This window comes from Aegilops tauschii, chromosome 4 (genome assembly GCF_002575655.3).
Source record: "Aegilops tauschii subsp. strangulata cultivar AL8/78 chromosome 4, Aet v6.0, whole genome shotgun sequence".
In the NCBI taxonomy this organism is placed as follows: domain Eukaryota; kingdom Viridiplantae; phylum Streptophyta; class Magnoliopsida; order Poales; family Poaceae; genus Aegilops; species Aegilops tauschii.
In genome coordinates this window covers 454,194,260-454,266,348 of record NC_053038.3, presented here as the reverse complement: position 1 = coordinate 454,266,348, position 72,089 = coordinate 454,194,260, and the positions used below count along the sequence as shown (strand labels likewise).

The window sequence follows — 72,089 nt, the reverse complement described above, 5'->3', positions numbered from 1 at the left end:
GAGAAACACCAGGCGTTAACCTGCGAGGACGTACATATGTCAGAGGATTACTTTAGTAATAAGAAAGGAATGAGGTATGATTAAAGTACCCTGCTGCACTTACGGTCTGGCCAGAGGTTTGTCCTCATCATAAAGCTCTACATCAACATCGCTTGCCCGGCCCAAGCCGCCCGACGATGGCGTTTTCCCTTTCTTGGAAGGTTTCCGCTCCTAATCTTCAGAAGCGGCCCTCTTCTTGCCATGGAGAGCTTCCTCTGCACCTTTGCCCTCGGGCAAAAGGGTTTCGGTTTCCCCGAACACAGTGTCTAATTCGTCCTCAGGGCGGGCATCACCTCTGGGCTCCCCGCTCTCGCCCCGCTCTGCAGACACCTGGTACGGTGTCGGAATTAGCATCCTCGTCAGCAGGGCGGTCGCAGAGTCTTCGGGAAGGGGCGCCGGACACCAGATTAACACTGCTTTCTTTATCCAGTCCTGTATAGGGACGGATTGTTCAGTATCTTGTCAAGAGATGCTCAAATAGAAGGTGTTCGGAGATTGAATACTTACCGAAGTGTCCGGATGATTGCAGTCAAGGCCAACATCTTCGGTGGTGTCCGGCCATTGCTCTCGTTCCCCGAAATATAATTTCCACATTCCTTCGTGCGTAGTGCCGAAGAAGTGCTGAAGAGTCCACCGCCCTTCTGGATTAAACTCCCACATACGGAGAGGCCGCCGCTGACATGGTAGGGTCCGGCGGACTAGCATTACTTGAACGACGTTCACAAGATCGATGCCCTTCTCGGAAAGGCTCCGGATGCGACTTTGCAGAGTCTGCACTTCATTGACGGATCCCCAATCCAATCCCTTATTGATCCATGAAGCAAGCTGAATTGGAGGACCGGGTCGGAACGCAGGTGTAGCTGCCCACTTGGAGCCCTGTGGCTCATTGATATTAAACCACCCCTGCTGCCACATGCTGGAAGACTCGGCGAAGGCTCCTTCAAACCAAACCGCGCCGGCAAGCTTGCCTATTATGACGCTGCCGCACTCTGCCTGCTCCTCCTCTGTCACCTGCGGCCTCACGTCAAAGGTCTTGAGCCACAAACCAAAGTGCAGAGGAGTGCGGAGGAAGGCCTCACACGTGACAATAAATGTCGAGATGAGGAGAATAGAGTCCGGGGCCAGATCGTGAAAATCTAGCCCATAGTAGAACATGAGCCCCCAGACGAAGGGGTTAAGTGCGAACCCTAACCCATGGAGGAAGTGGGACACAAATACTTCCCTCTCGCCGGATTTGGGGGTAGGAATAACCTGCCCCTATGCAGGAAGCCGATGGAGGATTTCCGGGGCCAGATACCTCGCTGCACGGAGCTTCGCAATATCCTCCTCTGTGATAGAAGAAGCCACCCACCGGCCTTGACGGCTGGATCCGGACATGATTAGGGCTGGTGGCGATTGGAACCCGAGGGTTGGAACCTGGGGTGGCTGGGGTTGAGGAAGGAGCGAGCGCAAAGGAAGAAGACAAGTCTGGGTCCCTATATAAAGACCCCAAATACTGAGCATCTCCACCTGGGTCTCGAAACTTACCTGTCCCCAAAGAGTTGTACCCAGGGGACGGTTGGGTTACCCACGCCTGCATTAATAAAAATCTCATGAATAAGGGAACACGATCTCTGCCTTGACAAGACGTGCCAGTAAAACCGCGTCCCGAGACATGGGGCGACGTGCTAGCCAACAGTTGGAAATAGTAACCGGGCACGCGTGATACGATGTCATAAACAGTTATCAGCAAATTGGACTTGTGGAATATTGTATTTTCTGCAATTATGTGCACAGGTCCGGACATACTTACTACACCCGAAGACTATTCTGGAGTTCGGCGGGAGGGAACCCGCCTTGCAATGTCGAAAACAAATCTGCGCGCCGGACTCCTCGTCATTGAAGTCAGGTTCAGGGGCTACTGAGGGAGTCCTGGACTACGGGGTCCTTGGGCGTCCGGCCTGTTATCCTTTGGGCCGGACTGATGGGCTGTGAAGACATGAAGGCCGAAGACTATACCCGTGTCCGGATTGGACTCTACTTGGCGTGGAAGGCAAGCTTGGCGACCGACTATGAAGATTCCCTTTGATGTAACCGACTTCATGTAACCCTAGATCTCTCTGGTGTCTATATAAACCGGAGAGAGTAGTCCGGATAAAGGGAGACGCATTACCATATTCTCATAGGCTAGACTTCTAGGGTTTAGCCATTACGATCACGTGGTACATCAACCCCTGTAACATTCATATTCATCAAGATCAATCAAGTAGGAAGTAGGGTATTACCTCCATAGAGAGGGCCCGAACCTGGGTAAACATCGTGTCCCCCGTCTGCTGTTACCATCGATCCTAGACGCACAGTTCGGGACCCCCTACCCGAGATCCGCCGGTTTTGACACCGACAGGTGCCTTGGGCATCCCCAAGCTTAGGCTCCTGCCACTCCTTGTTCCAAAATCCATCAAATCTTTACCCAAAAACTTGAAAACTTCACAACACAAAACTCAACAGAAAATCTCATGAGCTCCGTTAGCGAAATAAAACAAACCACCAGTTTAAGGTACTGTAATGAACTCATTATTTATTTATATTGGTGTTAAACCTACTGTATTCCAACTTCTCTATGGTTCATAAACCCCAATACTAGCCATAGATTCATCAAAATAAGCAAACAACACACGAAAAACAGAATCTGTCAAAAACAGAACAGTCTGTAGTAATCTGCATCAAACGCAAACTTATGTAACTCAGAAAAATCTGCAAAAATAGGACGACCTAGATAATTTGATTATTGATCTACTTCAATTGGAATCAGTATTTTATCACTTTCTGGTGATTTTTAACAATTGTTTTCGTGAGCAGAAAGTTTCTGTCTTTTTCAGCAAGATCAAATAATTATCACCCAAGAAGATCCTATAGGTTTTACTTGGAAGAAACACTAATTAAAACATAAAACCACATCTAACCAGAGGCTAGGTGAAATATTTATTACTAAACAGTAACAAAAATCAAGGAACAAAAATAAAATTGGGTTGCCTCCCAACAAGCGCTATCGTTTAACGCCCCTAGCTAGGCATAAAAACAAGAATAGATCTAGGTATTGTCGTCTTTGGTTGGCAATCCATAAGTGGCTCTCATAATTGATTCATAAGGTAATTTAATCTTCTTCCTAGGAAAGTGTTCCATGCCCTTCCTTAATGGAAATTGGAATCTTATATTTCCTTCTTTCATATCAATAATTGCACCAATCATTCTAAGGAAAGGTCTACCAAGAATAATAGGACATGTAGGATTGCAATCTATATCAAGAACAATAAAATCTACGGGCACATAATTCCTATTTGCAACAATAAGAACATCATTAATCCTTCCCATAGGTTTCTTAATAATGGAATCCGCAAGTTGTAAATTTAAAGAACAATCATCAAATTCACGAAAACCTAACACATCACACAAAGTTTTAGGAATCGTGGAAACACTAGCACCCAAATCACACAAAGCATAGCATTCATCATCTTTAATCTTAATTTTAATAGTAGGTTCCCACTCATCATAAAGTTTTCTAGGGATAGAAACTTCTAATTCAAGTTTTTCTTCATAGGATTGCATTAAAGCATCAACGATATGTTTGGTAAAAGCTTTATTTTGACTATAGACATGAGGAGAATTTAACACGGATTGCAACAAGGAAATACAATCTATCAAAGAACAATTATCATAATTAAATTCCTTGAAATCCAAAATAGTGGGTTCATTGCTATCTAAAGTTTTGACCTCTTCAATCCCACTTTTATCAATTTTTGCATCAAGATCTAAAAACTCTGAATCATTGGGACACCTTTTAACTAAAGTTGACTCATCTCCAGTCCCATCATTATCAAGATTCATATTAGAAAACAAATATTTAATAGGAGACACATCAGTCACTTTTGGATCTTCATCATTATTATCACGAAAACTAGAAGAACACGCTTTCACAAAGCAATCCTTTTTAGCACGCATCCTAGCGGTTCTTTCTTTACACTCATCAATGGAAATTCTCATGGCTTTGAGAGACTCATTGATATCATGCTTAGGTGGGATAGATCTAAGTTTCAAAGAATCAACATCAAGAGAAATTCTATCCACGTTCCTAGCCAACTCATCAATCTTAGGCAATTTTTCTTCAAGCAAAGCATTGAAATTCTTTAACACTAGTCTCAAAATCAGAGGGCATCTTATTAAAATTTCCATAAGAGTTGTTGTAGGAATTACCATAATTATTAGAGGAATTACTAGGGAACGGCCTAGAATTAAAGTTTCCTCTATACGCATTGTTACCAAAATTGTTCCTACCAACAAAATTCACATCCATAGATTCATTATTATTCTCAATCGAAGTGGAAAAAGGCATATCATTAGGATCGGAAGAAACACTCTTCTTAGCAAACAATTTCATAAGTTCATCCATCTTTCCACTCAAAACATTAATCTCTTCAATCACATGAACCTTTTTACTAGTAGATCTTTCGGTGTGCCATTGAGAATAATTAACCATAATATTATCTAGGAGTTTAGTAGCTTCTCCTAAAGTGATTTCCATAAAAGTGCCTCCCGCGGCCGAATCTAAAAGATTTCTAGAAGCAAAATTCAATCCGGCATAATTTTTTTGTATAATCATCCATAAATTCAAACCATGTGTAGGGCAATTACGTATCATTAATTTCATCCTCTCCCAAGCTTGTGCAACATGCTCATGATCAAGTTGCTTAAAATTCATGATATCGTTTCTAAGAGAGATGATCTTAGCGGGAGGAAAATACTTAGAGATAAAAGCATCTTTGCACTTATTCCATGAATCAATACTATTTTTAGGCAAAGAAGAAAACCAAGTTTTAGCACGATCTATAAGCGAAAATGGAAATAGCTTCAATTTAACAATATCATTATCCACATCTTTCTTCTTTTGCATATCGCACAAATCAACAAAGTTGGTTAGATGGGTAGCGGCATCTTCACTGGGAAGGCCAAAAAATTGATCTTTCATGACAAGATTCAACAAAGCAGCATTAATTTCACAAGATTCAGCATCGATAATAGGAGCAACCGGGGTGCTCATAAAATCATGTTGTTGGTATTGGAAAAGTCACACAATTTAGTATTGTCTTGAGCCATCGTGACAAACAATCAATCCAACACACAAGCAAACAGGAAGCAAGCAAAAAGAAGCGAACGGAAAAAGGGCGAATAAAACGGCAAGGGTGAATTGGGGGAGAGGAAAATGAGAGGCAAATGGCAAATAATGTAATGCGAGGGATAAGAGTTTGTGATGGGTACTTGGTATGTCTTGACTTGTGCGTAGATCTCCCCGGCAACGGCGCCAAAAATCGCACGTTGGCGGGAGATCAAATCTTGAATTGACTTGGCGAAGCCTCCCCGGCAACGGCACCAGAGATCCTTCTTGCTAACTCTTGAGCATGCATTGGTTTTCCCTTGAAGAGGAAAAGGTGATGCAGCAAAGTAGCGTAAGTATTTCCCTCAATTTTTGAGAACCAAGGTATCAATCCAGTAGGAGGTTACACGCAAATCGCCTAGTACCTGCACAAACAATCAAGAACCTTGCAACCAACGCGATAAAGGGGTTTTCAATCCCTTCACGACCACTTGCAAAAGTGAGATCTGATAAAGATAATAAGATAAATATTTTTGGTATTTTTGTTGTATAGATTGAAAAGTAAAGATTGCAAAATAAACGGCGACAGAAATAGCTAGTTGACGATAAACTACTATGATGTAAAGTAGACCCGGGGGCCATAGGTTTCACTAGTGGCTTCTCTCAAGATAGAATAATCTATGGTGGGTGAACAAATTACTGTCGAGCAATTGATAGAAAAGCGCATAGTTATGAGAATATCTAGGCATGACCATGTATATAGGCATCACGTCCGTGTCAAGTAGACCGAAACGATTCTGCATCTACTACTATTACTCCACACATCGACCGCTATCCAGCATGCATCTAGAGTATTAAGTTCATAAGAACAGAGTAACGCATTAGGCGAGATGACATGATGTAGAGGGATAAACTCAAGCAATATGGTATAAACCCCATCTTTTTATCCTCGATGGCAACAATACAATATGTGCCTTGCTGCCCCTGCTGTCACTGGGAAAGGACACTGCAAGATTGAACCCAAAGCTAAGCACTTCTCCCATTGCAAGAAAGATCAATCTAGTAGGCCAAACTAAACTGATAATTCGAAGAGACTTGCAAAGATATCAAATCATGCATATAAGAATTCAGAGAAGAATCAAATATTGTTCATAGATAATCTTGATCATAAACCCACAATTCATCGGATCTTGACAAACACACCGCAAAAAGTATTACATCGAATAGATCTCCAAGAGAATCGAGGAGAACTTTGTATTGAGATCCAAAGAGAGAGAAGAAGCCATTTAGCTAACCCGAAGGTCTGTGGTAAACTACTCACACATCATCGGAGAGGCCATGGTGTTGATGTAGAGGCCCTCCGTGATCGATTCCCCCTCCAGCGGAGCGCCGGAAAAGGCCCCAAGATGGGATCTCACGGGTACAGAAGGTTGCGGCGGTGGAAAAAGTGTTTCGTGGCTCTCCTGGATGTTTTCAGGGTATAAGAGTATATATAGGCGAAGGAAGTGGGTCGGTGGAGCTACGAGGGGCCCACGAGGGTGGGGGTGCGCCTACCCCCCTGGGCGCACCTCCCTGCCTCGTGGCCGCCTCGTTGCTTCATTGACATCCACTCCAAGTCTCCTGGATTGCGTTTGTTCCAAAAAGATCCTCGTGAAGGTTTCATTCCGTTTGATATTCCTTTTCTGCGAAACACTGAAATAGGCAGAAAAATAGCAATTTGCACTGGGCCTTCGGCTAATAGGTAAGTCCCAAAAATAATATAAAAAGGTATATTAAAGCCCATTAAACATCCAAAACAGGTAATATAATAGCATGGAACAATCAAAAATTATAGATACGTTGGAGACGTATCACGGCGCTGCCTCTCCTCTCCCTCGCATCCCTCTTCCTCTCCGTAGTGCTTAGCAAGCTCTGCTGAGATTCCGCCACCACCACCGCCACCACGCCGTCGTGCTGCAGGAGGACTCGAGCTAATACTTCACCATTGCTGAGTGGATCGAGGAGGTGAAGGCGTCATCAAGCCGTACGTGTGTTGAATGCGGAGGTGCCGTCCGTTCGGCACTTGGATCGGGAGTTCGCGGGATGGATCGTGATTGGATTGCGAAGACGTTCGACTACATCAATCGCATTTCTTAACGCTTCCGCTTAGCGATCTACAAGGATATGTAGATCCAATCTCTCCTCTCATAGATGGTCATCTCCTAGATTGGATCTTGGTGAGCGTAGGAATTTTTTTGGTTCCCATGCAACCCTCCCCAACAGAATCATGGTTGGATTGTATCTACTCTCATTACCTTCAGATAGTGCAGGTACTTATGTGGATTGCTTAAAGTGTTCAAATTGTGTTATGCCACCAGATACTTCCGCAACGTGTTGTGCCTAAGGAGATGGGTGCAAATGGAGAGCTGACCATTGTTCTCCATCCTAGAGTGAACATCAGTTCAACTTCATACTAGGCTTCGGGACAAGGGGATGGAAGCATCATCCTTAATGGGTAGAACAAAGTAGTTGACGTGTACGACATGGATATTGGAGACAGGATGATCTTCATCCTACACCATGGACGTGCAGGGACCTTTCTCTTCCTCGGTTTCATTGCTGCCGAACCAGATGAGGAGTAGTTCTGACTCTCTATCATGTTGCCTCAGTGATCGTCCATCTTTGTATGCCATGTTTTATGTTACTGTTGGTACTGATGTGATGATGATGAACATGTATGTTCTATGAAGAAATACTCAATGGATTTCGATACGAGCATCTCAACCCTAAACACTGAAAATTTAATTCTAATATGTTGTAAACTCTGCCATGGTAGAATTTATAAGGTACTATGATCTGAACACCAACAAGCCATTTTGTTATCCATTTTTCTAAACCCACCTAACATTGTTTGTGACACGCTAAATAGACGAAATTTTGTAGTGCAGTCTGTGACATAGGCTAGCCCCCCCCCCCTCCCGAGTAACATAAGTGTTTATCTGAAATTTTAATTTTAGATTTGTTTTGGAATTTTAGAAAAACAATATAAACTTCAAATTTTCATAGAAATTCTTCTTTTTGTGAGAAAACTTCAACCGCATATCCAATTGAAATAGGTTATCTATATGAGAAATGATGAAAAATGGACCATATCTATTTGCCATGTTCATGCATGATTAAGCAACCGAACCTTGTTGTCTAGGGTAAAACAAGTGGCATTTTATTAAAATGCTTTGAATTTGGAAATGGCTTGAATTCTATTTCAATTAAATTGTTGCTAGTTGGATTGGGTCAAATCAACACCTTAACATGTCATGTCTTACACATGTGATGTGCACTACAATGTATTGAAGTTGCCCCCTCTCTTTTTTGGTGTTTGCTTTTGTCTTGGTAGAAGTTGGTCCGGCCCTAGACCAATTTCATGTTTTTTCTTAAGTGTATGCAGAGTGAAAATGGGGGGGGGAGGGGAGGAGGGATTCGACCATACCGTGCTTGCGTTCTTTTCCCATAAGGCATTGTGTTTCTTGATCCATGCATACTTCTCCTACGGCAAGGCCGATCGCCTCCTCAACTCACAAACGATATTATGTGCACTACTCGCCCCCATGCCCTGCCACCAAATTATGGTTATAGGCCTCCATATTGCTACCACCTCCACAATATCCGCCTTCCTAGCACCATCACCAACCAAACCCCACACCTTCGACTCCATGGTCATAACCCATCCTATCTCATCTTCGCACTTTTTGATGTTTGTGTTTTCCTAATCTCTGCGCCTTCACACCTCACAAACTTTCCCCCAGCGTTCAACATGTTGTGTTTTCATTGGGTACCCCACCATAGCACAAGTGCATGCATGTGCCTCAACTTGCCCACACGGCCACACACAAGGTTATCATTTCTCGCCATACTATAATTGATGAATCATGGTTTCTCTTTGCAGAACTCAGCAACACAGCACCGCCACACATAGCTTTGCCACATGCGATCCTCCCATCCTACCACCGCATATCCTTCCCAACCCATGCGTCGGGCCTACCTCGGACGGCACCTGGATGCAGTCAACCCCCCTCAGAATTGCTCCGACTCAGGTTCGACTCGCTTTCTCTGGCTAGACCACGCAATCACACACACCTTTGCTTCCCATGCAGGGGACAACTTCCACCACTCATCGGTCACCACATTGCACCGCGCCACAGATAACCCACAAGTATAGGGGATCGCAACAGTTTTCGAGGGTAGAGTCACTAGTACAGCGAGCTCCTAAACAAATGGTTTTTAACCCCTTTCCACGACGGCATTTGGAACCGTCGCCAAGTGAGTGTGGGCGATAGGGGGGTCCTTTCCACACGACCCAGAAACCGTCGGAGATATGCCCTCCTGGCACACACGTTCGGCAAAATGAGGTCGTGTGCGACCGGCGAGCGCTCAAATACGGAAATACGTACAGTAGAGCTAAAAATACAATTATACGGCGAAATTGTTTCCGGTCGCAATTACATCCCACACAGCCAGTCCCCGCTAAACGTTTCCGTTCATATGTACATCCCACACAGTCGCTCCAAGGAAAGCGTTTCCGTTCACAGGTACATCACACACAATTTTTCCCGTTAAATCACTTGCGTTATTGAATATATCACACACGGTGCATGGAAGAAACTGTGTGGCAAAGGCTGTCCATCACACACAGTTTTCATGTGGTAAACGTTTGCACAAGGTGGCCTAACGCAAACAGTTTTCAAGAGAAAGTCGTGTGTGATTGTTCATTGATCCAACACGGTTTATTCCTAGAAACTGTGTGTGTTGCCTGAGGTCATCACCCACGGTATTTTTTCAACAACCGTTTGCAATAGCAAAACCCAACTAGCAGGCTAATTCGCCACTAGCAGACTAATTATCCGATTATTCATAATTCATTTATTAATCTAATTGACAGTTCATATTAAGCACACAATATATTTCATTTTCATAATTGAAATACATCAGAGTACAACATCATATAGCTTCAGCACTCAGCTACCCCATTACACAACTACACCAGGACCAAGTTTCAAATGCAACATCTATAACCTTTCGAAATTAGCATCATAGACGGTACATAGACATATGTATCTCAGCTGGAAAACTGCTAAAGCAGAAGGCGAATATTGAGCCTTCATTGATGTTGAAGGTCTTTGTAACTTTAGGCCAGTGCCTGTGGATGATTGACCGTACATCCTTCGTCCTCTTCAGGAACACTTCAATATTGAACCGTGGGTGTTGTATGAATACCTTCCTCGCCTCCTGACCATACAGGTGGTTTGAGAGGTAATCATCAGTGAACTGCTTTGGAAAGGTCTGAAAACAAGGATGTGCATAAATATCTTCTCTATATTGGAAATGGGGCAAAGGAATAAAAAAGGCAAGGTATAATAGTTAGTACCATCCTGTAGTGAACTGATGTCTTCTTCATTGTGCAGACAAAGATCTTGTTGTTTTTTGTTGCTAATTTCTTTATCCTAACAATCTTTCTGAGTTTCTTGACTTGACTGATATTCATGGACAACTCATTTCCCCATATGCAAAAAGGGTCGAACAGTGGGTCAAAACCTCTGATAGCAGGACCTACATGTGCAAGACTAAATTGCTAAAAACCTAAATATTAGAATGGTTCCTGCAATTGCACAATAATGTGCTATTAGACAACGGACCTTGCACGTGCTAACCTTGATTGTAAACCTCAGTGCTTCCCATTGTTTCCCTGCAACACATATAAGGTAGTTAGTCATCAGGTTAAGTAAGGGTTCGCATGCTATCAGTAAAATATGTTGATGAAAAATAATCACATTGCAGATTCATTAGATTAATTCAAGCCACACGGAAAACCCATTTATCCAAACCAAGCATGATTAAGAACAAGGAAATATAGCACTTGTATATGTTTCTCATGTATTAAGTGCAGTCAAATTCGATTTATTCCTCACATGCACAACAATACAAAATTCTACACACGACAATTGGACATCGCATTGCAGAATTGAACCAAGTAGTTAACTAAACACAACAACAAATGAACCAAACATTAACTGAGCACCACATTGCACAATATAACATACTCCTAATAGAAGATCAGATAGTTAACCAAACAGTTAACTACAACCAATTGTAGCAATTGTATTTGTTTCTCATGTATTTACTACAACCAAATTCAATTTATTCCTCACATGGTATACAATAACAGAATGCACCAACAATTTTGTAAAGATAAATTCGATTTATTTCTCACATGGAAGACAATAAAAAATTGCAGCCTGAAGAATTGAACATCACATTTGCAGAATTGAACAAAAAAGTTAACTGAAGACGACAACTAATTAACAAACCAGTTAATAAGTGAGCACCACACTGCATGACATATAGAACATATACACTGGAGCAACAGATTGCATGGTAAAATTAGATAGCACAATTCACTAGAATTTGTGAAGGAAAGGCAGGAGCAGCACACGCAATGGGTAAACCGAGCATGCTTAACCGGCGTAGCTAGCAAATGGCAAGGTGCTCCTTCAAAATCTGGGGGTCGGCACGAATGGCAGCCATCGCGACCTCATCCGCGCGTGCGGCCACGATTTGCTTCTCCGCTACCAAATGCTCCTTGAGGTCCTGGCTATACTGCGTGCACCATGGCTTAGGCCAGCGCTTATTTGGTGGAGGGGTTGCTGATTTGGGTGGAAGGTGTCGCGCTCGCGCCGGTGGTAGGGGCATGTGGGATGTGGAAGGAGGAGGAGGAGGAGGATGGGGGTCGGGTGTGGATTACCTGCCTGGATAGGCGAGGCTGAGGAGCGTGAAGGAGGGTCGCCAGCGAGGAGGCGGCGGTGCTGCAAGCAAGGAGTGAAGGTTTCAACTTGGAAAGGAAGGCGGAAAGAGGGGAAATGTGGCTTTTGGTAAGTGGGAGGGGCGGGGAGGTAGATATTTCCGCGGAAGCCGAAAATTTGGAATCGCTTCAGCTAAAAACTGGGGCGCAAAGTGTCATCAGACACGATCCCTTATTCAGAACTGTGTACGATATGTGAACATCACAAACGATTCAGATAGCTTAACCCGTGTGTGTTGAGTTTGAACGTCAAAAAATTTGGTTCGAATTTCCCTGGTTACAGTGGTCATCCACGTCATTGCATAATTTGGGTACACAAAGGAGACTAACTTCTTAATCGAGCAAGTTCAGCAATTAAACAGAGCTAGCTGACCTAAACATTACTCTAACAAATTAAAGACCGGCGCTCTTAATTAAACAAAACAAAGAGTACTACTACGGCTGGTCCTCGTCGATCTCCGTCGCCGCCTCCATGTCCAGCTCGCGCCCGACGGTCTCATGGGGAAGGGGCTCCATGGCATCAATTGCACCATACTCGGCAAGCATCTCGCCATCCGCGTCCGCCATATCTTTGGAATAGGCCACCACGAGCTGGGCGTGGGCGGCCGTGATATGGGATCTGGCAGGCTCCGTCGTGGCGAGGTATGCCGCGCAGGAACAGACGGCTGCTCGAACTCTCTCGGCGATTGCCAGCTCTTTGGCCGTGGGTTGCCGATTGTTGTCGGAGAAGCTTCGTTCGATTTGTGCGGTGACCGCCACGAGCTGGGCGTGGACGGCCTCGACATGGTAGTGGGCGGCCTCCAGCAGGGCTAAGGCCGCCGCTGCGGAACGGACGGCTGCTGTGCCGCTATCGCCAGTTGCTATTCCCGAGGCAGATGCTGCTGCCACCGCCTGAGAAGCAACAACGGCCATTTGGGCTGCCTTGGCCGCCCAAACGCAGACTACGGTCGCCCTCACGAAGCTTATTAGCACGCGTCTGGCGGATGCGGCCGCGCTCTCGCCGGAGTGGGTCACCGAAGTTGCCCTCACGACGTGGGTCCACGTCCCCATCTTTCACCGGCGACGAATGAACAGTGAAATGATATTTGGGGAGTGAGCTAGTGTGCTTGACACGCCGGCTGTGGACTGTAGCCGACGCACCTTCTCTCGTAAGCCATAGGCGTACTATACACCGACGGTGCTCCAAGATATTTTGTGCTGCATCTCACACGGTTGGTGATAATAAACTATGTGCGATCTACTTGATTTATCGTCTTGATCATTTGAATTACGTAATGGGGTCACAGCTACAAAGGATGGTGTTTGAATTGTTAGAACTTTTATCTACAGTGAACATGCAACTATAGGTGTGTCGTCAAAAAAACTGGAATTATTCAGGGTTCGTTTGTACATTTTTATACATTAACTGGGTTTTCCAGGCATTTTATGCGCATAATTCAAATTTGAACTACATGCACATGCTCCAGTGCATATAAACTTATTGAAAAATCAAATATGTGTCCTTGGTTGCATGCTTAGGTCCCATGCAAGAAATGGGAATGAATTTCAAACACCCTGCCAGAGTCACTCGGCCGCAAACATTGACATACCTGATTTTTAAATTCTAGTAAATCCAAAACTCGTCTAAAATTCATGAAACTTGGCATGCTATCATGTAGCAGCATCAACATGCCGTGGTACAAATTTTGTCCCATTTGGGACAGGTTTGGGTATAAGCTTCTCACAAACCAGAGCTTCTCACAACAAGCGTGATGGTTTCGGTAGGGAACATGCCACCTTTGGGGACGAAACGATATCCGTTGCCTCTTATTGCTTTCAATTTTTTTTTCTCGTGTCGACATAGAACAATAGGAGTGTTGTGTGATTTTTTGTAATTTTTCGGGGTTCGTTTGGACATTTTTATGCATTAACTGAGTTTTCAATGCATTTATGCATAATTCAAATTTGAACTACATGCACATGCTCCAGTGCATATAAATTTGTTGAAAAATCAAATCTGTGTCCTTGGGTGCATGCTTAGGTCCCATGCAAGAAATGGGAATGAATTTCAAAAACCAGGGCACCGTTGATTGCCGGCAAAACATTGAGATGCCTGGTTTTTATATTCTAGTAAATCCAAAACTCGCCTGAAATTCATGAAACTTGGCGTGCTATCATGGAGCGGCATCAACATGCCGTGGTACAAATTTTGTCCCATTTGGGGCAGGTTTGGGTATACGCTTCTCACAAACCGGAGCTTCTGACAACAAGCATGATGGTTTTCGGTAGGGAACGTCCCACCTTTGGGGATGAAACGATATCTGTTGCCTCTTATTGCTTTCAATTTTTTTTCTCGTGTCGACATAGAACAACAGGAGTGTTGTGTGAATTTTTGTGATTTTCGGGGTTTGTTTGGACATTTTTATGCATTAACTGGGTTTTCAATGCATTTATGTGCATAATTCAAATTTGAACTACATGCACATGCTCCAGTGCATATAAATTGGTTGAAAAATCAAATCCGTGTCCTTGGGTGCATGCTTAGGTCCCATGCAAGAAATGGGAATGAATTTCAAACATCAGGGCACCGTTGATTGCCGGCAAAACATTGAGATGCCTGGTTTTTAAATTCTAGTAAATCCAAAACTCGTCTGAAATTCATGAAACTTGGCATGCTATCATGGAGCGGCATCAACATGCCGTGGTACAAATTTTGTCCCATTTGGGGAAGGTTTGGGTATATGCTCCTCACAAACCGGAGCTTCTCACAACAAGCATGATGGTTTTCGGTAGGGAACATCCCACCTTTGGGAACGAAACGATATCCATTGCCTATTATTGCTTTCAAATTTTTTTCTCGTGTCAACATAGAACAACAGGAGTGTTGTGTGAATTTTTGTGATTTTTCGGGGTTCGTTTGGACATTTTTATGCATTAACTGAGTTTTCAATGCATTTATGTGCATAATTCAAATTTGAACTACATGCACATGCTCCAGTGCATATAAATTGGTTGAAAAATCAAATCTGTGTCCTTGGGTGCATGCTTAGGTCCCATGCAAGAAATGGGAATGAATTTCAAAAACCAGGGCACCGTTGATTGCCGGCAAAACATTGAGATGCCAGGTTTTTAAATTCTAGTAAACCAAAACTCGTCTGAAATTCATGAAACTTGGCATGCTATCATGGAGCGGCATCAACATGCCGTGGTACAAATTTTGTCCCATTTGGGGCAGGTTTGGGTATATGCTTCTCACAAACCGGAGCTTCTCACAACAAGCATGATGGTTTTCGGTAGGGAACGTCCCACCTTTAGGGACGAAATGATATCCATTGCCTCTTATTGCTTTCAAATTTTTTCTCGTGTCAACATAGAACAACAGGAGTGTTGTGTGAATTTTTTTGATTTTTCGGGGTTCGTTTGGACATTTTTATGCATTAACTGAGTTTTCAATGCATTTATGTGCATAATTCAAATTTGAACTACGTGCACATGCTCCAGTGCATATAAATTGGTTGAAAAATCAAATTTGTGTCCTTGGGTGCATGCTTAGGTCCCATGCAAGAAATGGGAATGAATTTCAAACACCAGGGCACCGTTGATTGCCGGCAAAACATTGAGATGCCAGGTTTTTAAATTCTAGTAAATCCAAAACTCGTCTGAAATTCATGAAACTTGGCATGCTATCATGAAGCAGCATCAACATGCCGTGGTACAAATTTTTTCCCATTTGGGGCAGGTTTGGGTATATGCTTCTCACAAACCGGAGCTTCTCACAACAAGCATGATGGTTTTCGGTAGGGAACGTCCCACCTTTGGGGACGAAACGATATCCATTGCCTCTTATTGCTTTCAATTTTTTTTCTCGTGTCAACATAGAACAACAGGAGTGTTGTGTGATTTTTTGTGATTTTTCGGGGTTCGTTTGGACATTTTTATCCATTAACTGAGTTTTCAATGCATTTATGTGCATAATTCAAATTTGAACTACATGCACATTCTCCAGTGCATATAAATTGGTTGAAAAATCAAATCTGTGTCCTTGGGTGCATGCTTAGGTCCCATGCAAGAAATGGGAATGAATTTCAAACACCAGGGCACCGTTGATTGCCGGCAAAACATTGAGATGCCTGGTTTTTAAATTCTAGTAAATCCAAAATTCTGTTAACCATTGACGTGACGCCACGTGTTTTGGTTTTAATGGTTGTAGGAGGTGCCGTGCGGACAGCTGCTTGACCTTGACTGAACGGGAGGCGTGCGAGCGCCGTCCGGTGCATAGGCTGACCGAGAGGTGTGCAAGCTGTCCTCGAGTGCGCAGGCTCACCGAGAAGCGTGCGAGCTGTACGCTGCGCAGGCTCACTGGGAAGCGAGCCCTTTGACTTCCATGGCCGCCCGCCTTGCTCGCATCCTCTCCATTAATGGCGCCCAAGCCGCAGTTTAATTCGCTTTTTAAATATAAAACACTCATCGCAAATGTTTTAGTTAGAACACCCGTATGCAAACCGACAGCTTCCCCAGGGAGCCAAGAGAAAATGTGCCGAGCAGGATTTCTGCAACTCTTGATCGCAAACGATTTAGATAGAACACCCGTATGCAAAGTGAGAGCAGCGCAGGATTTGTGCATCCCTTCAACGCAAACGGTTGTTTTGGATGACCCGTGTGCAACCACGTACAAACAATTTGGTAAGATTTGCATCTGTCATATTGGGTATGTTGCCATTTGTCAGACTGGAAAGATTTACATTTGTTGATCTAGTAACGTTGCCATTTGCCAATCCTTGTAACACTGCGATCTGTCAAAATAAGCAGCTAGAAATCATTAGCACTATGTAATTTTTGTAACTAAAATTCAGTAATTAAGCATAGATTTCATAGATTAAGCAGTCGTTCTTAATTTATACAAACAGTTCAACTCGCCAGCTGAACCGACCAAACTTCTCCCCAATTGTTGCCAACCACGTACTGAAATAGCTAGTTCAACTATATATACTAGCTAATTTTAAGTACGTTGTAAAGTTCAACCACACATCTATAGTCAGATGAACTGAACAAAATAGCCCCTAAATACTACTACTACCACAGAGGGGCTTTGTGCTACTTCCAGCAGCCTCTCCTCTGCCGAGCGCGCTCAGTAAGAGGCAGAGGAGGAGGAGGAGCCTACCGACGAGCTGGACAAATGCAATACGGTGCCTACCGTGCTGCATGTTCAGCGACGCTCGCCAGCTCGAACGCCCACTGCCGCTCCAGACGATTCCTCTCGAAGCGGCCGGACTGCTCATAGATCTCCCGATTCCTCGCCTCTGCGTCGGCGTGTGCTGCGGCCACGGCTGCGGTAAGGCTCTTTGCATGCTCGACGAGGCACTCCTCCTCCTCCCGCAGGAACTCGATGTAGCGCGCAAGGTCGCTGACGCACGTCCGGGCCTCCACCTCCGCCTCCCTCCTTCGGGCGACGGTGGCAGAGCGGGTGATGATCCCGGCAGTCGACGGTGGGCTGGCGGCCACGGCGGCCGATGATGGGGTGGCGGCCACGACCACCACCTCCCGCCTTCGGGCCACGGTGGCGGAGCGGGTGATGGCCAGGGTGGCCGGCAGTGGGGTGGCGGCCACGACGGCCACCTCCCCCTTCGGGCCGCGGCGGCGGAGCGAGAGACGATGGTCCTGGCTTTCGACGGTGGTGTGGCGGTAAGGCGGTGTAACGCCCACGATGCGGCTATATCTCCCACGTGTCGAGGCACGACTTGGAGGCATAACCGCATGGTGGTTTTGTCGCAAGAAGGGTCATCTTCACACAATCCCATGTAATGAACAAGAATGGGATAAAGAGTTGGCTTACAATCGCCACTTCACACAATACATAAATTAAACATACATTAGTCAGAGTACACACAAGGTCCGACTACGGAACCAAAATAAAAGAAGACAACCCCAAATGCTAGATCCCCGATCGTCCCAACTAGGCTCCACTACTGATCATCTGGAAACGAAACATAGTAATGACTAAGGACCTCGTCGAAAACCCACTTGAGTTCGGTTGCGTCACCTGCGCTGGTATCATTGGCACCTGCAACTATTTTAGTAGTATCTGTCAGTCACGAGGACTCAGCAATCTCACAACCCGCGAGATCAAGACTATTTAAGCTTATGGGTAGGATAAGGTAATGAGGTGGAGCTGCAGCAAGCACTAAGCATATATGGTGGCTAACATAAGCAAATGAGAGCGAGAAGAGAAGCAACGCAAACGGTCGTAAGCTAGAAGTGATCAAGAAGTGATCCTGAAACTACTTACGCACAAGCATAACACAAGACCGTGTTCACTTCCCGGACTCCACCGAAAAGAGACCATCACGGCTACACACGCGGTTGATGTATTTTAATTAAGTGTCAAGTTCTCTACAACCGGACATTAACAAATTCCCATCTGCCACATAACCGCGGGCACGGCTTTCGAAAGTTTATACCCTGCAGCGGTGTCCCAACTTAGCCCATCACAAGCTCTCACGGTCAACGAAGGATATTCCTTCTCCCAGGAAGACCCGATCAGACTCGGAATCCTGGTTACAAGACATTTCGACAATGGTAAAACAAGACCAGCAAGACCGCCCGATGCGCCGACATCCCGATAGGAGCTGCACATATCTCGTTCTCAGGGCAACACCGGATGAGCACTCCATACAACTAAAACCAGCCCTCAAGTTTCCTCGAGGTGGCGCTGCAAAGGACTCTAGTTCGGACCAACGCTTAGAGAAGCATTGGCCCGGGGGGGTTAAAATAAAGATGACCCTCGGGAGCGCGACTCCCAAGGGAAAAGTAGGTGGTGGTGAGGCAAATGGTAAATCCAAGGTTGGGCCTTGCTGGAGGAGTTTTATTCAAAGCGAACTGTCAAGGGGTTCCCATAACACCCAACCGCGTAAGGAACGCAAAATCAAGGAACATAACACCGGTATGACGGAAACTAGGGCGGCAAGAGTGGAACAAAACACCAGGCATAAGGTCGATCCTTCCACCCTTTACCAAGTATATAGATGCATTAATTAAATAAGAGATATTGTGATATCCCAACATATCCATGTTCCAACATGGAACAAACTTCATCTTCACCTGCAACTAGCAACGCTATAAGAGGGGCTGAGCAAAGTGGTAACATAGCCAAACAACGGTTTGCTAGGAAGGTGGGTTAGAGGCTTGACATGGCAATATGGGAGGCATGATACAACAAGTGGTAGGTAGCGCGACATAGCGATAGAGCGAACAACTAGCAAGCAAAGATAGAAATGATTTCAAGGGTATGGTCATCTTGCCTGAAATCCCGCAAGGAAGAAGAACGAGTCCATGAAGAAGACAAACGAACGTAGTCGAACGAATCCTCACAATCGCAACGTAACCGGAACTATCAAGGAGAAGCGCAACCGGAAAGAAGCAAGCAACATAGTAAACAATCATCACATAAACATGGCATGATGCACAATCAAGTATGATGCATGTCCGGTTTAAAAAGGCATGGCATGGCAAAGTGCACAAACAACACTACAAATTAAGTGGAGCTCAATATGCAACGACTTGCATACTGACGAAACACCACATGACTCATTTAGTTCTCTCTTGGTTATGTACCCAACAATATTAAATGTTGTAAAACATGGCAAGGGGTGAAGCATAACAAAACTACCTATCTAGGCAAGTTTAAATGAGGCCGGAAACAACAAACAACAATTCCGGAAAATCCCCATATGCATATTTTGAATTAGCTACTATTCTACCCTAAAACATATTTTAATGTTGTTAAACAGTAAAACAAAGGGCGTCATGTTAATCTATGCATTTTTCCACCCAATTACATATATAGTTTATTAAAATCGGAGCTACGGTTAATTAGTTATGAAATAAAGCATTTTACCATGGCATTTATGCAAAATTAAACAAACAGCAAGTTTAAACATTTTAAACATGGATGAAAGTTGCATATTATGAAACTAGACAGAATTCTAAACATTTTTCATATATAAAACATTTACATATGATGCATGGTTAATTAGTTATTAGATGCATGAACACTAGGGGTTTTTCTGAAAAAGTGCACTCTTTGGATAATTAGCAAATTCGCAGAACAGGGAAAAAAACATGACACGTGCCAAATCTGGTGCATGATGGGCCAACAGAGAGGAGGGGCTGGGCGGCTGCTCACATCGGGCCAACAGGCCGGCTCGGGGATGTAGAGGCGCTGGGCCTTGGCGTGCTGGAAGCGACCCAGGCGCGGGTCAACGCGCGGCAGCAGTGTGCGCTCGTTCTCTGCTTGGAGGAGGACGAGGCAGAAGGCAGGGGGCGATGCAGGGGAAGCAGAGGCGCGGCGGTCTCGAGTGGCAGCGGGCTCCAGGGAAGGCCGGCGAGGTGCAGCCGGGGCGGATCCGGCTGGCCGGCACCGGATCCGGGCAACGACGCCGCGGGTGGAGCTCAGGGGCGGCGCCAGTTCCCTATGGAAGAAAGACAGGGAGGGAGCATTCAGAGAGAGAGAGGGAGAGCAGAGAAGGAGAAGGAAGAAAGGTGAGGGCAGGCGCGGCTTCGGTCGACCTGCTGTTGGTCGGAGGCGACGAGGGTCGAATACGAAGGCGCGAGCGAGCGAGGATCGAGCGCGTGCATCCGTGACGTCGTGCAGGACAAAGACAACAGAGAGAGTTTGAGCGACAGAGAGAGAGAGAACTCGAGGAAGAGGGAAGGAAGCAAGGGCACGGCCTTGGTTCGGGAGGAGCTGGTCTCCATGGATGGAGGAAGCGAGGAGGCGCGACGGATGCTGGTGCCCCTGGTGGTGGACGCCGGCAGCATCGGCGATGGTCAGAAACGAGGCAGAGGCGCGCACGATCGGGAGCTCCTCTCCTGATCGAGCTCGTGGATGAGGGGGTCGAGCGCTCGGGCTCTAGATCGAGAGGAGGAGCTCGGGGCCTTGGGAGCAGAGGAGGTGGCGGTTGTGGTTGGTCGGCGGCGCAAATCCAGGGAGATGGTCGGAGGCGGGAGAGGATCTGGATCGGGTGCGGCTTCGGTTGGTCTGATGCTGAAAACAAGGGAAGGAGAGAGGCTGGCTGCGGGCTTGGATCCCGAGGGGGATTTGGTGGAGTGGCGACGGCGGCTGCGGGATGGGATGGAATGGACATGTAGGGGCTAGGGTTTAGACTGTTATAAATAGCATGTGGGTTTTTGGTTAGGGGCTAATTTGGTCCGTCCGATCGTAACCGGGCGGTCGAGAATAGATAGGTTAGGGAGTCCAAATAAGAAAACGGAGATGTCCTAGGGATGTTTGAGGATGATCCGGACACATCGGTCACGACTGAGCGGTTCGGGTTCGGGACAGTTTTGGATGCGCTCGAGAGGGGGTCTAAGAGAGGTCGACAAAGACAAAGGGTCCCGATAAAGGTCAACGAAGACGAGGAAGAAGCGGCAACTACGAGCGGATGCAACTTTTGAAAACATGACGGCAACGGAGTGCCGATGCAATGCGAATGATGCGATGATGAATGCAACAAACAAATAAAACACATGGCAACAACGAAAAACATGGAAGGCGTCTGGAGCGTCGGTCTTGGGGCATCATAGGCGGCCGGCAATAGCTGTCGACGGGCAGCGGCGGCGGAGTGTGTGGTGGTTGTTCCGCGCACACCCAAAAGGGACGCCACGCGCACTACACTACGCTGGGGACTGCGTCGCCGCCGCAGTGTAGCCTCCTAGCTGGAGCTGTCCTCTGATGACGGCGGAGTGGCTGAGCGACGACAACGGACCGGTGCCATTGGCGATTGTGGGAGAAGTAGACGAGATAAGCTACAGGGAGGGAGGGGAAAATGCGACGCAGGAATCACCGGCCGTGAGGGTTTTTATAGCAGACCGGTAAGCATTGGGATTTTGGGGGATTTCACCGAGTCGGGCGGGAAGCTTGCGCGGGAACCTGTGAGGTAGCGTGGGAACGAGCTCACCGACGATTCATTGGCCCCACCGTTTGGCCAAAAGAACGCCCCCGCGCGCTGCGCAAGCTTGCGCTGTAAGCCATCTGCGGCAGCGGGGTGACAAGACGTGCGAGAGGAGGACGAGAGGACACGTACACAGACAGTTAATAAAAAAATGTTTGCGATTTAATTACCTACTATACCCCGTCCTGGTTTATAAGTAGGATTTAACTAATAAAATACGAATGCATGTCGCCATAGATTATATTGTTGGAGTCGTATTTGAACATAGTTTCCAGCTATACAATTTTTGTAACATGCATTAACACTTTTTTGGTTAAATTTAAGGTTATACACCAGCAAGCGTTTGCCCACAACACACACGACTTATTCCATCACAAACAGCTCTGATGGATCAACTGTCTGCCACGTATCGCACACGCAACTCTAATCTGATTCGTGCTTGATGTCTCCGACATCGCTCACACAGTTCATCTTATTTGCCACGTATCACTGTACCGTCCTCTGCTCGCGTTCCTCGGCAAGCTCTGCTCGCCGTTAGGCGCCGCGGAGCGCTCGGCTTGTGGACAACTTTTCCTTGAGGCGACCGCGGAGCGCTCTGCTCGCGTCCCTCCGCGCGCGCTCTGCCAGCGGTTGGGCGTGCACACGATCACGTCGGGGGCCCCATATGCATGCGGTTGCGCCGCGCGCGTTGCCACGCGATGCAGTTACGTGCGACACGATGGAGTTACGCGCTGCAAATTAGAACTGCCATCAGGGCCTGCCGATATTTTCCTGGCCGTCCGGCTTCCCCTTTAATTCCCGCGGCCATTATAACCTTAGTCTCTTCAACCTTTCGATCGCGCCCCACAACACAACAAGCACACCCACGACGACACATAGAGAGGGGATGTCCGGCGGCGCTCCAATGGAGTTCGGCGAGCATAGAGTGGAGACCCACGCGAGGGAGACGGATCTCTCGGTGGTGTACACCATCGACCCGGCCGTGGTGGACGACTACATCAACAGCGTTGAGCAGTTGCTTGCTGGAGACAAGTACAAGGTGGTTGGCATCGACCTCCAATACACCGCCGGTCGTCCCGACATAGATTAGAAGGTTGCCGTCGCCCAGTTGTGCGTGCGCCATCATGTCCTCATCTACCACTATTGCATGGCCACAGAGCCTTGCGACCGTTTCAACAGGTTTGTCAACAGCACCGACTACAAGTTCGCCACGGTGGATACCACCAATGATGTAAAAGCGCTTAGTGTTACGGGCTTGGCCTGCAAGAACCTTGTCGAAATCCGTGACCACTACACGGTCTGGGGCAGCACGAAGAAGGACTCCTTAGTCGAACTCACCTCGGCCATCATCGACCCCTACTACGAAAAGATGAAGCAGGATGCCCAGAGAACAAGTCTCGTATCCTGGCACGGGGCCTGGATTCGGCAACTGGATGAACCTCACCTCAGGTTTGCGGCCAAGAGCGTGTACACATGCTACGAGATGCACAGGTGGATCGTTGACATGAGGAAGTGCCTCGTTACCCAAATCGACGAGCCCGGATCGAGCCACAAGCAGAGCAAGCGTCACAAGAAGTAGATGATGATCAGATGATCGTTTATGCTAGTTAATCATGCATGTAGTATATAGTTTACTTTATTGGTGTGTGTGGAAATGTCATGTGTGTAGTAGCCACCTATGTAATTATGCATGTAATAGTTTACTTTGGTGTGTGCAAATGCCATGGTTGTAGTAACCACCTATGTAAGTGGATATTTAATTTGGTTATGCAAGCATGTCCTTATAAGTGTGTGTGTGTATATATGTTGTTGTTTTGTATGCAATCCCATCGCACAACACGCACATCTTATTAGCAGCAACCGTCTATGTTATTATCGGTCTTCACACACATTTTTTATTACAGACCTGTTTGCCGCGTATCACACACATCTTGTTAAGTTGAACCGTTTCTGTTCTCATGTCTCAACGCAAACAGTTCATCCAAGTGAACCGCATGCCGTATATCACACACACCTTGATCTGGCTGACCGTTTCTTTTGTGTTGCCTAATCACAAACAGTTCATCCGAGTGAACCGTATGCTGTGTATCGCCCACGCCTTCATCTGGCTGCCCGTTTCTTTTGTTCCTCCTCATCGCAAACAGTTAATTGAACTGAACTGTATGCCCTTCATCGCACACGCAACTAAAACCTGAACCGTGTTTGATGCATCCGTCATCGCAAACGTTTTATACATTTCTGATGGTTTTCATACAACACCGTTTGCGATTATTGCATCGCACACAGTTTCTCGAAGGGTCTCTGATCGTAGTGTCGCGTTAGCAGCATCCTTCAGTAGTGAGTATTCAACCCAAATTTAATGATTCAACACAAGGGGAGCCAAAGAATATTCTCAAGTATTAGCAGCTGAGTCGTCAATTCAACCACACCTGAAAGACTTAATATCTGCAGCAAAGTATTTAGTAGCAAAGTAATATGGAAGTAACGGTAACGGTGGCAAAAGTAAAAGTAGCAGTTTTGTAGTGATCGTAACAGCAGTAGCAACAAAAGTAACTTAGCAAGGATTAATATGTGAAAAGCTCGTAGGCAATGGATCGGCAATGATAATTGTGTCGGATGATATTCATCATGTAGCAGTCATAACCTAGGGTGACACGAAACTAGCTCCAATTCATCAATATAATGTAGACATGTATTCCGTATATAGTCATACGTGCTTATGGAAAAGAACTTGCATGACATCTTTTGTCCTACCCTCCCGTGGCAGCGGGGTCCTAATGGAAACTAAGGGATATTAAGGCCTCCTTTTAATAGAGAACCGGACCAAAGCATTAGCACTTAGTGAATACATGAACTCCTCAAACTACGGTAATCACCGGAAAGAATCCCAATTATTGTCACCTTGGGGTATGCGGATCATAACTCGTAATAGGTGTCTACAACTTGCAAGATATGATCAAAAACACAAATATATTCATAAAAACATAATAGGTTCAGATCTGAAATCATGGCACTCGGGCCCTAGTGACAAGCATTAAGCATAGCAAAGTCATAGCAACATCAATCTCAGAACATAGTGGATACTAGGGATCAAACCCTAACAAAACTAACTCGATTACATGATAAATCTCATCCAACCCATCACCGTCCAGCAAGCCTACGATGGAATTACTCACACACGGCGGTGAGCATCATAAAATTAGTGATGGAGGAAGGTTGGTGATGATGACGACGACGACGAATCCCCCTCTCCGGAGCCCCGAACGGACTCCAGATCAACCCTCCCGATGAAGAACAGGAGGCGGCGGCGGCTCCGTATCGTAAAACACGATGAATCCTTCTCTCTGATTTTTTTCTCTTTGGATGTGAATATATAGAGTTGGAGTTAGGGTCGGAGGAGGTCTAGGGGGCCCACAAGCCGCCAGGGCGCGCCCCAGGGGCCCTCCCAGGCCTGTGGCCAATGGGTGGACCCCCTCTGGTCGATTCTTTCGCTAGTATTTTTTTATATATTCTGAAAATATTCTTTGTAAATTTTTAGGTCATTCCGAGAACTTTTATTTCTGCACAAAAATAACACCAAGGCAATTCTGCTGAAAACAACGTCACTCCGGGTTAGTTCCATTCAAATCATGCAAATTAGAGTCCAAAACAAGGGCAAAAGAGTTTGGAAAAGTAGATACGATGGAGACGTATCAGCCACCACGTGCCCAACTCGACACGCCTACAGGGGCCACTTTTGTTCCCTTGCAATCCTCTCCCACTATGGCATGTAGCACTCCCATCCCATCCCAACAATGTGCAGATAAATTCACCCCCACAATTTATACTTGGTGCACACATGAGCAAAAACTGGATTTTTACAACACAAACAACTTTCTAACCTAAACATCGTCGTTTCTTCCCTTAGTCCCGTTCCTTCTTCCTATAATTAAGGCATCTCTTAAGAATCCTAACTACTAAAATGCTTTGCTCGAGGAATATAATGCATTGTTATGGAATGACACTTGATCTTTGATTACTCATCCTATAAGTGTGAATGTCATGACAAGCAGATGGATCTACCACTACAAATTTCGGACCGAGACTTTAGCGCGGTACAAGACTCAGTGGGTGTTATGCAGTTTTTACCCAACAGTCCGACATCGACTATAGGGAGACATTTAGCCCAGTGGTCAAATACGCGATGATCATCATCATGCTCAACATTCCTTAGCTCTTCTTGGCCTATCCATCAGTGAGAAGCGCCTTCTTGCATGGACATTTGGCTGAGATCCTGTACAACAACCAACCATTCGGCTGATTTGACTCCTTTCGTCCATCGCACCGTCTACTAATCACTTTATGGCCTACAACAAACCCCCGAGCATGGTTCCCTCGTTTCACCACCTACCTTGTGTCCATGAGGTCCGTCACTTTGAAATCAGACTCCTCCCTCTTCATTTTATATTGAGATACATCTGTCGCCTACCTTCTTATCCACGTAGATGATATCATCCTCACGGCTAGCCATGTTCCCCTTCTCCTCAACATCATTGGCTCTCTTCAATGATTGTTTTCCATGTTCGGTTTATGGGGGCTCCATCACTTCCTGGGCATCAACATACATCAAAATAGTAGAGGCCTATTTTTTTTACCAAGAGCAATATGCTAGAAATCCTAGATCGTGGCGTCCACCTCAACGTCAATCCTATCACCACACCGATTGACACCAAATCCAAAGTTTTCGCGTTGAACAATACTCCTTTTTCCAGTCCCACCCATCACCATAGCATAGATGGTGCCCTATAGTACTTAACGCTCACCGCCCCGTTTTTTCCTATGTCGTACAACAATGTTGCTTATCCACTTCGTCCGCGACCGGGGTCTCTCTCTTGGCAAGGTGCGTGCCATGCACATCCCTGTGAGCTCTCGGTGCGCGGATATCTTCGCCAAGGGCTTGCCGACGGCGACGTTCGACTACTTCCGAGCCAGCCTCAAAGTCCGTGCGCGCGTCAATGAGACGGCGGCGGGCATGCAGAACGGCCACCTCGTCGTCGTCGTCCGAGTCAGACGCTCTGGATCTCGTCGGAGGCCCGCCGGTCGAGCCCCCATCACGGTGAAACACGGCGCCGGCACATTGTATCTGCACATCATCCATCCTCCACATGTCCCTCTCCCGGTCAGTGCCCCCACACGGCACATGACCGCGCCGTGAGACGGGCCCGAGCGCACGACCCGCGGCCGGCTCCCCGCCGTCTGCTGCACTCGCGTCGCAGTCTCCAGTGGCCCCCGCCCCCGCCCCCGCCGCCGCCCGCCGCCCGCGTGAACTTTACTCGCGTCGTGCTAAACCCGGCGGTTTCGTCGGGTAAACGTCCCGGAAACCCGGCCCAAATGCGCCAGCGGAGGTCACCCCCACAGCACCGCGTTTTCGCAGTCTCCCCCCCTCGGAAACGTCTGCCCGCTCGCTCGCTCGCTTACCCAGCAAGCTTTCCCCACCTTCCCCCGCCCCGTCCCCTCTCCTCCTGGCGGTGGCGACGCGATCACGACACGGAGACTTTCTGGCACCCCTCCCCGCCGATCACCGTCGCTCCACGCGCCCTGCGGCCAGCCAGATAAAAGCCTGGGGGCGGGGAGACTCGTAGCCCCTTGCTGAGCCGGGGGTTGCGAGTCGCGGAGATGAAGAACCTGTTCAAGAGCAAGATCAAGTGGCAGCACCGGTCCAACGACCCCGCCTCCTCGTCGCAGCCGCAGTCGTCGTCGACCTCGCCGGCGAGCTCCCCGTCGGGTACGGCGCCGGCGCCCGCGCTGTCCTCCGCCGCGGCGATGCCGACGGCCTCCGCCCCGCCCCCTTCCGCCCCGGTGGCGACGACGCCCACGGCGGGGGTTGGTGGGGGAGGGGGAGGCGGAGCGGGTGGGGACGACTACATGTACTCGGAGGAGGAGTTCCAGATGCAGCTGGCCATGGCGCTGTCGGCGTCCAACAGCGACTGCGCGGGGGACCGGGACAGGGACCAGATCAGGGACGCCAAGCTCATGAGCCTCGGCGGGGGGGACCGCTTCGCCGCCGGCCGGGACGACGGCCACACCGCCGACTCTCTCTCCCGCCGCTACTGGGTGAGGCTCCACTCCTCACACCGGCGAATTCCATTCGAGCTGAGCTGGAATGCTGAACCGCGCAGTTCTCTAATGAGATAGTAGTACTATTAGGTTGCGGTTGCTTAATTACGCCAGTTTTCAGAATTGACACACTTAATGTGGGAACAAATGAGCAAGACTCATGGTTCAAACAAATGTCGAGCCAGATTCCGGTGGTGCTACTTGCTTGCTAGTTCACCTCCACCATTTACCTCTTCAATCCACGATACTACTAAGTTTATCTATCATTGTCTAAATTAGTAAAGTTTTTAAGTTGGAATATAAGTGAAGTTTTTCTGTTCATATCACTATATTCACATTTAAACTAGGTCAATGGGGGTTGTTGGATAGTAGTGGGCAGTAGCTAGATCTGGAGAATTCGCCAAAAAAATGAGTAGTTAGATCTGGGTTGCTGGCAAGCTTCACCTGGGTCCACAGTCAAAATCACATAAGAGGAGAGGTGTTACAAGCTACTGCAGAAGTAGAAAACACTAAGAAGGCAATAGGGATGATTCAGGCTAGAGGTGCTTGTGGTAGCAACAACAGGCTTGCTCGACCACATCAAAGCTATAGATATGCTATTTGTTACTGCTTCCTATTTATAGAGAGAAGACAGATATTGGTGTTCTTTCCTGACCGCAGTTCAGCTTACATGCTCAACATTCAACAAAATGTGCTGTCCATTTGTTATATACATTTGTAGAAAATGTTCGCTGCTGGATCGCATCTAGCTGTTTTTCTATGTGCTGTTTTGATGTCATTCATATACTTAGTGTGCCAGATACTATTCACTGCTGCTTTGTTGTAGCTATTCTCCTTGGCTAGGCAAATATCTGCGTCTTTTCCTCTTTGATTTATTAATTAATCTCAAATTCTTTGTGAATGTATTTACAATTGTGCTCCATTCTGATTTCCAGGACTACAACTGCCTCGATTATCATGAGAAAGTTGTCGATGGTTTCTACGACATATTTGACCCCTCCATGGAGTCCTCTAGGCAGGGGAAGATGCCATCACTAGAAGACCTTCAAACAGGCATCGGGGACCTGGGCTTTGAGGTCATCGTAATCAACCGTGCAGTTGATACTGCCTTGCAGGAGATGGAGCAAGTGGCGCAATGCATCTTGTTGGATTTCCCTGTTGCAAATATTACACTCCTAGTACAAAGGATAGCTGATCTTGTTACAGATAATCTAGGTGGACCTGTGAAAGATGCAAATGCTATGCTTGCAAGGTGGTCGGAGACAAGTACTCAGCTGAGAACCTCACTACATACTAGCTTGCTGCCAATTGGCTGCATTAAATTAGGGTTGTCTCGTCACCGTGCCCTACTTTTCAAGGTCAGCTCCCTCCCTCCCTCTCTATGTGTGTATGTCAGGAAGTGCACGTGTAGTGCCCCTGTTGTTCCCTCAGAATTGTAGAATATCTCTCACTCGGCTGAAAACGGAGCGGAAGCGACAGAACTGAGTGCCGCCACATTTGTTTTCGTATTTCTTAGCAGAAGCGGAAACAAATACAGAAATACTGGAGATGATTACGGAAGCAGATATTGCCGGAAACGAATACAGAGCAAATACGATGCGGACACGATACAAAAGCGAAAGTTTGAAAGAACTCGAAAACCTCTTGGACCATACAAAAAAACACAACCAAACCGACAAACTTGTTAGGTTATGCGCCAAGGAAGAGGCAACAAGGTTTGAAGGTGAGCAGGCGTGTAGTCAGAGGGACGACGATTACAGGAGTAGTGGATGATTAGTTTTTGGTGGATATGATTTGGTTGGGCCAAAAATGTATATGGGCTGGGGCCCATATAGACTAAAGATAAACGCATATTTTCGCATGTGCGGATACAGAAATTCTGTTTATGCGGGAGTTATGCCGGAACACACCATTCCGTTTCCGTTTCAGCTGCTGCTGTGTAAATTTCCATTTCCATTTGTGTGCTCTGTTTCCATTTGTTTACGGAATGGACGGGAAGTTTCTGCTCCATTTTCATCCCTCTGCCAGTCTTATTTATACCAGGCAGATCTTTGAGAAGTGCAGTTTTATCAATCTTTAACCAGTTCCTGGTCCATGGCTTGGATAAATATATTAAGCCCATACCGATAGCCACCCTGATCAGAATGGTAAAACCTAGCCAATGGACTCACTCACCCACGAAGTTAACCTTGAACCTATGTGTACATTTATTTCACTGTTTGTTGACCAAAGTTAAGTTTAAACACTATCCTCGCTCCATTTCCATCTATTTATCATTGTCAAACCTGGAAATGGGCAACCAATAAATTATATAGACCCCAGGCGGCATCTGCAGCCAGCATTACACAGCTTGACACCAGCACCGGCTTCACATGGATAGAGGTGCCTGGGCCTAACATGTGGCTGTGGCGGAATAGAGGGTATGAAAAGAAACATCTAAGAGATAGTATGATGGTTCCACCGGGGTTTGGTTTGTACAACTTCCATACTTGAACTCTTTTGGTTATTAGGATGTGTGCACTCTAGATAATATCAGTATAAATTTGTTCTCTGTCTAATTTAGGATGTCTTGCTTTAAAAATTATAATTAGTCAGCATTTTTGCCTGGTATAGAAGGGAGGATCAATCTTCACCTAAAATACTTCCTTCGTTGTTTGACATGTTTAGTTATTTAATAATCACTACATGCCACGTGCTTACCTATGTTATATCTTGTGAAAGAAGTATCTTTGTAGCTTGTTACAAGATTGACTGATGTCACCATGTCTGTGGAAGCATACCAAATTATTGATGTAGTTGGCCATTTGAGTGGGTTATTATGTGTTTACATGTGTTTCTTCATGAGCCTATCAGACAGCAGAGAGCAACATGTTGGTACTGTATTCATTACTAATTGATGAATTTCCTTTTTCTGTATAAAAATAAACTGACAGTGCTAAGAGAAAATGCAGAAAAACCCAAATATATTGAAGATAGCACTAGATCTGTTCATTTGCCTAACAAACATAGCATTCTTATAGCTCATGTGGCTCTTTCTGCAGATTCTTGCTGATAGTGTTGGCATTCCATGCAAACTTGTCAAAGGGAGTAATTACACTGGTGATGAGGATGATGCTGTTAACATAATAAAGGTGGACAAAGAAAGGTATTGACAAGATTGGGCACTGTAATTTGTTCATGTCATAGTAATTTCTCAGGGAAACACAATCCAAGTGCATTGTTCATCTGCTACAACTATTGCCGATATATTTTAATTCATTTGTTTTGTCAAATTTGCTAAATAGTTTTTGTGCTGCAACCTGCAGGGAGTTTTTGGTAGATCTGATGGCTGCTCCTGGTGCTCTTATTCCAGCAGATGTCTTAAGTTGGAAGGGCAGTTCGTCAAATTCTAACCATAAACTTGGCCAGAAACCTGGACTGAATCAAATGGCTGGGTCATCAAGTACCATTTATCCTACTCTGGGTGCCAATGCATTGCCACTTGAACATAAAGGTAACCAACTACCTTTGTTAAACAGTGGTGATTGGATATCGGCCAGTCAATCTGGATACGAGAAAGAGGCGGCCATAACACACTCACAAACCTCTTCCAGTGGTACACCATCTGTTACTGCTGCAGATGTTTTTGATGGTTCTTGGACATTAGTTCCTCATACGCAATCGGACGAGCCGTCGACTTCTGCTGGTACATCGTCACAGCATAAAGTTGTACCCCCAGGTGGAGAACATCCTGGGGCCGGGAATATAAAACTAAGCCCAGGTCACCAGGAAAATACAGAGTCCAGTAACCTATTTGCTGAGCTTAATCCTTTTGGGCGTATTGAGCCAAAGAAAGCTTCAGTACCATTCAATGGGCCAGATAATAGAAACAACGAGTTACAAAGGCGTAGAGAAAATGTAGTCCCTAGCACTGGAAGGCCACAGCAAAGATTGGTTATGAAAAACTGGTCCCCTTACAATGATGTTTCCAACAACAAGCAGTACAACTATGTTCAGGACTCATTTGCACGTAGAAATGTTGGTGATAATGTTGTATCATCGCCGCAGGTGCCACGATCTGCTGCAAATAATATTAATCTTAATATTGGAGCACGCAATGATGGATCACCAGTGTCAGCTCACAATAATGACAGTTTTATGGCTGGTTCCTCTGCCATGAAGATGCCTTCTGTAGCTGATATTGGGAAGGCCGCTGAAATGGCTATGCGTGGTGATTTGAGCAAAGGTACTACAGGTTCTAGACTGGAGGATCAACCACCATTTGGAAGACACAAATGGGGTGATTCTACTGAACGAAGGGTTCCGACTAATTCAGTTCAGAACCAAGCAAAAGAACGTGAAACTAACTTTGACGGAAAGCAAGACCATAAGAAGTTGCCTCCTGATCCAAAGAAATCTCCACTTGACAGATTCATGGACGTGTCGATGCCATCAAGAAATTCAGAATCTGTTTCACCATCCTCTGCCAGGTCACACAGGCTTGATTGCGTGTTCGATGATGTTTCTGAGTGTGAAATTCTCTGGGAAGATCTTGTGATTGGTGAACGGATTGGCTTAGGTATTTCTTTGCAACCAAGTTTTGATGTGTTCCTTACTGCCCTTTGCACTAACAAGTTGAACTGACACTCCTAGGTTTAGGGAGAAATATTTGTATATTTATATTATACTTGTCATACACTGTCAAATTATTAGTGTGGCTCAGTTATGTACTTCTAATCTTTGCGCTATTAAGAGCCAATTTGTTGCGAACTTGCATCTTTGTAGTTCTCCATGAGAAATAATTGAATGAATTGCTTCCTCCTTCCAATAGGTTCATATGGTGAGGTATACCGTGCTGATTGGAATGGAACAGTAAGCAGTTATTTCCCTTTGTTTGTATATCTTGAGATTGGTCCTTTTTACAGGATGTTACATGCATGAAATGGTCGACATGATTAGAGACCAAATCATGGACCATCTTCACTTTTTCCTTCTTAAGTTGGTTCTGTCAGCGCACTGAACTTTCTGTTAATTTGCAGGAAGTAGCTGTGAAGAAATTCTTGGATCAAGATTTCTATGGCGATGCTTTGGATGAATTTCGAAGTGAAGTAGGTGAAATTATATGTTTTTTTCTAAGAGTACTCAGTGTATACTATATATTCTGGTTTAGTTCATTCTTGATGCACTTCTTTTTGTAATTGCATATATTCTCTTTGCAAGGTGCGGATTATGCGTCGACTGCGTCATCCAAATATCGTTCTCTTTATGGGTGCTGTTACACGCCCTCCAAACTTATCTATTGTATCTGAGTATCTTCCAAGGTATACCAGTTTTGTATCTATCTTATTTTATGCGTATCTTGGTATAGTCTCATGCTTTTCCTGAATCAAGTTACAACTTAGAAGCAGGGGTCGAGCTAGCTCCTGACCCGGGCAGCTGCCTGGGCTGCTCTGGCTAGTCTCCCTTAAATATTGTTGTTATCTAGGGGATTAGTAGTGATGTTATTGGGGCCAATGGTTGCCAGCGTTCCAGTGAGTAGACCCAGGCTCCTTGGGTAGGCTTGCCACGCCACTGCTTACAAGTATCTGGGTACAGATATCATTGAAGAAATTCCTACATGAGAAGTTCCTTTGAACACCTAGCTTTGAATTGGCACCTAATACTGAAGGTGCTACATGCTACTTTGTTGAGAAAATACTTCTGTTAGTTGGATTCATAAAATCTGATGAACAGAAGTATTTTGGTTTACCGGAGGTGGCATATGGCTCTAGCATAATGTCATGTAACTTGTGTTCCAGTCTTAAGCAAGTTTAGAATGGATTTATTGGTTCAACTTTGATGGCCCATCCTTGATTTCATTGTTATTTCATTGCTTAGGGGAAGTTTATATAAGATCCTTCACCGTCCTGGCTGCCAAATTGACGAGAAGCGGAGGATTAAGATGGCCATTGATGTGGTATGGAAAAATCTTCCATAATTTTTTGCCATTTTGTTTATTTGCCCCTGCTTATGTAGATGACTGTTTTCTCATTAGGCCAAGGGCATGAATTGCCTGCACACTAGTGTACCAACAATTGTTCACCGGGATCTTAAATCACCTAACTTGCTGGTCGACAATAATTGGAATGTCAAGGTGTGTTCTCCTTTTGCATTTTAACTATTAGAACTTGATGGCTCGTAGTCATATTAATGTTGGGTTTGGTCTGTTGGTTCACCAATGATATGAGGCAGGTTTGTGATTTTGGTCTTTCACGCTTGAAGCACAGCACATTTTTATCATCCAAATCAACTGCTGGAACTGTAAGTAATTAGCACCTCTAATCTGTACTATTACGGGGCGATTTTCAGTTTCTTTAGTCACACTAAATACTTACTAGTTCTTGTTTTTAATCTAAATTTTTTATTCCACCAGCCTGAGTGGATGGCACCTGAGGTCTTGCGGAATGAGCAGTCAAATGAAAAGTGAGTGATTCTTGAGGCATTTCATTCTAACTGTTTTATTCATGTCCTTGCAAGTCTCGTTTACTTATTCATTCAGAATAGTTCATGTGAAAGAGAGATCTTCCCATTTGAATTGTTGTGTTTCCATTTTTTTCAAGCACGGAGAGTAACCCTTGCTTTATATGTTAAGAGCATAAACAAAGTAACATTACCCAAGCTTGAACCAGAAAATAACGATAGCTGTCAATTGGCTCCGGTGCCGTTTAGTGTTTACAGAGCAGTATCGTAGACACTACACCAACATTGACATGAAAATAATACTGGATAACAGATCTAACACTGTATTTTGGTACCAGGTGGCAAACCTGGTAAGCTATAAAAACACACACTGTATGTTGGTATATAACGACTACTCCCTCCGTCCGAAAAAGCTTGTCCCTCAAATGGATGTATCTAGTGCTAGATACATCCATTTGAAGGACAAGGTTGGGACAAGTTTTTTCAGAGGGAGGGAGTATGTGCGTATGTGATTATCCTTCAGAGGCATGTTCTCAGTTTTGACTCCTAGAGTTGGGATGGGATAAAATACTCCTCCTATACTTTAGAAGGACCATTAGTCCTTCAGCTTATTTCGTTCATCTTCTTTTCCTTTTCATCTTTTCTCAAGTGGTGTGGCATCTTAGTTAATCTTGCTCAACCATTACTGGAATGCAGGTGCGATGTCTACAGCTTTGGCGTCATCTTGTGGGAGCTGGCAACACTAAGAATGCCGTGGGGTGGGATGAACCCGATGCAAGTCGTGGGAGCGGTTGGCTTCCAGGATCGAAGGCTTGATATCCCCAAGGAAATTGATCCTCTAGTCGCTAGGATCATATGGGAGTGCTGGCAGAAGTAAGTCTCTGAGTTTCCAGAGCACTCTTTTCTCATGTCTTCCTTTTTTAGGTCTTAACAACTCAGAAATATGTCGCTGATGCTACTGTTATCTGGTTTATTTATGGATCTCCAGGGATCCGAATCTGCGCCCTTCGTTTGCGCAGTTAACAACTGCTCTGAAGACGGTACAAAGGCTTGTCAGCCCTTCTCCGGAGACGCAGAGCCCCCCTGTGCCCCAAGAGATCTGGGTGAACTCCTCTACCCCATGACAGAGGAGAGTTATCGAGGAATTCGTTCGTTGCTGCGGCCTGCAAATGTGAGCGCGTTGTGTATAGTTTGAGCGCTCCAGCCCAGATGTGGTAGACATGTCCTGCTGCCGTGGCAACGCTCCAGTGGCAGCCATATAGAGTATTTACTTACTTACAGAGTCAGCCCATGAGGCAACGGTCGGCAGAAGAGAAGAGACCCGCGTTTCGTCTTTCCTGTTGCTCGTGACAACCGGGTGCGAGCCCTCCTCCAGGAAGCTAGTGGATCTCCCTCTGTTACGAAACATATGACATTTAAGCAATTCAATTTGAACTGCTTAAATGTCATATATTCATAACGGAGGGAGTAGTATATATGGCTGTGCTTACTAGTGGATCAGTTAAATTAGTCACACTGTGCTTGTAAAAGATATAGTACACCTGTTCTGTTCATGTTGCTGTCTCGGGCTGTCGCCCACCGGCACTGACTGTTATAGATCCGTTAACTTGTGCAGTCCTGAATAACAGGAGACACCACCATGCATGTTGGACGAAGCCGATCGACGTCACCGCCTTGAGCAAAAAACCTCTTGCAGCTTACTTGCAGGTTTGTGCGATCGATCAGCTGGGGACCGGCGTTTGGTTTACTTGTGGCATCATACATCATGCTTTAACATGGTGTGCTCCAAGAACTGGTGCCTGTTTTCATCTTTGGACGGTGGCTATAACCCGCGTTGACAGATTTGGGAGCCGTTACTTCGGCCGCTGACCAGCAACTCGAACTACCCCTACCCACGACTCCATTGCCGCAAACTTTTTCTTTTGTTTGTTTTTGAGAAACCATTGCCGCAAACTCGATCTACGGAGTTTTTTTTTTACCCGTTCAATCTTGCGTTGCCGCCGTCCAAAGATGAAAATATGCAGGTCTCGCTGTCGGGCCATGCTACGGGAATCAGCAACCCATCTATGTTGGGCCTTATTCAACTACGGCCCAAGTAAACCGACCAGAGCCTCTCGAAACAACGAACGAACAGGGAGCTGCGCTGCGCTGCGTAGTGCTCTCTCGTTTAGTCCCACCTCGCCCAGCCAAGGCGGAGGGGAGTCGAAGACGCGCTATATAAGCAGACCCACGGCCTTTTCGCTAAGATTAAGTGTAGTATCTGTTCTTATTATTTTAATATTTAATATATGGGCTATGTGCCCACAATGATATTAAATTTACTTTTTATGAGGAGGGCTCACCACAGTAGCTTGCTACTGGGCCCTCGTATGTCGCCCAGCCGTTGCGCCTGAGGACCTTTTTTTTTTCGGAATTAACAGTTTAATCATACGATTGAAATCTCCTCTTTAAAATTCGCTGTTTATCTTTGATGCCAACTAAAATCACACCGTCAGAATCAAATTTAGTCTCTACTGCTCTTGTGCAAGGTGCGACCCGACATGCAGTAGCACAACACACCTTCGTGCCAAATGAGATCGACCAGCAAAGAGTGGAGACAGTGCTGCAATGCAAGATTGCTAAATTTTCCTGCCGCTACCTGGGGCTGCAGCTGGCGATTCATCAACTATCCCGTGCAGACTGGCAACCCCTCCTGGATCAGGTCCGGCACTTTATCCCGGCCTGGCAGCGTGACTTCATTCAAAGGTCAGGCAGACTAGTCCTTGTCAAGACGGTGATCGTGGCCAGGCCAGTTCATCAGCTTTTGGTGCTTGACCCCCCTGCTTGGGTTTTGGAAGACATCAATAAGTGGATGCGATCCTTCTTTTGGGCTGGTAAGGATAAGAGTCATGGAGAGCAGTGCCTTGTTGCTTGGGATACGGTCTGCAGGCTGACGAGTTTCGGTGGTCTGGGAGTGAAAAATTTGGCTGTGCAAGCTCTCGCACTTCGTGTGCGGTGGGAATGGCTTAGGAGAACGGATCCGAAGAGACCATGGCAAGGGCTCCATCTAATGGTTGATGAGCAAGCGCGCGCCGTCTTTGATAGCCTGGTCAAGATCACCATCGGAGAGGGATCAAAAATACTCTTCTGGAAAGATCGTTGGATTCATGGAGTGGCGATAAAAGACATTGCCCCGCTGCTCCTCCAACTTGTCAGTACACGTGATAAGAACAGAAGAACGGTGCAAGAGGCACTCCTTGATAACGCCTGGGCGAACGATATCCATGGAGAGCTCTCATTCATGGGCCACATGCAAGTTTACCTGTTAACTCAAGCCATTAGCTTGGTGGAGAGGAACATTGACGAGCCGGATCAGTTCGACTGGCCCTACGATGCCTCTGGCAAATACACAACCAGTTCTACCTATACGAGGCTCTGCATTGGATACACACGTGCCCCGGCTGCCGGTGGCATTTGGCGTAGCTAGGCCCCTCTTAAATGCAAAATCTTCATGTGGTTGGCCTGTCAACACCGGCTATGGACTTCGGACCGTCGTGCCCGGCATGGCCTTCAGGACGCCCCATCCCCTTGCTATACTTGTCTCCAGGATGAGGACAACACGGACCACATCCTCATGCAGTGCGTCTACGCCCGCGAGGTGTGGCACACCTGTTTCAGCTCATGGAGATTCACCATCCACACGCCAGACGCAAACGCCACTTCCTTGCAATGGTGGCTTCAGCAAAGGAGTAGATTCAGAGGGAAGGCCAAGAGATCCGTGGACTCCGTCGTGATTCTCATCGCATGGGCTCTCTGGAAGCAACGCAATGCACGAGTCTTCAACAACAGATCGCGACAGAGGTCCCCCCTGCAGCTTACTGATGATATCCAACAGGAGATTGAGGATTGGAAGAAGGCCGGTCTCGGCGGTGCTGGAGCTTTAGATGCTTTTACGAGAGAGTAGCCTTTGATTCTAGGGTGTAGGTGTGGTGTGTCCCCCCGTCGACTTGTTCGCACCTCGTTCGGGCTCTTGTACATATTATTCTGCCTTCTATAAAAATATGGTATGCCATTGGCATACTCTCGAAAAAAAAGTCTTGCTTCTAATCTTCAGAAACTAATGCCGGGGCTTGACGTACATGAACATTATCAAGTTACGGTTCATCTCGATTACTACTTATATAAATCATGTGTTTGTCCTAGTACACACCATTAATGTTTTCAATCTTCTGAATCTAATGCAGGGGGTTTGGATAACAAACTAGTAGTACAACAGATATTGCCAGAGATACAAATAGAAATAGATAATTCATTTCGTGAAAAAAAAGTGGAGTAGGTATGATACCTCTGGTACCATTAAAATGCTACTCATTCTCCATACATATCTCTTCACCGCGCAACCTTTTCAGGCCTATAAATACGAAATACTCTCTATGTACATAAATATAAGAGTGTTTATAAATCATTAAAGTAGTGATCTAACATTCTTATATTTCTTTACGGAGAGAGTATATGTCAAGATTGATTTCATGATGCAAATTGAGCGTAGCTTAGATGGTTAGGTTTGTTGGTGGAATCAGCCCACCAGGGTTCAAGTCTTAGACAACTAATGCCAGTCTTAGACAACCAATACAAGTGCTCACATTTTTCTGAATTTATTTCAGGCTTTCCGACGATGTCTGTTCAGTGCGAGGAGATGTTAATTAGTTTCCTACTATTTGTGTATTAGAAATGTGCAATTTTCGACAACTAATGCCAGTATTGGATATAGGATGAACACTACTACATTAAAGCTATATATATATAATTAGTCCGAGAAGAACAGATAAGTGTGGAACACCCGAGATCTTCACATACGTGCATATCTAATCTCCATCATACTATGCCGCAAATGAAAAATATCCATCACACAATCTTTCTAGTCCTACAAATACATGTCCACATAAACCAAGACCCATTCAAAGTGTTTGCCATGGCTTGCAAGACCACAGTCGTTGTTGCTATCGCATGTATCTTTATGTTGGCACTCCTCGTGTCTTCTGGTAAGGAGATGAGATATGTTGCAAACTTGTTCTATGAAGCTTCAATATAATGATCCTTCCATACATTGCTTCTTGTTTTGACAATACCATGAGATAACTTTCGTATCTTACTCTATTTATTTATATGGATGCAGCTCAAGGGGACTGCAAGGGCCATGCTATTAAAGTAGAATGCAACAACAATGATTCATGCATTAAGTGGTGCCATTACTTCGGAATCCCTCGTGGGCATTGTCATATTCATAGTGGTGGAGGCTATTGTGTGTGTGATGTTTGTGACTAGTTTGGTACTGCTAGTTTGTACCAGCAAGTTTCTCAAAATAAATAAATAAGGTGCATCTATCCAACATATCGTTAGCATGTATGATGTCTCTAAAAAGAACCATTTGATGGAAAGAGAAGAAAAATACTCCAACACATCAGTTACTGTACATCTAAAAAATTTGTCGCTAGTTTTCTCAATTGGCTGTTGCATATCCCTAAAAACTCCACCACACAACCTTTTAGGCCTATACAGTTTCCTCCAGTCAGCACCATAGAAATTTGCTTCCAATCTTCAACATCTAAAGCCGATCTTAGATGCAAATGAACGATCTGAGCTAAATCTGATGTTACTATAAATAAATCATTTGTTTGCTAGTGTACTCATCATAAAAAATTAATCTCAACAACTAATGATGGAGTTGGATACTAAACTAAAATCTTTTGTGTTGGAAACAAATAGAAATAGATAAATAATTAGTATGGACAAGTAGGCGTGAAACCTCCAGTATTGACCAAAATGCATACTCGATCTCCATCATACGTCACTAAGAAAAATATTTGTTTTAGAGAAAAGGCCAGAGCCCGACTTTATAAATAAAGGCACCAGGCAGAGTCAACAACGTAGCCGCGCCAAACGAAACGACACATCACCCACATAGTATCAACGCCTAATCACGGCAAACAGAAGTTAACGATGATAGTAGGGCACCGCCGGCCTGAAAGCGAAGAAGGGAGGTAGCTGTAGCCCGAATCCTAGTAGACATATCATCAAAAGCATCCCGATCCTCCTCCTTAGTCCATAATCTCCACTGCTGCAGGAATATGCAAGTTTTAAATAAGCAATCAACGGGTTTAGCAGGGAAAATGTGTTCAATGGTAAACTTGTTCCTAGTCGTCCAGAGGGTCCAGCACATCGCTGCGAATCCCACCCAGAACATTCTTCTCTCGGCCCCAACCAGGTTAGAAGCCAAAAGACGAAGTTCTGAGAAGGAGTCAGGTCTCCAAGAGACATGAAGCCAAGATCTGATACAACACCAAAAGAGCTTAGCCAAGACACAGTTGAAAAAAAATGTGATTTATGTCCTCTCTCTGGCCACATAAAGCACATCGATCAGATCCCAGGCCGTTACGCTTGCGAATCTGGTCAGCCGTCGGAAGGCGCCCATGGAAAGCTTGCCACTTGAAGACCTTAACCTTAGGGGGGATGCGGCCCCTCCAGATCCACTTAAATTTGGTAGTGGTCGATCTCGAGATGAGTTTGCCATATAACGATTTCACAGAAAAACGCCCAGACGCAGAGTGGGGCCAGGACACCGAGTCCTCCTCCTCCGAGAGCACAGGCAAGAGGGCAACAAGACGCTGCTAGTCAACCAACTCTTCAAGAGACAGAGATCGACGCAACTCTAGGTCCCAATTATTGTGAGAGAGCTCAGAGACCGAGATCTCGGGATTCGGGCAATAAGAAAAAAGAACTGGGAAAGAGACAACTAACGTGGTCGGACCGCACCACCAGTCTAGCCAGAACCTCGTGGATCTACCATTGTGATCCAGAAACTTGACAAGGCCTTGACACACCGGCCGGAGTTTAACAAGATCTTTCCAGAATTGTGACGCGCCTACGGCGGGGGCAAACATAGGACTTGAGGTAGGAAAATATTTGGCCTTGAGTATGTTATACCAGAGGGGGTTATCCGAAATAGACATGATCTTCCACCACCATTTAATGAGAAATCACTTGTTCATGACCAAGGTGTTAATTATACCCATCCCCCCAAGGCTCTTGGGTCGGCAGATGTGATCCCATTTAACCAATCTATACTTGCGCTTGTTATCAGCAACATTCCAGTAGAAAGCACCCCTGTGCTTGTCAAACCCAGCATGAGTGTCGTTAGTAAGAAGGTAAAACCCCATCAGAAATATAGGGAGGGAGGAAAGACAAGCGTTGATAAGGGCCACCTTGCCAGCCTGAGTATTATATCGGCCCCTCCACGGCATGACACGGTTGCCAACTTTAGCCACTGTAGGTGCAAAATCCTTAGCCAATAGTTTATCACACGAGATAGGAAACCCGAGATATTTGAGAGGGAAGGAGCCCAGTGAGTAGTTGAGTAATTGAGAGACTCGCAATGCCTCAGCCTGTGTCACCCAGTGACAATCACCTCACTTTTTGCAAAGTTAAGCTTAAGCCCAGACAAGGCCTCAAAGCGAAGTAGAAGAAACTTAAGGTGGGATAAACAAGCGTCATTGAGTTTCACCATGATAATTGTATCGTCAGCGTACTGGAGGTGGGTGACACCTTCCGGAATAAGGTGGGAGGTAACAGGGGAGATGTGTCCAGCCGACGCGGCTCTGGACATGATATTAGAGACCGCATCCGCAACGAAGTTAAATAGGATAGGAGAAGCAGGATCACCCTGCCTGAGGCCTCTAGAGTTCCAGAAAAAATTGCTAGATCTCCCATTAACTGAAATCGTAGTATGGCCTCCCGAGACCATTTGCATGACCCTATGAACGAAGCCACCATCAAAACCCTTGGCCAAAAGAACCTGTCGTAAGAAACCCCAGCTGACAGAGTCGTATGCCTTCTCAAAATCCAACTTGAGAATGACGACCTTACTACCAGTCTTGCGAATGTCATGACTGATTTCGTGAAGGCATAAAACCCATCGAGGATGAATCGGCCTTTGACAAAGGCGAATTGATAGGGGGAGAGGGTACGTGATACGTCCATTTTGCATCATGTTTACCTACTGTTATTTATGTTGTTTTTATGCATAATAATGCTTTTTGGAGTAATTCTAATGCCTTTTCTCTCATAATATGCAGGGTACACACAAAGAGGGAGAATTCCGGCAGCTGGAAATCTGGACCTGGAAAAGCTACGTCAAGCCACCTATTCTGCACAACTCCAAACAAGTTGAAACTTCACGAGGAAATTTTATGGAATATATAAGAAATATTGGATCCAATAAGTACAGACGGAGCCCAGGCGCACCCTGGTGGGTTGTGCTCCCCTCGGCCCACCTCCGGTGCCCATCTTCTAGTATATAAGTCATTTTGACCTAGAAAAAATAAGGAGAGGACTTTCGAGATGGAGCGCCGCCGTCTCGAGGCGAAACTTGGACAGGAGCACTTTTGCCCTCCGGCGGAGGGATTCCGCCGGGGGAACTTCCCTCCGGGGGGGGGGGGGGAATCATCGTCATCATCATCACCAACAACTCTCCCATCTTGGGGAGGGCAATCTCCATCAACATCTTCAACAGCACCATCTCCTCTCAAACCCTAGTTCATCTCTTGTGTTTAATCTTTGTATCGGAACTATAGATTGCTGCTTGTGGGTGACTAGTAGTGTTGATTACATCTTGTAGTTGATTACTATATGGTTTATTTGCTGGAAGATTATATGTTCAGATCCAATATGCTATTTAATACCCCTCTGATCTTGAGCATGATTATCATTTGTGAGTAGTTACTTTTGTTCTTGAGGTCACAGGAGAAATCGTGTTGCAAGTAATCATGTGAACTTGATGTGTGTTCGATATTTTGATAGTATGTATGTTGTGATTTCCTTAGTGGTGTCATGTGAACGTCGACTACATGACACTTCACCATATTTGGGCCTAAGGGAATGCATTGTGGAGTAGTAATTAGATGATGGGTTGCGAGAGTGACAGAAGCTTAAACCCTAGTTTATGCGCTATTCCGTAAGGGACCGATTGGATCCAAAAGTTTAATGCTATGGTTAGAATCTATTCTTAATACTTTTCTCATAGTTGCGGATGCTTGCGAGGGGGTTAATCATAAGTAGGAGGTTTGTTCAAGTAAGAACAGCACCTAAGCACCGGTCCACCCACATATCAAATTATCAAAGTAGCGAACACGAATCGAACCAACATGATGAAAGTGACTAGATGAAATTCCTGTGTACCCTCAAGAACGCTTTGCTTATTATAAGAGACCATTTTGGCCTATCCTTTGCCTCAAAAGGATTGGGATACCTTGCTGCACTTTTTTGTTACTATTATCGTTACTTGCTCGTTACAAATTATCTTGCTATCAAACTACTCTGTCACTTACAATTTCAGCACTTGCCCACACTACCTTGCTGAAAACCACTTGTCATTTCCTTCTGCTCCTCGTTGGGTTCGACACTCTTACTTATCGAAAAGAGCTACAATTGATCCCATATACTTGTGGGTCATCAAGGCTATTTTCTGGCGCCGTTGCCGGGGAGTGAAGCGCCTTTGGTAAGGAAACATTTATATAGTGTGCTGAAATTTACTGTCACTTGTTACTATGGAGAACAATCCTTTGAGGGGTTTGCTCGGGGTATCTTCACCTCGTCCGGAACCACAATTATCTATCCCATGTAGGATCGGAAGTATGTCTAGAGGGGGGGTGATTAGACTACTTGACCAAATAAAAAACTAGCCTTTTCCCAATTTAATATCTTGGCAGATTTTAGCAACTTAATGATGTTTACTACGCAACTTTATTCTTGTAGAAACGTGTTGGGCCTCCAAGCGCAGAGTTTTGTAGGACAGTAGCAATTTTCCCTCAAGTGGATGACCTAAGGTTTATCAATCCGTGAGAGGTGTAGGATGAAGATGGTCTCTCTCAAACGACCCTGCAACCAAATACAAGAAACTCTTGTGTCCCCAACACACCACATACAATGGCAAATTGTATAGGTGCACTAGTTCGGCGAAGAGATGGTGATAAAAGTGTAATATGGATGGTAGAAATATATTTTTATAATCTGAATAAATAAAAACAGCAAGGTAGCAAATAGTAAACGGGCACAAAAATGGTATTGCAATGCTTGAAAATGAGGCCTAGGGTCCGTACTTTCACTAGTGCACCCTCTCAATAAAGCTAATATAATTGGATCATATAACCATCCCTCAAAGTGCGATAAAGAATCACTCCAAAGTTCCTATCTAGCGGAGAACATAAGAATAAATTGTTTGTAGGGTACGAAACCACCTCAAGGCTATTCTTTCCGATCAATCTATCCTAGAGTTCGTACTAAAATAACACCAAGCTATTCTTTCCGATCGATCTAACCAAGAGGTCGTACTAAAATAACACCAAAGCAAATTCAGATTCGTAATACTCAATCCAAGACAAAGAACTTCAAAGAGTGCCCCAAGATTTCTACCGGAGAAACAAAGACAAGAATGTGCATCAACCCCTATGCATAGATTACCCCAATGTCACCTCGGGAATCCACGAGTTGAGTGCCAAAACATATATCAAGTGAATCAATGCGATACCCCATTGTCACCACGAGTATTCAATTGCAAGACATATATCAAGTGTTCTCAAATCCATAAAAGTATTCAATCCGATAACAACTAAATCTCAAGGGGAAAACGCAATTCATCACAAGATAGAGAGGGGAAAACACCATATGATCCGACTATATTAACCAAGCCCGCTATACATCAAGATCGTGACATCTCAAGAACACGAGAGAGAGAGAGAGATTAAACACATAGCTACAGGTACAAACCCTCAGCCCTGAGGGTGGACTACTCCCTCCTCATCGCGGTGGCCGCCGGGATGATGAAGATGGCCACCGGAGATGATTCCCCCCTCCGGCAGAGTGCCGGAACGGGGTCTAGATTGGTTTTTGGTGGCTACAGATCCCTGCGGCGGTGGAACTTCTGATCTAGGTTAACCCCTGATGGTTTCTCTATTTATAGGATTTTTTGGTGTTGGTTTCATGCTAAGATGGTCCTCGAGGTGAGCACAACCCACCGGGGCATGGGCAAGGGCCCAGGCGCGCCCCCGTGTCTTGTGCCCTACTCCTTCACCTTCTGGTCCTTCCATGAAGCTTCGGGGGTCTCTTTTGTTCCAAAAAAAATCGTCAAAAAGTTTCAGCTCATTTGGAGAACTTCCATTTCTGCACAAAAAACAACACCACGGTAATTCTGCTGAAAACAACGTCAGTCCGAGTTAGTTCCATGCCAATCATACCAAAACCATATAAAATTGTTGTAAACATGGCATGTATACTTCATAAATTATAGATACGTTGGAGACGTATCAACATCCCCAAGCTTAATTCCTACTCGTCCTCGAGTAGGTAAATGATAAAAGAAATAATTTATGAAGTGTGGATGCTAGCAAATTGCATAAGTTTGATCAATGATAATTTCAATCACTTTTCCTAGCATCATAATAGCAATTCTTTCTCATAAAACTTCTCAGGTTAAAGTAGCAACCAATTCACATGTTAAGGTTCAGACAATGAATTCTCTTGAAACTCAACAACATATGTTCTCAGTCACCAAGCAGTTGCAATTCAACTTATTCAACAGAGTCTAAGTAAGAGCTCCAAATACTCAACCATCATATAGTCTTCTATGATTGCTAACACTCACCGCATACACATGAGCAAAACGTTTCAACTGGACACATATAAAGATAGGGGCTTATAATTTCGCCTCCCAGCGTATTCACCTCAAGGGTGATGTCAACAATAATAACTCATGCTACCCATATTCAACTGGACATATGTGCCTAGATCTTTCCTCACCACATGATGCTTGCCAAAGGAGAAAAATAAAAAGGAATAGAGAGAAAAACTTTGACTCTTTGCATAAAAGTAAATACATAAAAGTAAAAGATAGGCCCTTAGCAGAGGGAAGTAGAGGTTGCCATGCACTTATTTGTTTGTATGCTCAACCCCTTAGTGCAAAAGAACGTCACATTATATTGCCCCTTATGATAGCAACCTTTATTATGCAGTCTGTCGCTTTTATTCTTTGCCATCACAATTTTGTACAACGCTCAATTTTCTCTTACACTAAATGATCTAACACTTTTAGAAGCAATTCTTATTGCCTTATTGCACCGATGACAACTTACTTGAAGGATCTTATTCAATCCCTAGGTAGGTATGGTGGACTCTTGAAAATAAGATTTGGGTTTAAGGGTTTTTGGATGCACAAGTAGTATCTCTACTTGGTGCGGAATTTTTGGCTAGCAAAGATGGGGGGCAAGCACCACATGTTCACTTATGTGAATATGAACAAACATAAATCATTACGTTGTCTTCCTTGTCCAACGTCAACAATTTTGGCATATAATATTTTGATGGGGGCTCACAATCACAAAAGATTTCCAGGATAGTATATTTGCATCTGAAAGTCCTCTTCCTTCTACTAATTATTCATGAATTGCTTGTATGACCAATATTGTGATTGTAAAGCTTCAAAAGATTTCAGTTTCTAAACCCAATGTGAAGCTACCACTAGGCATGATATAATTTCAACTTCATGATATTCAGTTCATTCAACAATTTACTCATAGGATATAAGTGAAGCACAAGAGTAAATGACAAGCTACTCCCAAAAGATATAAGTGAAGATCATGAGCATAATATTTCTTTCTCTCAAATTAATTTAATTGAAGCAAGAGAGAATTTCTTCAAAAATACTAGAGCACACCGTGCTAAAAAAGATATAAGTGAAGCACTAGAGCAATTCCACAGAAAAGAGCTTCGTTAACGGGATGTGCGTGCCGCTTACCTAGCCTCCCTGGCAACTATTTGAGGACTATATTTTATTTAAAAACTTTCAGATCTAAGTACTTTATTAAAACAGCAAGCAAAACAAAATAAAATGACATTCCAAGGATAGCACAACTAATGTGAAGAAGCAAAAACTTAGGCTCAACCGATACTAATCGATAATTGTTGAAGAAGAAAGGTGGGATGCCTACCGGGGCATCCCCAAGCTTAGATGCTTGAGACTTCTTGAATATTATATTGGGATGCCTTGGGCATCCCCAAGCTTGAGCTTTTGTGTCTCCTTAATTCTTCTCATATCACGGCTTTCCTAAATCTCAAAAGCTTCATCCACACAAAACTCAACAAGAACTCATGAGATAAGTTAGTATAAACTAATGCAAAAACCTTATCATTCTCTACTGTAGAAAATCACTAAAATTATTATTCAACATTGCATACTAAATGCCTCTGCATATTTAATACTCCTATCCACAAATAGAATCATTAAATAAGCAAACATATGCAAACATAACAACAATCTGCCAAAACAGTACAGTCTGTAAAGAATGCAAGAGTATCAATACTTATTCAACTCCAAACATTATGAAATTCTACCAAACTGTAGAAAATTTATCAGGGCTTATTTTGCAAAAAGTTTCAACATCTTATCACATTCTGACTTTTCTAGGGAATTTTTGCAACAGCGGTAAACTTTCTGTTTTCAAACAACAACATGTAGACTTGCAAAATAAGCATGGTAAAGGCTATCCTTGGCATTTTTATTGAAAATAAAGATGCAAAACATTATTCTAAATAACAGAAAGCAAATCCTAACGAAAGAAAATGATGCTCCAAGCAAAACACATATCATGTGATGAATAAAAGTATAGCTCCGATCGAGTGAGGTTACCGATAATGTTGGAGACGAAAGAGGGGATGCCTTCCGGGGCATCCCCAAGCTTAGTTGCTTGGATCTTCCTTGGATATTAACTTGGGGTGCCTTGGGAATCACCAGGCTTAGGTCTTGTCACTCCTTATTCCCCTCATATCGATATCTCACCTAAAACTTGAAAACTTCAATCACACAAAACTTAACGGAACTTTGTGAGATAGGTTAGTATGATAAACAACAAACCATTTCACTTTTGGTACTGTCAAAGAAAAGATTCATAATTGTTCTCACACAATGCCTACTGTAGCATATCATTTCCACAATTTATATTGAGCAATATAAGCCATAGAAACTAGAAAACAAGCAAACTATGCATTGAAAACAGAATCTGTCAAAAACAGAAAAGTCTGTAGTAATCTGTACTCAAACCATACTTCTGCTACTCCAAAAATTAGGTAAAAATTAGTACCAGGTGAGAAATTTGTATATTAAACTTCTGAAAAAAGAATAAACTCAAAAGCACTCTTCTGTTAAAAACGAGAATTATTTTCGTGAGCAGAAAAGTTTTTGTTTTTCAGCAAGATCAAATCAACTATCACCCAACATGATCCCAAAGGCTTTACTTGGCACTTTATTGAAACAAAATAAATAAAACATGATCAATACAGTATAATAATCATGTGAACACTCAAAAACAGTAGGTAAAAGTGTAGGGTTGTCTCCCAACAAGCACTTTTCTTTAATGCCTTTTAGGTAGGCATGATGATTTCAATGATGGTCGCATAAAAGATAAGAATTGAAACATAAAGAGAGCATCATGAATCATAAGTTCCTCTCTCATAATAATTTTCAGTAGCATCATGAATAGATTCATCAATATAACCATCACATAAAGCATTATTTTCATGATCCAAAAGCATAGAAAATTTATTACTCTCCATATAAGCAATTTTATTCTCATTCATAATAGTGGGAGTATCATAGGAAACTCGAATACTATAAATTGTTCCCACATTAAAAGAGTAATGTTCAGTAAAAGGATGTTCAAAATTATTAACATAATTATCACTACTTTTTATAACATAATTATCATCACAATATTCATCATAAGTAGGAGGCATGCAATGATCATAGCAAATTTGATCATTCAAAGTAAGGGGATTAAACAGATCATCTTCATTAAGCATAGCATCCCCAAGCTTGGGACAAACATTAATTGCAGCAAATAAATTCTCAAACATGTCATTCCCATCAAACATAGCATCTCCGAGCTTGTGGCTTGGCATATCATAAGCACAATCACTCTCATCATTAATAGTATGAATAGCACCAACGGTATAACAAATGCTATCATCATAATTTCCCAAGTTGGTGCCAAAAAGATTTCCAATATTATAAGAAGTATCATTATCTTCCCAATCATAATTATCACAACAAGCAGTAGGCATAACAAAATCATCATCAATAGTGCTCTCGGACATTGGGCCATAAGACATAGAAGCAATATCATCATCAAGTGCATCATCCTCCACAATTATTTTTGATTCATTTTCATGAGGCACAACAATAATAGGAGAAACACTATTTGGGAGAGATAACTTTTTACCTCTATTCTTTCTTCTTCTTTTCTTCTTCACCACATCATGTGTGGGTTTAATTAATTTTTCAAGCTTCTTATCGATGAGATTGGTTGAATAGGGAGCCCCCCTCGTCACCTATTTCATCATGAGAGACAATAGGAGGGAAGGTGGAAATATTTACCCTTTAATTAGTATTCCTTTTATATTCTATTAGTTTTCCCATCTTTCTATAGTTGGCAATATAAGCATTCTCATTGCAATTTACCATGCAAAACATATGGATATTTTTTAGTTTAGCTTCAATGTCGTCCGTGAGAACGAATACTTCAAACCAACTATTTTTATGTGTCAATTATTCACTCCCCAAAAATAGACAAAGCTCATTATAAAGTTCAAGGGTGATCAAATCATTACAATATTTGGCCATGATTCGATCATGAAAAAGTTTGCATTGGAAATTAAGATGACCAACCTTATTGCAAAGTTCACAAGTAATAGGACAAAGAGAACATAATTTTGTAGAAAATTCATCTATCACTTTGAGCATAGAATTGGTTTCATCATGTTTATGCTTCTTGCAAAGTCTATCTTCCCTATGAGGCACGTCTTCACAAACTTTATGCACTCCACAAAAATTTACATGCTTATAAGAAACATTTTTGTCATGACTTGTGCAATTATCATTAGCATTTTGGATATTCAAAGAATTCATACTAACAACATTGCAATCATGCTCATCATTCAAATATTTTGTGCCAAATATTTTATTGACTTCTTCTTCTAACAATTGAGCACAATTTTCCGAACAATCATTTTCAAGAAAGATATTATAAAGATGATCAATGATATGATGCAACGTCAATTCCATTTTTTGTAGTTTTCTTTTATAAACCAAACTAGTGATAAAACAAGAAATTAAAAGATTCAATTGCAAGATCTAAAGATATACCTTCATGCACTCACCTCCCCGGCAACGGTGCCAGAAAAGAGCTTGATGTCTACTACGCAACTTTATTCTTGTAGACACGTGTTGGGCCTCCAAGGGCAGAGTTTTGTAGGACAGTAGCAATTTTCCCTCAAGTGGATGACCTAAGGTTTATCAATCCGTGAGAGGTGTAGGATGAAGATGGTCTCTCTCAAACGACCCTGCAACCAAATACAAGAAACTCTTGTGTCCCCAACACACCCAATACAATGGAAAATTGTATAGGTGCACTAGTTCGGCGAAGAGATGGTGATAAAAGTGTAATATGGATGGTAGAAATATATGTTTATAATCTGGATAAATAAAAGCAGCAAGGTAGCAAATAGTATACATGCACAAAACTGGTATTGCAATGCTTGAAAATGAGGCCTAGGGTCCGTACTTTCGCTAGTGCAACCTCTCAACAATGCTAATATAATTCGATCATATAACCATCCCTCAAAGTGCGATAAAGAATCACTCCAAAGTCCTATCTAGCGGAGAACATAAGAATAAATTGTTTGTAGGGTACGAAACCACCTCAAAGCTATTCTTTCCGATCAATCTATCCTATACTTTGTACTAAAATAACACCAAGATATTCTTTCCGATCGATCTAACCAAGAGTTCGTACTAAAATAACACCAAAGCAAATTCAGATTCGTAATACTCAATCCAACACAAAGAACTTCAAAGAGTGCCCCAAGATTTCTACCGGAGAAACAAAGACAAGAACGTGCATCAACCCCTATGCATAGATTACCCCAATGTCACCTCGGGAATCCGCGAGTTGAGTGCCAAAACATATATCAAGTGAATCAATACGATACCCCATTGTCACCACGAGTATTCAATTACAAGACATATATCAAGTGTTCTCAGATCCATAAAAATATTCAATCCGATAACAACGAAATCTCAAAGGGGAAACTCAATTCATCACAAGATAGAGAGGGGAAAACACCATATGATCTGACTATATTAACAAAAACCGCGATACATCAAGATCGTGACATCTCAAGAACAAGAGAGAGAGAGATTAAACACATAGCTACTGGTACAAACCCTCAGCCCCGAGGGTGGACTACTCCCTCCTCATCGTGGTGGCCGCCGGGATGATGAAGATGGCCACCGGAGATGATTCCCTCCTCCGGCAGAGTGCCGAAACGGGGTCTAGATTGGTTTTCAATGGCTACAGAGCCCCGCGGCGGTGGAACTTCTGATCTAGGTTAACCCCTGATGGTTTCTCTATTTATAGGAATTTTTGGCGTTGGTTTCACCCTAAGATGGGCCTCGAGGTGAGCACAACCCACCGGGGCACGGGCAAGGGCCCAGGCGCGCCCCGGTTTCTTGTGCCCTACTCCTTCACCTTCTGGTCCTTCCGTGAAACTTCGGGGGGTCTCTTATGTTCCAAAAAAAATCATCAAAAAGTTTCAGCTCATTTGGAGAACTTTCATTTCTGCACAAAAAACAACACCACGGTAGTTCTGCTGAAAACATCGTCAGTCTAGGTTAGTTCCATGCAAATCATACCAAAACCATATAAAATTGTTGTAAACATGGCATGAATACTTCATAAATTATAGATACGTTGGAGATGTATCACTTTACACAAGTCAAGCAATCAACCTACACATGCAATTCTAAGAGTATAGCAGCGGAATTTAAATCATTGCATATGAAGGTAAAGGGGAGGAGTTTGGAGGGAGCAAACGCAATGTAGACACGGAGATTTTTTGCGTGGTTCCGATAAGTGGTGCTATCGTACATCCACGTTGATGGAGACTTCAACCCACGAAGGGTAACGGTTGCGCGAATCCATGGAGGGCTCCACCCACGAAGGGTCCACGAAGAAGCAACCTTGTCTATCCCACCGTGGCCATCGCCCACGAAGGACTTGCCTCACTTGGGTAGATCTTCACGAAGTAGGCGATCTCCTTGCCCTTACAAACCCCTTGGTTCAACTCCACAATCTTGACGGAGGTTCCCAAGTGACACCTAACCAATCTAGGAGACACCACTCTCCAAAATGTAATAGATGGTGTGTTGATGATGAATTCCTTGCTCTTGTGCTTCAAATGATAGTCTCCCCAACACTCAACTCTCTCACACAGATTTGGCTATGGTGGAAAGATGGTTCGAGTGGAAAGCAACTTGGGGAAGGCTAGAGATCAAGATTCTTGTGGTTCGATTGGAATGTCTTGGTCTCAACACATGAGTAGGTGGTTCTCTCTCAGAAAATGAGTAGTGGAAGTGTAGGGACGTTTTGATTGCTCTCTCTCAAATGGAGAGGGGTGGAGGGGTATATATAGCCTCCACACAAAATCTAACCATTACACACAATTTACCAAACTCGGTGGGACCGAATAGTGAAACTCGGTGAGACCGACCTGGTTCAAAATGTGAACGTTAGGCTTTTCGGTGGGACCGACAATACCAACTCGGTGAGACCGATGCGCTAGGGTTAGGGCGAAACCTCATCTTGGTGAGACCGATCACATGAACTCGATGAGACCGATTTTAGTAATAAGCAAACAGAGACTTGGACAGGCAAACTCGATGGGACCGATCGCTCATTTCGGTGAGACCGAAATGTTACGAAAAGAAAACAGAGAGTTTGCATTGCCAACTCGGCAGGACCGACCGCTCATCTCAATTAGACCAAAACGTTACGATGGGAAACAAAGAGTTTGCAATCCCATCTCAGTCAGACCGAGATCCCTATCGGTAAGACCGAACTGATTAGGGTTTCTGGCTATGGCTATGTCAAGTGAACTCGGTGGCGTCGGATAGATCAAATCGGTGAGGCCGAGTTTGACTTTAGGTTTAGGACATATGTGGAAATGAGAAAATGGTTGAGGGCTTTTGGAGCATATCACTAAGCATTTTGAGCAAGCAAGCCATTAAGCAACACCTCATCCCCTTTTAGTAGTATTGGCTTTTCCTATGGACTCAATGTGATCTTGGATCACTAAAATGAAAATGTAGAGTCTTGAGCTTTTGCCAATATGTGTCCTTAGTATTTTGAGGGGTCCACATCTCTAGTCCATGCCATGCTAATCATTGAACTTTCTGAAACATTAATCTTGAATGGATGTTAGTTCAATGAGCTATATGTTGTTATGAATTACCAAAACCACCCGGGGATTAGTTGCACTTTCAATCTCCCCCTTTTTGGTAATTGATGACAACATATAGATCAAAGCTTCGACAAATGATAATAAGAATGAAATACATCATCGCTTTGAGAAGTATGTGATAAGCAAGAGCTCCCCCTAAATTTGTGCATTATTTAAAATTTGCTTTTGAATGCAAATGCACAATCGATTAAGATGATGGGTTACTCTTCCATGTCACGTACATCTTGGTGGAGCGCTCAAAGTGATAGAATGTGAAATATGCACTCATTAGCAAGACAAGATGTGAATGATCATACATGAGAGATAGAATATCATCATTCAAGCACAAAAATTAAAATATGATATGATCAAGCACATGACCATATAAGTATCTCACACACACATAAGTAGAGTATCAACCAAACGAGCAAGCAAATAAAGTAGCAAGAGAGGAAAAAAGAAGCAAAACACACACTCTCGAAGCCTATGATCTATACACTTTCTCCCCCTTTGACAACAAGTTACCAAAAAGCTTGAAAATGCAGTGTGTTATACGACACTCTAAGCATGATCTCTGGGAGCTCCGGAGTGCGAAGATGGCGTGGAGAGAACAGCATCTGCGAAGACTTCGGCTGACGTCTGAGGAGCTGGAGGGGTTTCCATTGGAGGGGCAACTGAGGCTGAAGCTGCAGGAGCTGATGTTGTGGCCCTAGAGTCAATCACTGGCACTGCTGCAGACCTCTGTCTTCTAGTCACCCTCTGATAGGCATCTGTGGTTGTCTTGTAACTCCTGTCCTCAAGTTCTTCTTGTATCTTCTCCACTGAAGTCTGAATCTCAATGACTTCGACATCCAAGTCATGTAGATTTGTCTCAAAGATCCTCTCAAGGCTCTCTTGATTTTGAGTCAGGGTAGCTAGTCCTTTCTCTATTCTCACAGTGGCCTCAAGCAGATAGTTGAGTTGGTCCTGCTTGGTCTTGAGATTGACTGCAGAGGGGTCTGGGATCTTTGAAGCTTTTTGAGCCTGTGCCTTCTCTCTCTTCTCTTGAGCCTAAACAGAAGTTGGATGTGAAGCATCCATCACAACAGTGTTATCCTCAAAATTAAGCCTCAAGGGAAGGTGCTCTTTGTCCAGAAGATATGTGCTTGTGCCCATCTTAGAATTTATGAGCATCTGAATGTGTGGAGCATAGCCACATGATCTCTTCTGGCAGTTGCAGTTCTCTTAACAGTCTCAACAATCAAACTCATCACTTTGAATTTCTCTGTCACATCAAACATGTGTAGCAAGTTGACGGAGTGCCCTATGATCATCCTGTGATCTCCAGACTTGGGCTTCAATTTTCTAAGCACTTGGGCTTCTTCTTCTTCTTCCACTTCAGGCACTGGGGCCTTGTTCTTCTCAGCCTCTGGTATGTTCCTAGTTGATCTCTTGGGTGTTGTTGGCTTAGAAGCTTGAGCAGCAACAGCAGCCTTGGGGGCAGTCTTGGGCTTTGATGGAGCAGCCCTTGACTTGATGGCATCCCCCATCAACTTCTGAGCTTTGGGTGCTGGTGCAGCATCTTCTTCATCATCCTCTTCCTCATCAGATGAGTGCTTCTCAAATTCAGCCATAGTATCTACAAGCTTGCACCATCTTCCTCTTTTCCTTTCCTTCTTTTCCTTTCCAGCACCACTTGCTGGCTGAGCTTTCTCCTGAGTTGATGCTCTAGCTTTTGACATGGGCTTCCTCTGAGCAGGAGCCTTCTTCATACCTGGTTTGGTTGAAGCTATTGTGCCAAACTCTTTCTTGACAACCTTTTTCCTTGAAGTGACTTCCTCATCAGCCACAAAATCTTCATCTTCATCTTTTGATTTCCTTTTCCTCCTCTGCCTAGTAGCAGCCTTAGGAAGGTTGCTAGGAGTACTTCTGCTACCCTCATCATAGCTGTCAGAGGGACTAGTGCCCTCACTTAAGTTAACCTGTTCCTCAGACCTGTTTTGGCCGCCACTGTTGTCTGACATGACTGAAAGCTGAAAGGTGACCCTGTGAATAGATATAGTTGAGATAGAGTGGATGAGCATCACAAAGTGCAGAGATTTTGCAAAACAAATGAGTCAAAAACTTAGTTTTAGTTTTCTACAGAAGTCATTTCGGAGCTACCGATTTGTTAAACTCGATGACACCGAAGCAATATTAGAGTCTAAACTAGTGAAATCGGTCAGACCGAGACACAGTTCAGTGACTCCGAGATTGCTAGGGTTTCACTGAGAATATAACTTGGTCACACCAATTTGTAAGTTTTGGTCAGACCAAAAATCACAAGTGCAATGGCCTAGGCCAAATTGGTGAAACCGATTTCTACAACTCGGTCGGTCCGAGATGAATTCGGCGAAAACCTAACCCTAATTTTTCGTTTTTGATTGGATAGAAGTATCTCAAACATGGTAAGATTCATGGCATTGACCTAAGTGCAGGAATCAGAGGTAAAGATTGCACAAAGGGGTCGAGTTCATACCCTAACTCGGTGGTGAACTCACTACGGCGACAACAGCGGCGAAGATTCTGTGACGGCGGCGGAGACCAGCGGCAGGAGGTCGCTGGCGATAGAGGAGACAATCCGGAGACCTCGAGTCGGCAGAGCTGGACAGGCGCGGGCGAAGGGTTTCGGAGAAATTTCCAAAATTTGACCCGTGGCTATATATATCCAGACCCTGTCGTTGTGACCGAGTGGAACGACTTGGTTGCACCGAGATGCAGAATCGCAAGCGGTTACTGCAACTCAGTGTGACCGAACTGTTCAAATCGATTGCACCGAGATTGAAACCTAGATCAACTCAGTGAACTCGGTATGACCGAAAGGAATGAATTAGTCAGACCGAAATACACTAAGAGGTTTTGGAAGTTTAAGTCTATGACGAATTGGTGGCTCCGAGTGCTCCTCACCCAGAGGGTTCGAATCTGACTTGATCAAACTTTGTGATGTAGCATGAATAGAGATTGAGACGAGAAAAGCATAGATAGCTAGAGGGAGTTCTTAGGCATTCTTGTCCTTCCATTTGGCAAAAGAAAAGACCAAACAATCAAAGCAACAAATGGATGTTCTCGAATGATAAAAATATGCACTCAACATGCTCACACAATAAGATGGCAAATGAAATATGTGGCAAAGCATGCACAAACACTCTAGCATCTATCAAGCAATTGGCGATGACTAGGTCATCTATATATGAGTATATGGACCGAGGAGTCAAATCAGAACATTTGATCGTAGGTCATACTCATCGTTTAAGCACAAGTGGGGTTACCAATTTTACATAAAGCATTGTTGTGTTCACACCATTAGAGTTGCTTTAGCTCAATTCTTAGAGTAAAGCTCCCCCTAGATGTGATATCCCCCCTAAGAGGGATGAACTAACCTTGGGTTTTGTCGATGATGACTTCATGTAGGTGTTGAAGATGTAGATGCTCAATGTTGATGTAATCATTTGGAGCAATCCATTGGAGTGAGTTGCACTTTCAATACCTACATGGGTTAGTCCCACAAGGAACATACAAGGATATCCATAGACATAGAGTGAAGTACACACAAGATGATGTCCATGAAAACATTAGGTTACCTTGTACCTTGACTTACCAACAAGAGGGTTTGTGACTCCTTGAACTAGTGCAAGATGTGAAAGTTGATTGCACTTGTCCTTGCCAATATGAATATGAGTGAAGTATGTTGGCTGAGTCACCCTCAAGAACTCTCTAGTTCTTCTTCTTCGGGATCCACATCATCTTGATGGGAATCCTTGGAGTTGTAGTCATACTTGATGAAGTAGAACTTGATGTAGTCTTGGGAACCCACTTGACCAAAGCCTTAGAAGTTTCTTCAAATGCATCAATCTCCTCTTGAAGCTTGTCCTTGCCTTTTAGCTTGTGGTCTTGTGGTGGAAGATCGTCTTGAGCTTGTGTCCCCTTGAAGGAAGTAGGATCATACTTCTCTTGTTGAGGAACAAACTTCGTCTTGGGGTATTGATCTTCTTCCCACTCAACTCCATTGGCATTGAACTTGCGTTCAAAACCAACACCTTGATTCTTCCGGTGCCTTCCTTGCTTGCGTACAATTTCCTCAAATTGCTTACTCCCAACAAGGCTCTTGTAAACACCTTTCTCTATAATCCCCTTCAATAAGCTATTTTCTTGCTCAAGTGTAACTTGGCTAAGAGAATCATTAGTGGAATAAAGAGAACTACTAGAAGCAACAATATTGGATTTAGCATGATTATTGTTACTACTAGAAGAAGAATCTTTCTTACTCTTGTTGCTAGATTTTACTTGTGGCATGTAAGTAGACAATAGTAAGAAGAACTTTTCTTACAAAGATCATCATTGATTGCTTTTAAGAACCCATGCTCTTGCTCTAGATTGAGCTTTTCAAAGTGTAGCTTCTCATGAGTCTTTGAAAGCTCTCGATGATCTTCTAAGGTAGTTTCATGAGCTAACTTAAGAGTGTTTAGTTCTTTAGTTAGACGCTCAATCTCCTTCTTATCATCGTCATTCGTTTTATCTTGATTAGCATGATTAATAGCAAGTTCATCATAGTTTTCATCACTAGAGTTGTCAACAAGTAAATCATCATCACCTAGCAAATCATCTTCATCACTATTGAAATCAACATACTCGGGGTGTGATACCTTTGGGCCTTTAGCCATGAAACATCTTCCAATTCCTTCATTTGGTGAGTCAAATATGGCATAGGAGTTGGTTGACACAAGTGCTAGTCCGGCAACACCCTCATCTTGAGTATATTCGGAGTCGGAGTGATAACTTCTCTCGGAGTGGTTGTCGCAGTCGGAACTGGATACCCATTCACCAACATGAGCTTGATGTCTTTGTTTTGTGTAGCTCCTTGATGACTTGTCCTTCCTTTCTGAATCCTTGCTTCTGCGAGAGGTTCTTCGTTCATAACGATCATCTCTACTCCTTCTCTCTCTTGGAGGTGATTCTTCTCTTCTACTTCTCCTTTTAGGTGAGTCTTCTATTCTTTTGTAGGGAGTCGTACACTCACCTGAGTAGTGTCCGCGTCTTCCACAATTGTAGCAATTGCGATCACGACTAGAAGATCTTTTGTCATTGTAGGACCTTGACTTGGAACTTCTTTCTTGGCTTCTACTCTTATAGAACTTGTTGAAGTTCTTCACCATTAGGCTCAATTCTTCATTGAAGACTTGTTTCTCACTTGATGATGTAGGAGCGTCACATGAAGCTTTGTAAGCACCACTAGACTTGTTGTGAAGCTCTTCTTTGTCCTTGAGGTGATATCTCATGAGCAACAATTTTACCAATGACTTCCGTTGGCTTGAGATCTTTGTAATTGGGTATCATTTGGATCAATGTGCACACGGTATCATATTTTCCATCCAAGGCTCTTAGGATCTTCTTGATGATGAATCTATCAGTCATCTCTTCAATTCCTAAGCCGGAAATCTCATTTGTGATGAGAGCAAGCCTAGAGTACATTTCAACGACACCTTCACCATCCTTCATTTTGAACTTGTCAAGTTGACTTTGAAGTAGATCCAATTTGGATTCCTTGATGGAGTCGGTACCTTTGTGCATATCAATCCAAGTATCCCAAATTTCCTTTGCATTCTCAAGACGGCTTATTTTGTTGAATTCTTCGGGGCACAATCCATTGAAGAGGATATCGCAAGCTTGAGCATTGTATTGCAACATCTTCAATTCTTCAGCGGTAGCTTCACGATTTGGTTCCCTTCCATCGAAGAATTCACCTTGCAAGCCAATACACACAATGGCCCAAACGGCGGGGTTATGTCCAAGAATATGCATTTTCATCTTATGCTTCCAACTAGCAAAATTAGTACCATCAAAGTAACAACCTCTACGGTGGTAATTTCTCTCGCTGGACGCCATACTCTCGTAGGTTGTGAAACCAAGGCTATGATCACCAAAGCTATGGAATCAAGGCAAATGGACACCAACACTCTGATACCACTTGTAGCATCGAAAGTATGTCTAGAGGGGGGGGGGTGATTAGAGTACTTGACCAAATAAAAATCTAGCCTTTTCCCAATTTTATATCTTGGTAGATTTTAGCAACTTAACACAAGTCAAGCAATCAACCTACACATGCAATTCTAAGAGTATAGCAGCGGAATGTAAATCATTGCACATGAAGGTAAAGGGGAGGAGTTTGGAGGGCGCAAACGCAATGTAGACACGGAGATTTTTGGCGTGGTTCTGATAGGTGGTGCTATTGTACATCCACGTTGATGGAGACTTCAACCCACGAAGGGTAATGGTTGCGCAAGTCCACGGAGGGCTCCACCCATGAAGGGTCCACGAAGAAGGAACCTTGTCTATCCCACCACGGCCATCGCCCATGAAGGACTTGCCTCACTTGGGTAGATCTTCACGAAGTAGGTGATCTCCTTGCCCTTACAAACTCCTTGGTTCAACTCCACAATCTTGACAAAGGCTCACAAGTGACACCTAACCAATCTAGGAGACACCACTCTCCAAAAGGTAATAGATGGTGATGAACTCCTTGCTCTTGTGCTTCAAATGATAGTCTCCCCAACACTCAACTCTCTCTCATAGATTTGGCTATGGTGGAAAGATGGTTCGAGTGGAAAGCAACTTGGGGAAGGCTAGAGATCAAGATTCTTGTGGGTGGATTGGAATGTGTTGGTCTCAACACATGAGTAGATGGTTCTGTCTCAGAAAATGAGTAGTGGAAGTGTACGCACGTTCTGATGGCTCTCTCTCAAATGGAGAGGGGGTGGAGGGGTATATATAGCCTCCACACAAAATCTAACCGTTACACACAGTTTACCAAACTCGGTGGGACCGAATAGTGAAACTTGGTGAGACCGACCTGGTTCAAAATGTGAACGTTAGGCTTTTTCAGTGGGACCGACAATACCAACTCGGTGAGACCGATGCGCTAGGGTTAGGGCGAAACCTCAACTCGGTGAGACCGATCACATGAACTCGGTGAGACCGATTTCAGTAATAAGCAAACAGAGACTTGGCCAGGCAAACTCGGTGGGACCGATCACTCATTTCGGTGAGACCGAAATGTTACAAAAAGGAAACAGTGAGTTTGCATTGCCAACTCGGTGGGACCGATCGCTCATCTCGGTTAGACCGGAACGTTACAAAGGGAAACAGAGAGTTTGTAATCCCATCTCGGTGAGACCGAGATCCCTATCGGTAAGTCCGAACTGATTAGGGTTTCTGGCTATGGCTATGTCAAGTGAACTCGGTGGTGTCGGATAGATCAAATCGGTGGGGCCGTGTTTGACTTTAGGTTTAGGACATATGTGGAAATGAGAAAGTGGTTGAGGGCTTTTGGAGCATATCATGAAGCATTTTGAGCAAGCAAGCCATTAAGCAACATCTCATCCCCTTTTAATAGTATTGGCTTTTCCTATTGACTCAATGTGATCTTGGATCACTAAAATTAAAATGTAGAGTCTTGAGCTTTTGCCAATATGTGTCCTTAGCATTTTGAGGGGTCCACATCTCTAGTCTATGCCATGCCAATCATTGTACTTTCTGAAACATTAATATTGAATGGACATTAATTCAATGAGCTATATGTTGTTATGAATTACCAAAACCACCCGGGGATTAGTTGCACTTTCACCCCTCAACCTACTGCACCTACTGAAAATATTGAATATGAAATTCCTTCGGGTATGATCAAACAACCGCTAGCTAATCCTTATGCAGGAGATGGAACCGAACATCGTGATACACTTGATATATGTGGAACAAATTTGTGGATTGTTTAAGCTTGCAGGTTTACCCAAAGATGAAGTTAAGAAGAAGGTTTTACCTTTATCTTTGAAGGGAAAAGCATTGGCATGGTATAGGCTATGCGATGATACTGGATCTTGGAATTGGAATCGATTGAAATTGGAGTTCCACCAAAAAAATATCCCATGCATCTAGTTCATCGTGATCAGAATTACATATATAATTTTTGGCCTCGTGAAGGAGAAAGTATCGCTCTAGCTTGGGGAGGCTTAAGTCAATGTTATATTCATGTCCAATCATGAGCTCTCAGGAGAAATTATTCTCCAGAATTTTTATGCTCGGCTTTCTCGTAATGATTGACCCATGCTTGATACTTCTTGTACTGGATCTTTTGGAAAGAATTAAACGCAAGTCTGAAGATTGGGAACTCGATGAAGGTAAAGAGTCGGGTATTAAGCTTAATTATGATTGTGTTAAATCTTTTATGAATACCGATGCTTTTCTAAAGTTTAGCACTAAATATGGACTTGACTCTGAGATAGTAGCCTCTTTTTGTGAATCATTTGCTACTCATGTTGATCTCCCTTGAGAGAAGTGGTTTAAATATCACCCACCTATTAAAGAAGAAATTAAAGAACCGGTACGAGCTAAAGAGGAAACCATAATTTATAATGTTGATCCAGTTGTTCCTACTGCTTATATTGAGAAACCACCTTTCCCTATTAGGATAAAGGAACATGCTAAAGTTTCAATTGTGGTCAACAAAAGTTATATTAGAACACCTAAACCTGATGAACAAACTAAAGTAGAGCCTAGTGTTGCTATGGTTAAGGATCTCCTGGAAGAGAATGTAGATGGGCATGTTATTTACTTCTGTGAGGAAGCTGCTAGAATTGCCAAACCTGATAAAAAGGATAAACATAGACCTGTTGTTGGCATGCCCGTTGTCTTAGTTAAAATAGGAGATCAATATTATCATGGTTTATGTGACATAGGTGCTAGCGTGAGTGCTATTCCCTTTACCTTATATCAAGAAATTATGAATGACATAGCACCCGCTGAGATAGAAGACATAGATGTTACTATTAAATTTGATAATAGAGACACCATTTCCACCAATTGGAATTGTTAGAGATGTTGAAGTCTTGTGTGGGAAAATAAAATACCCTACTGATTTTCTTGTTCTTGGTTCCCCACAAGATAACTTTTGTACCATTATCTTTGGTAGACTTTTCTTGAACACCGTTAATGCTAAAATAGATTGTGAGAAACAAACTATCGGTGTTAGCTTTGGTGATGAGTCTCATGAGTTTATTTTTTCCAAGTTTAGTAGAAAGCTTCATGAAAAATAATTGCCTAGTAAGGATGAAATAATTGGTCTTGCTTCTATTGCTGTGCCTCCTACTGATCCACTAGAGCAATATTTGCTATACCATGAAAATGACTTACATATGCATGAAAGAAATGAAATAGATAATATTTTATTTGAACAACGTCCTCTGCTTAAACACAATTTGCCTATTGAAACTCTAGGAGGTCCTCCTCCACCTAAAGGTGATCCTGTGTTTGAATTAAAACAATTGCCAGACACTTTGAAATATGCTTATCTTGATGAGAAGAAGATATATCCTGTTATTATTAGTGCTCACCTTTTAGAACATGAAGAAGAAAGATTATTGAAAGTTCTAAGGAAGCACAGAGCTGCTATTGGATATACTCTTGATGATTTAAAGGGCATTAGTACCACTCTATGTCAGCACAAGATTAATATGTAACCTGATGCTAAACCCGTTGTTGATCACCAATGTCGGTTAAATCCAAAAATGAAGGAAGTGGTAAGAACGGAAGTCTTAAAACTTCTGGAGGCAGGTATAATCTATCCGATAGCTGATAGTAGATGGGTAAGTCTTGTTCATTGTGTCCGTAAGAAAGGAGGTATCACTGTTGTTCCTAATGATAAGAATGAACTCATTCCACAAAGAATTGTTACAGGCTATAGAATGGTAATTGATTTTAGAAAATTAAACAAAGCAACTAGAAAAGATCATTACCCTCTGCCTTTTATCGATCAAATGCTAGAAAGATTATCTAAGCACACACATTTTTGCTTTCTTGATGGATACTCTGGTTTTTCACAAATACCTATTTCTCAACCTGATCAAGAAAATACCACTTTCACTTGTCCATTTGGAACTTATGCTTATAGACGTATGCCTTTTGGTGTATGCAATGCGCCCGCTACCTTTCAAAGATGCATGACTGCTATATTCTCTGATTTTTGTGAAAATATTATTGAGGTTTTCATGGATGACTTCTCTGTTTATGGGAAGTCTTTTGATGATTGTTTAAGCAATCTTGATCGAAGTTTGCAGAGATGCGAGCAAACAAATCTTGTCTTGAATTGGGAGAAGTGCCACTTTATGGTTAATGAAGGTATTGTTTTGGGCCATAAAATTTCTAAAAGAGGTATTGAGGTGGACAAAGCTAAGGTTGATGCAATTGAGAAAATGCCATGTCCTAAAGATATCAAAGGTATTCATAGTTTCCTAGGTCATGCTGGTTTCTATAGGAGATTTATCAAAGACTTCTATAAAATTTCTAGGCCTCTTACAAATCTTTTGCAAAAGGATATTCCTTTTGTTTTTATGGTGATTGCTTAGAAGCCCATGAAACACTCGAGAAAGCCTTAATTTTTGCACCTGCAGTTCAACCACCTAATTGGAACTTGCCTTTTGAAATTATGTGTGATGCTAGTGATTATGCTATTGGTGTTGTTCTAGGACAAAGAGTTGATAAGAAACTGAATGTTATTCATTATGCTAGTAAAACTATAGACAGTGCTCAACCAAATTATGCTACTACTGAAAAAGAATTCCTAGAAATGGTGTTTGCTTTTGATAAATTTAGATCTTACATTGTTGATTCAAAAGTAATTGTTCACACCGATCATGCTTCTATAAAATATCTTATGGAAAAGAAAGATGCTAAACCTAGACTTATTCGATGGGTTCTCTTGCTACAAGAATTTGATTTACATATCACTGATAGAAAAGGAGCTGAGAACCCCGTAGCTAATAACTTGTCTAGGCTTGAAAATGTGCTTGATGACCCACTACCTATTGATGATAGTTTCCCTGATGAGCAGTTAGCTGCAATAAATGTTGCTCATAACACTCCTTAGTATGCTGACTATGCTAATTACATTGTTGCTAAATATTTTCCACCTAGCTTTACATACCAACAAAGGAAAAAAAATCTTCTATGATTTAAGACATTACTTTTGGGATGACCCACATCTTTATAAAGAAGGAGTAGATGGTATTATTAGACATTGTGTACCTGAGCATGAACATGGACAAATCCTACAAAAATGTCACTCCGAAGCTTATGGAGGGCATCATGCTGGAGATAGAACTGCTCACAAGGTATTGCAATCTGGATTTTATTGGCCTACTCTCTTCAAGGATTCCCGTAAGTTCATCTTATCTTGTGATGAATGTCAAAGAATAGGTAATATCGGTAAGCCTCAAGAAATGCCTATGAATTATTCACTTGTTGTTGAACTATTTGATGTTTCGGGATTAGATTACATGGGACCTTGTCCTTCCTCTAATGGGTATACACATATTTTGGTTGTTGTTGATTATGTTACTAAGTGGGTGAAGCTATTCCAACTAGTAGTGCTGATCACAACACCTCTATTAAAATGCCTAAGGAAGTTATTTCCCAAGGTCTGGAGTCCCTAGATATTTGATGACTAATGGTGGTTCACACTTTAATCATGGTGCTTTCCGTAAAATGCTTGCTAAGTATGATGTTAACCATAGAATTGCATCACCTTCTCATCCTCAGTCTAGTGGTCAACTTGAACTTAGCAATAGAGAAATAAAATTAATTTTGCAAAAGACTGTCAATAGGTCCCGGAAGAATTGGTCTAAGAAACTAGACGATGCACTTTGGGCTTATAGAACAACATACAAAAATCCTATGGGTATGTCTCCTTATAAGATGGTTTATGGAAAAGCTTGTCATTTGCCTCTTGAGTTAGAACATAAAGCATATTGGGCAATCAAAGAACTCAACTATGATTTCAAACTTGCCGGTGAAAAGAGGTTATTTGATATTAGCTCATTAGATGAATGGAGAACCCAAGCTTATGAAAATGCCAAGTTATTTAAAGAAAAAGTTAAAAGATGGCATGATAAAAGAATCCAAAAGTGTGAGTTTAAAGTTGGAGAATATGTTCTTTTGTACAACTCTCGTTTTAGATTCTTTGCAGGAAAACTCCTCTCAAAATGGGAAGGACCCTGTGTTATCGAGGAGGTTTATCGGTCTGGAGCTATCAAAATAAATAATGCCGAAGGTACTAACCCGAAGGTTGTTAATGGGAAACGAATAAAACATTATTTCTCAGGTACGCCCATTAATGTTGAAAGTAATATTATCCAAACTTTGACACCGGAAGAACACATAAAAGAGTCCTTCTGGAACACTCCACAATCGTGAAAATAAGGAGGTACGTGATACGGTAAGTAAACGGACTCCGAAAAATCCGCAAAAATATTTTTTGACAGTTTTGGAATATAACAAAAATTAGGAAAATAAGAAACAACCAGGAAGCGTACCCTGGTGGGCACAAGACACTAGGGCGCGCCTGGCTTGCCATGCACACCCAGGTGGGTTGTGCCCACCTCGGGTACCTCCCGGACTCCGTTTTTCTACCGTTTGCTTGTTTCCAAAGATAAAAAATCATTATATACCCCCCGAACCTATTGACCATCGTATCACAGAGAAATCTTCTGTTTTCTTTTGCTTGCTGTTTTCTGCCAGATCCCATCTGCCATTGGCCGCTTCAAGTTCCTCCAAGGACAAGTTCTTCAAGAACGTCATCAACCCGTATTTGCGGGAGGTGGTGCAACACCCTCAGGTCATCCAGATGCATGAGGGGGTGCTTCACCTCCGCGATGTGCCAGGTCCTAAGGGGACGGGAACCATGGAGGCCAGGCTTGAAGCTATGGAGCAGGAGGTCTTCCGATGCAAGGGGATGCTGGAGCGTGGACTCAATGCCAATCACCTCATGATCATAGACCTTTCCCGTGATCTCAAGGTGGATGGCAAGTCCATGAAGGACATCGTCTTCACCCTCAACGAGCAAATCAACTTCCTCCAAAGCCAGATTTACGATCTCCAAAACCAAGTCTTTGTATATGAGGCGAGGTTTAAAGGTATGAGTTTGGCTGCCGGTTGTAGGACCGGTGAGACTCACTCCTCCTCTTATGATGGTGGACCTCTGCCATGGAAATCCGAGGACAAGATCTCATCATCACCACCACCTTCTTCATCACCAAAAGAAAATTGAGTATCGGGTATGGGCACTCCCCTTAGCTTCCGCCAAGCTTGGGGGAGGTGCCCCGGTATCGTATCATCCCCACTATCTTTTGCCTTTACTTATCTTAGTTCGATCCATAGTTATCTTTTGCTTTAGATGAATAAAAGTTTAGTTCGATCATTTCTTTTCAAGAGTTTGCTTATTGATCTATCCTTGTAAATATATAATAAAGTTTAATTTGAGTTTTTGCTTTCTTTACTTTCATGTTGCAATAAAAAGAAAGGAAATAAATGAAAAAAATCATATGCTAATCTTATGGTAGGTGATGACACCACATAAGGAAAAGTATAAGTAGGAAATTTTATTAGAGATTGACAAACATAGCATTGGTCAATGATGCAATTCATGAAAGAATTAATAAGGGAAGAGAAGATTCACATATAAATACACTATCCTAGGAATCTTTTGTGATTGTGAGCCCCCATCAAAATATTATATGCCAAAATTGTTGACGTTGGACAAGGAAGACAACTTAATGATTTATGTTTGTTCATATTCACATAGAAGTTATATTGTCATAGATCCTTTAACATGTGGCGCTTGCCCCCTATCTTTGCTAGCCAGAAATTCAGCAGCAAGTACAGATACTACCTATGCATCCAAAAACCCTTAAACCAAAATCTTATTTTCAAGAGTCCACCATACCTACCTAGGCATTGAGCAAAGATCCCTCGAGTAAGTTGTCATCGGTGCAATAAGGCAATAAAAATTGCTGCTAAAAGTGTGAGATCATTTAGTGTAAGAGAAAATTAAGCGTTGTACGAACTTGTGATGGTGAAAAATAAAAGCGACATACTGCATAATAAAGGTTGCCATCACAAGGGGCAATACAACAACGTGCCATTCTTTTGCACTAAGGGGTTGAGCATACAAACAAATAAGCGCATGGCAACCTCTGCTTCCCTCTGCAAAGGGCCTATCTTTTACTTTTATGCAAAGAGTCAAAGTTTTTCTCTCTATTCCTTTTTATTTTCTCCTTTGGCAAGCATCATGTAGTGAGGAAAGATCTAGCCACATATATCTAGTTGAATATGGGTAGCATGAGTTATTATTGTTGACATCACCCTCGAGGTGAATACGTTGGGAGGCGAAACTATAAGCCCCTATCTTTCTATGTGTCCGGTTGAAATGTTTTGCTCATGTGTATGCGGTGAGTGTTAGCAATCATAGAAGACTATATGATGGTTGAGTATGTGGACTTGCCTAAAGGCTCTGATACGTGACCCTTCCTGAAAAGATGATGTATTGTAGTTGCAAAGTTGACTCAGAACATAGCTTGTTGGTTTCTAATAGAGTTTATGCTTTATACTTCGATAGTGTGATGAATTGTTACTTATTCATGAGAAGTCTATGATAAAAAATATGTTTAAGTTTGTTATTGTTATAATAATCTACATGATACTTCTATGTATGTGTTTTGTTTTTATCGACACCTCTCTCTCTAAGCATGTGGACATATTTTTCGGTTTCGGTTTTCGCTTGAGGACAAGCGAGGTCTAAACTTGGGGGAGTTGATACGTCCATTTTGCATCATGTTTTCCTACCATTATTTCTCATGTTTTTGTGCATAATAATGCTTTTTGGAGTAATTCTAATGCCTTTTCTCTCATAATATGCAAGGTACACACAAAGAGGGAGAATTCCGGCAACTCGAAATATGGACCTCGAAAAGCTACGTCAGGCTACCTATTCTGCACAACTCCAAACAAGCTGAAACTTTACGGAGAATTTTTATGGAATATATGAAGAATATTGGAGCCAATAAGTACCAGAGGGGGCCCACCAGGTGGGCACAACCCACCTGGGCGCGCCCTGGTGGGTTGTGCTCACCCAGGCCCACCTCCGGTGCCCATCTTCTGCTATATAAGTCATTTTGACCTAGAAAAAATAAGGGGAGGACTTTTGGGATGGAGCGCCACCGTCTCGAGGCGAAACTTGGGCAGGAGCACTTTTGCCCTCCGGCGGAGCGATTCCGCCAGGGGAACTTCCCTCCCTGAGGGGGGAATCATCGTCATCATCATCACCAACAACTCTCCCATCTTGGGGAGGGCAATCTCCATCAACATCTTCAAAAACACCATCTCATCTCAAACCCTAGTTCATCTCTTGTGTTCAATCTTGTTACCGGAACTATAGATTGGTGCTTGTGGATGACTAGTAGTGTTGATAACATCTTGTAGTTGATTACTATATGGTTTATTTGGTGGAAGATTATATGTTCAGATCCAATATGCTATTTAATAGCCCTCTGATCTTGAGCATGATTATCATTTGTGAGTAGTTACTTTTGTTCTTGAGGTCACGGGAGAAATCATGTTGCAAGTAATCATGTGAACTTGATACGTGTTCGATATTTTGATAGTATCTATGTTGTGATTCCCTTAGTGGTGTCATGTGAACATCGACTACATGACACTTCACCATATTTGGGCCTAAGGGAATGCATTGTGGAGTAGTTATTAGATGATGGGTTGCAAGAGTGACAGGAGCTTAAACCCTAGTTTATGCGCTATTCCGTAAGGGACCGATTGGATCCAAAAGTTTAATGCTATGGTTAGAATTTATTCTTAATACTTTTCTCGTAGTTGCGGATGCTTGCGGGAGGGTTAATCATAAGTAGGAGGTTGTTCAAGTAAGACCAGCACCTAAGTACCAGTCCACCCACATATCAAATTATCAAGTAGCGAACACGAATCGAACCAACATGATGAAAGTGACTAGATGAAATTCCCGTGTACCCTCAAGAACACTTTGCTTACTATAAGAGACCGTTTTGGACTGTCCTTTGCCTCAAAAGGATTGGGATACCTTGCTGCACTTTTCTTACTATTATCGTTACTTGCTCGTTACAAATTATGTTGCTATCAAACTACTCTGTTACTTACAATTTCAGCACTTGCAGACACTACCTTGCTGAAAACCACTTGTCATTTCCTTTTGCTCCTCGTTGGGTTCGACACTCTTACTTATTGAAAAGAGCTACAATTGATCCCATATACTTGTGGGTCATTACTCTACCAAGGATACCATGGAGCTAGCGGTGATTGATGCTTGGCAGCACAAACGGGCAAATTCCGATCGCTAGAAGCACACTGGGGAGCCCAATCCTTCTCTATTTTATTTGTTATTTAATTAAGACAGTCTTTGATTTTTGCTAATCGTATGTCTTTCTTGCACTTCCCACGTGCTAGCGCTAGTACTAGTACGATTACTAGATGCAAATCCAGGAACGTCCATATGTTTCTCTTCGGATTGCCACGACAAATAAGCCAGGTGCTATTAATCCTAGTAATTTTCCCTAGCATGGGTTTATTTTTCCCGAGGGATTATTGCTCTAGTTTGTGCCATCCTATGTACACAGGTCTGTCAAATGGTGGCCGCATTAACGACGGTCACGTGATGGTTCGGTCAGTTTCCGTCCATAGTTCGGCGAACGCCGTATCTGGAACACGGACCGCCTTGCGAATTCAGGCTTTGTCACGCCTTCACCGCATCACGCCGACGCCCTGCATCGACATTGACTTCGGCGCCGAGCCACATCTCTTTAAATAAATTATTTTGCGTAAAGCAATTATGCGAAGATTTTTTATATATTTATATTATTATTTTTGGACTGCATTATTTTATGTGTGCAGGTAATCGACTCCGATTGTGTCACGCGGTCACCTCGGTTGGCCGACATCATCGTCATGCCTCCGCTGATCTAATTTTATCATCGCCTTAGCACGTTGCCCAGTGTCAGCATCCCTGCAGCGCTACTTCGTCAAGCCAACGTCCAATATGTTGAACTGCTCCATCACCTTGGCTGAATCGGGGCTTCGCCATCTCTTCATCAACCTACTCCTGGAACTTCAATGTCACCTGTCGACCAGCTTCGTCACCTCTGCTGGACCGGGGGCTTCGCCATCGCTTCATCGACCTACTGCGGCGTCACCCTGTCGACCTACTCTGTCTCCTCGGCTGGACTAGGGGCTTCCCCTCAGCAGTGTTGTGTTGCCACTTCATCAGCCGAGCTCTTCGCTCGGCCACCTCGGGACCGACTTGAGGGCTGGGACGTCGTCCCGCCGTGAGCTCGGCCATGTCATCAACACCGAGCACATTAACCAGCTAAGTCGCTTTCATGCTCAACTTTTTTTCAATTTTTAATTTCTGTTCGGTTCGACCAAGCATTATAGTTGTGTTTTAAAAAGATCTGTTTGTCTAAAATGGTGTCTACCAAAAACAACTTTCTCTGCCTAGGTTAACTGGGGGCTCTTAAATTTATATAAGCCATTTTATAGTATAAAAAAAGAAGCCATTGCAAAGTCTTTTTCTAAATACTCCTTTTTCAACTTGAGTGTATGGTCAATAGCCGGATAGCCTGGTTTCTCTCTAAAGCCACTTAAGTTTCGTTCACTAAATTGTGCTATGAGTAGCACTCCGCCTTCGGGATATGGAGGTGAAAGCCGAAGGCTGACCTACTTGAAGTTTAGAGATCGGATGTGTCATGTTAAAGCACGATAGAAGGAAAAGTTTATTTAAGACCAACTTTTCGGATTGGCACCGAAAACTTGATTTAGTTCGGGCGTAAAGTTTTTACTGAAGTTTTTTGGTTTTCCAAGCCTATGGCACTCTTAACCTATTTGTGTGTTTCCAGCATAAGTCTCATAGTGCAACGCCGGACACCTTTAGAGATTCGGCAATATCAACAGGGGGCTGCAACTAGAGCCGAATCCATCAAGAGCAAAGGTAATTCATGGAGTCCTCGGCAAAAACATTCTCGGATATTCTTATATATGCATCGGTTTCGAATTGTGTCTTCGGTCAATAGTTGGGTTGCCCGGCTCCTGTGCTTGCCTCCTATGTTCCGCTTTGTTCGGCTAGGTGTGCAAAGGGAGAACCACTGTGATTGTGCTTCCAGCTCAAATGGTTAAGCGCCTCAGTGGAGAAAGCTGAATACTGACTGTCACAATGAGCGTAAACTGGTCAGTGATCCGATGGCTGTGTCAAACTATAGATCGGCTGAAGTGTTAATGGCTTGACCTCGGCTGGCACCGAATACTAACTGGGGGCTAGTAACAGGCCTCCCAACTTTAAGCTCCTATGACTAAGTGAAAGTTATAAAGCCTAGATATCTGATTGCCTCGT

General features: G+C 43.6%; 1 protein-coding gene, 1 long non-coding RNA gene and 1 pseudogene across 2 annotated transcripts; all 3 read left to right on the top strand.

Moving 5' to 3' along the window:
- Window positions 1-27,261: 27,261 nt before the first annotated feature.
- Window positions 27,262-36,117, top strand: LOC109746783 (serine/threonine-protein kinase EDR1). The gene is made up of 13 exons (XM_020305891.4): window positions 27,262-28,021; window positions 28,960-29,382; window positions 31,066-31,169; window positions 31,330-32,582; window positions 32,835-32,875; window positions 33,043-33,111; window positions 33,224-33,324; window positions 33,881-33,959; window positions 34,038-34,136; window positions 34,235-34,303; window positions 34,416-34,465; window positions 35,159-35,335; window positions 35,451-36,117. Exons 1-13 carry the CDS (start codon window positions 27,584-27,586, stop codon window positions 35,584-35,586), a joined length of 3,039 nt encoding a protein of 1,012 aa, XP_020161480.1. The 5' UTR covers window positions 27,262-27,583; the 3' UTR covers window positions 35,587-36,117.
- Window positions 36,118-36,683: 566 nt separating this feature from the next.
- LOC120963735 (U2 spliceosomal RNA) lies at window positions 36,684-36,868 on the top strand (annotated as a pseudogene).
- A 2,419-nt stretch (window positions 36,869-39,287) lies between these two features.
- Window positions 39,288-39,830, top strand: LOC120962577 (uncharacterized). Its single transcript, XR_005753311.3, has 2 exons — window positions 39,288-39,483; window positions 39,618-39,830. It is a non-coding gene; the product is annotated as an uncharacterized lncRNA (long non-coding RNA).
- The last annotated feature ends 32,259 nt before the right edge of the window (window positions 39,831-72,089 follow it).

Excerpts from the sequence above, each read along its gene's own strand:
- LOC109746783 (XM_020305891.4), top strand. The coding sequence starts at position 27,584 with ATGAAGAACCTGTTCAAGAGCAAGATCAAGTGGCAGCACCGGTCCAAC. Across the intron at positions 31,170-31,329 it reads ATAAAGGTGGACAAAGAAAG|GGAGTTTTTGGTAGATCTGA; the intron begins GTATTGACAAGA and ends TGCAACCTGCAG. Across the intron at positions 34,466-35,158 it reads AATGAGCAGTCAAATGAAAA|GTGCGATGTCTACAGCTTTG; the intron begins GTGAGTGATTCT and ends ACTGGAATGCAG.